This window comes from Ornithorhynchus anatinus, chromosome 1 (genome assembly GCF_004115215.2).
Source record: "Ornithorhynchus anatinus isolate Pmale09 chromosome 1, mOrnAna1.pri.v4, whole genome shotgun sequence".
Lineage (NCBI taxonomy): Eukaryota > Metazoa > Chordata > Mammalia > Monotremata > Ornithorhynchidae > Ornithorhynchus > Ornithorhynchus anatinus.
In genome coordinates, this window is record NC_041728.1 from 57,653,069 (window position 1) to 57,725,157 (window position 72,089).

General features: G+C 42.8%; 1 long non-coding RNA gene across 2 annotated transcripts; it reads right to left on the reverse strand.

Moving 5' to 3' along the window:
* Positions 1-10,831: 10,831 nt before the first annotated feature.
* LOC103170603 lies at positions 10,832-56,109 on the reverse strand. Of its 2 annotated transcripts, none has more exons than XR_003764153.2 (3): positions 55,905-56,109; positions 13,055-13,150; positions 10,832-11,093 (listed from the first exon to the last, which is right to left on the reverse strand). It is a non-coding gene; the product is annotated as an uncharacterized LOC103170603 (long non-coding RNA). The 2 variants fall into 2 exon arrangements; XR_486288.4 differs by having other exon boundaries at positions 55,987-56,108.
* Between the last annotated feature and the right edge of the window lie 15,980 nt (positions 56,110-72,089).

Genomic DNA, 72,089 nt, shown 5'->3' on the forward strand with positions numbered 1-72,089 from the left:
ATGCACTTTCCGGGACATAGTATACCAAACATTATTTAATTTGGTCAACTGAGATGAATTTTTATTAACGGTCTTTATTAAGAACATGGTCTGTGCCAGGCACAGGGATTGTCTTTATCTGTTACCAAATCGTACATACCAAGAGCTTAATACAGGTGCTCTGCACACAGTAAGTGCTCAATAAATACAATTGAATGAATGAATGAAAAGTGCTGGGGTAGATACAAGATGATCAGGTTGGACACAGCCCATGTCCCACATGAGGCTCACATACTTAATCACCATTTTACAGATGAAATAACTGAAGCACTGAGAAGTAACTTGCCCAAGGTCATGCAGCAGACAAGTGGAGGAGACAGATTTAGAACCCAGGTCCTTGCAAATCCACTATTAGAAGAAACAGATTTCATGCCCTGGAATACCCTCCCTCTTAATGTACAATAGACAATTACTCTCACACCCTTCAAAGCCCTATTGAAGACACACCTCCCCCAAGAGACCTTCGCTGAGTCCTCTTTTCTTTTTCTTACATTCCCTTCTGTGTTGCCCCACCTTGCTTCCTTTATTCATCACCACTCCCAGCCCCACAGTACTTATGAACCCATCCACAATTTATTTAATTATATTAATGTCTGTCTCCCCCTCTAGACTGTCAGTTCACTTTGGGAAGGGAATGTATCTGTTATATTGTACTCACCCAAGTGCTTAGTATAGTGCTGTGCACACAGTAGGTACTCAATTGTTGATAATCTTATTGTAAATCATTCATATTTTTACAGTTGTCCCTGATGTGACTTCATGCGCTTTCCCTGTATTTACTTATGAAATGCAATGTATCATTTACAAAGCATCCCACCTTAGGAATAAGTGAGATAATTCATGTAGCTGAGAAAACTGGGGACATTGTAAAAGTTTCTCTAAATGAGCATTTTGCTGTAACTGGTAATTCCTCTCTTGGGGGACCACATTCTCTTTAGTCTCCTCAATGCTTAGCATAGTGTTTTGCACACAAGTGCTCAACTCACTTGATCCATTAACCTGACTCAATTTAGTTTAATGAAGACCAACCCAAGGGGAATTTCTAATAATAGTAATAACTATGGTATTTGTTAAGCACCTATGTGCTAAGCTAAACACTGGAATAGATGCCTGATAATCAGGTCCCACTTGGGGCTTACAGACTGAGTAGGAGGGAGAACAAGTATCAAATCTCCATTTAGCAAATGAGGGAACTGAGTCACAGAGAAGTTAAGTGATTTGCCAAGGGTCACACAGCAGACAAGTTGTAGAACTGGGGTTAGAACCCAGGTCCTCTAACGCCCAGGCCCATGCTCTTTCCACTAGGCCACACTGCTTCTAGCACAGTTTTTAATCATTAGGTTCTTCCAGGTTTTAAAACATTTTAATGACAAGATTAATGAGATCCCAATTTAGAATTAAGCGTGAAAAGAACTGCTGGTCCAAACGCTATTATCTAGTCAATGTTCCATCCAACCCAGGTTTCTAGGTCTGACACACTGCACTAAAGAATACTCGGAGTTTCAAAGATTGCCCTCAGTGACATTCATCCTTATCATTACCAGTATACTTCCTTGTAACCCCACCCTTTCATTTACTACCTCATTATTGGATGGCTTAATGTGTTTATCCCAGCCCCTCTCGAGTATGTTTATATTTTTGGCCCGCATACTTTACTGTGGTAAAAAATTGCATAAGCTAACTCTCTTTGGGTGAAGAGGCCTTTCCTTCTGTTTTGAAGGAAAACGTCACTGAATTGTATGGAGAGTTGGTAAACTGCAATTCTGTGATGGGCCCCGTCAGTCAATCAATTGTATCTGAGTGCTTACAATTTGCAGAGCACTGTACAAAGTTCTTGGGGCTTCCTTTCCAATGAGCTTACAGTCTAGAGGGGGAGCAGACATTAATATAAATACATTATGGATATCAATCATATTTATTGAATGCTGACTGTGTGCAGAACAGTGTACTAAGTGCTTGAGATAGTACAGTATAACAGTAACAGGCACATTCCCTGCCCACACTGCACTTACAGTCTAGAGGGAGAGACAGACATTAATGTAAATAAATAAATTATGGAGACGTATATGGTGCTGTGAGGCTGGGAGGAGGATGAATAAAGAGGGCCGATCAGGGCAATGCAGAACCAAGTGGGAGTACTTATTTATTCACCAATTCCCCTCTCAAATCTCTCTTCTCTACTATCTGTAAATTATTCTGTGTCCATCTCCGCTATTAAGTTGTAAGCTCCTTAAGGGAAGATAACATCTGATACTGCTACTGTACCCTTCAAAACATTCAATATAATGTGCTCTCTATAGAAGGCCTCAAAAACAAGTGATTGTTAAATCAGTGGCATTAATCGAGCACTTACTTGTGTGCAGATCACTGTACTAAGCACTTGGGAGAGTACAACATAATTAGCAGACATGTTCCCTACTCATAACAAGCTTAGTCTAGAGGAAGAGACAGACATTAATGTTAATAACGTTGGTATTTGTTAAGCGCTTACTATGTGCAGAGCACTGTTCTAAGCGCTGGGGAAGATACAGGGTCATCAGGTTGTCCCTCGTGGGGCTCACAGTCTTCATCCCCATTTTCCAGATGAGGTAACTGAGGCCCAGAGAAGTGAAGTGACTTGCCCACAGTCACACAGCTGACAAGTGGCAGAGTTCATTAATATGAACAATTTATAATATATAGTTTAAAGATATATACATAAGTGCTGTGAGGTTGGGAGAGGAATGAATAAAGGGTGCGAGTCCTATGTAAGGGCAATGTGAAGCAGAAGGGAATAATAGAAAAAGAAATGAGGGTTTAGTTGGGGAAGGCTCCTCAGAGGAGTTGTGCTTTTAAGGTTTTGAAGGTGGGGAGAGTGACCGTCTGTTGGATAAGGAGAGGGAGGAAATTCCAAGCCAGAGGCAGGACATGGGTGAGGGACTGGCAGCAAGATAGATGAGACTGAGTTACAGAGAGGAGGTTGGCATTAGAGGAGCAAAGTGGGCAGACTGGTTTGTGGTAGGAAATCAGGGAGGAGAGGTAGGAGGAGGAAAGATGATTGAGTGTTTTAAAGCCTCTGGTAAGGAATTTCTGTTTGGTGCAGAGGTAGACAGGTAACAACTGGCCGTTGTTGAGTGAGAAAATATAGACTGAACTGTTTCTCCAAAAATGATCCAGACAGCCAAGTGAAGTATGGACTACAATGGGGAGAGACAGGAGGCAGGGAGGTCAGCCAGGAGGCTGATACAGTAATCAAGGTGGGATAGGATAAATGGTTGGATTAATGTGGTAGCATAAAGGGCAAGCCAGAATTTTGCATACATGCTATCTCATACTACTGTGTTTTAAAGACATGATAGGGCTAGAGAAAGTATAGTTATGGGTAGTCAATGTGATCGATCAGTAGTGAAGAAGCCATGCAGCCTAGTGGAAAAAGCACACAACTGGGAGTTAGGAGAGGTGGGTTCTAACTTTGCTCAGGAACTTGCCTGTTGTAGTGACCCTGGGATAGTCCTACTTTTCCGGGCTTCAGCTTTCTCATATACAAAATTGGGATTAAATACCTGTGAACTTCTCCCCGACCCCAGACTGTTAGCCCGATATGGGACAGGGACTTTGTTTAATCTGATTGTATTATATCTACCCCAGTGCTTGGCTAATAGTAATTGCTTAGCAAATAATTTTGCTATAATTATTTATTGAGTTCCTACTATCTGCACACTGCTATACTAAGCACTTGAGGGAGATAAAAGCTATAGAAGTAGCATTGCCATCGTCAAGGAGTTTACAACATGATGGGAAAGACAGGCAAAGACAAATTGTTTATCAGTAATGGGAGCAAGGGTAAGAGTATGTAAATACCACCCTACTGCTGTGTAGCAGAGGAGACCTGCATGGGGAAACCTCAGGGTTAAGTTTCGGGGTGGGGTGGGGGGGAGATTGGTGGACACTCTGTATAGCTATAACCTCTACAGGCTCACATTGGTTTGGAGTGGTTCAAAATGTGTTTAACCACATAATAATGTTGGTATTTGTTAAGCGCTTACTATGTGCCGAGCACTGTTCTAAGCTCTGGGGGAGATACAGGGTAATCACGTTGTCCCACATGAGGCTCACAGTTAATCACCATTTTACAGATGAGGTAACTGAGGCACAGAGAAGTGAAGTGACTTGCCCACAGTCACACAGCTGACAAGTGGCAGAGCCGGGGGTCGAACCCATGACCTGACTCCGAATCCCGGGCTCTTAGCCCTCAAAGAATCCAGCAACAACATAGAGCAAACTATTTTTTTTTAATAGAGATCCATGGGCCCAGAATTCCTAACTGATCTGCTAAAATTCATCCAGCAAGGGAAAAGATCACCTGGAAACAGAACCAAGCCACCTGTCCCTGGTGCCCACACCTTCCCTGCTAGACCACAATTCCAAGATGAATTGGTAACGCTAATGAATCTTTTCCCGAAACCTGGATTGGGGCCTTTTGTAAACAGCTGGGAAGCATTGTACAGCCATATGTGAGGAGCTCAAAAGACCCCCACCTTTGACCCCAAAAGCAATCAGCAGGTGGATGAAATTGATCTTTGGGGGAAGTTGCCAAATGAGCTGCTCCACATCGCTCCCTGTTGGAAATCTTGAGGGATCTTGACTGCAAGCCTGCAGAATAGTCAGAGCACAGTTAATTTCTCTTTACCAAGTAGTTTGTAATATTCCCTTTAAACCCAGTCTGCGGTAAGATGATCTTAAACAGTTACTCCCATTGTTTTCCTTGATCAAGTGGGTACTCTGGTTTTGATCTGGCTTGTGTGTAGTACTGCTGCAGTCCTATTAACGATCTGCCAACAATCTTTTTTTTTTTCTTTTTCTTTAAACAGAGCTCTCACTTTCAATTGAGATTCTCCTTTCAAAGGGATTTTAGGCTTATAATTAGCAGGGAAATCTTTTAAGAACAAGTCCACCGGTTCGGAAAAGGAAAACAAAAAAAATAAATCAAGAGCTCCCTCAGATTCCACCCAACTCACTTAAGCTCCCAAAAGGCAATCTTCTCTCCCTGAAAGGGAAGTCAAAAAAGGATCTGCCTTAGAAGGCTGTTCAGCCAGATAATGCAGAAATTGGAGAATTTGAGCTGTTTGTTAGCCATTCAACATTAAGAACTTTTGATTTTTTTCATTAAGTCGGCCTTCATCTTCTTAAAAGTCAGGAAAGGTGCCTTTTTTTCAGGGTCTATGGGGCCAAACCCAAAATGGATGCCCACAAAGGGAGAAGAGGAGGAGGAAGGAAGAAGAAAAGATTGGAGAATAAGGAGAAAGATGTCAGTTTCCCTAGTGTTTATTTTTCTACGCTTGTTAAGTAGCTACTAAACTACTCCATTTCCTTTACTGAGATAGGAGGTTGGTGTTACTAACTGATGCCTTAGGTGTAGAATGGCTTAACTCGTAATTGTAAAGGACTCTGGAAACCCATTTGTATCTATTTAGAAATGGTGGTGTTCTATGCTTTTGTAGTATTTATATGGGATTTTCTATTGATTTATATTATGGAAAAAATCAGTGTCCCCTAAAATTGGCAGCTCCAACCTGAATCCATAATCTTGGACAAAGTAGGATCAGTATTGCAATGGGAAAACCATCTCAACCAGGACCATATGACAGCCCTCAGATCAGGTCAGTGAAGACAAGAACTGGGGATTAAATTCCTCTCTAAACAAACCTGTTCCCACAACCTTCAGATCGAGGTTTGCCTGAGGGTGTGACTGGTTGTCATAGAGAAATGGCTTAAAATTGATCTCTTTTCTAGACATTTAAATAACTTGAGGTGAGGGAAAAAAATGCTTTTGAGTTAAAAACATCTATTGTTTTAGTGTGCGAGCCCAGGACCACGAGAAAGTTTCAACAAAAAAAAAAACTATACGAATAGCAAGCTATATAACTTTCTCTGTCTCAGAAATGCTTTTTACAATAGAAGCCCTTTGGTTTGGCTGGAAAGAAGCTGTAAAACAGCAGATACTTTGCTAATTGAATTAAAATGATTTTTAAACTGGGTGTTTATGTTTTGGGCAAATTGCTTAATGGTGTTAGAATTTTCACGGTTACAATAGCCAGAATTTAAAAGTTAGCATCCCATTAAAATGATGAGAGAGAGAGAGAGAGATTGAGAGATTCATGTCTCTATTGGGGTAATTTATTTTTCAATTCACAATATCAAAACTCAGTAAGACTTCAATACAAATTGTTTTACCTTCTGAAGACTCTCTCTGCACTTGTTAGAAATCTCCTTTTTAGAAAAAAAGCACTCAAGTTTGAGAAGACTATGGAAAATTCTGGGTATGACAATCTCAGATTTTTTTTTTGTGGATTCACATGTCTCCCGCTCATTAGGTTTAAATTACACAGTACCATTAACTGAAAAACATTAGTTCTCCACAGTGGGGTTTGCACAATCCTGGAACATCTTGAGGGAGTTTTTGTGGTATCTTCCCGGGTCTCTGAGGAATTACCACTTACAGATGCTTCGTTGATGGCACTGCAGGAATTGTGGCTTCAGTCTTTGCTGTTTCCATCAACTAGGTGCAAGTTTCAGGGGTGGGCACCATAAATTCTGTCTCTGCAGAAGCTTTCTAAAGTTGGCAAGATTCTTGTCAGTCTTGAAATATTCCCAGTCAGGTTTTAAAATAGCTTAGGGTCATTTTGGGGCCCTGGAGTTCCATCACTTTGGGTGGAGTTCACATTCAAACTCACCAGACCTGGAGAGTATTTAGATAGCAAAATTCCAGGTGAATCCCCTCCGGTGGTACAAGGAATGAGGCCATTAAATCAGATCCACTCCCTGTCATTCAATCCCCCAGCCTGAGAGGCAGCCAGGTAGTAAAGTACAATTTAGGAAGATTTTCCCCAAAGATGTCAAATCATATACTGGACATTGGTAGCAAATAAAGGCCTCTCTGCCACCTCCCCCTGACTCCTTGTGCAGAACTTTTCAGCCATATGTCCTGGATAAATTATAATTTGGATAATTTCATTTTCCTCTCTAAATTAAATTGAAAAACAGTAGTGGGACGTTCTTGAACGTTGCCAAACAGCTGTTCTAACCCCTGCAAGTCGGAGCAGGATTTGGAGAAAATGAAGTGGATTACAAAACGGTCAGTTTTTTGTGTATGTGTGTGTTCTTTGTTTTTTGGGGTTTTTTTCCACAGAGGTTAAAGATGTTGGGTATGGAGTGCCAAGTCAATATTAGTGAAGATTCAGTAAAATGGCCTGGAAGGAAATAGTGAAGAGACAAAAAATGGACTGTCTCTGAACAACAACTGCAAACCTTCTTGAATCTACTGATCTTTTCTGACTGCATAACTTCCTCCGGTAAAGCATTCCATATGCTTCCCTCCCACTGGGTGAAAGAGCATGTCCTTTTGTTTGTTTTGAACCTACCACCTTGAAGTTATTCCGTGTTTGCCCTGTCCACCCCCTTTGTGATTATGTGAACTTCAATCATATCCCCTTTTGCCTTCAGTCCTCCCAGACTGAAGAGGCCTAATCTTTCAGCTCATCTTCCTACACGAGCTGCCTCATCCCCCCACTATATTTTTTAGGGGAAGGACAAAGGAGGTCCAGATTTCGGAATTTAATTGGCTAAGTCTTGACAAACTTGATTAATTCTTAAAAGAAAATAGACGAAGTCAACACCTGCCCCAGAGCAGGGAAAATGACATTACACTCTTTTTTGCCTGAGGGTCATCATAGCCATTAAGAAACGGTTTTTAGTTGAGAAGGGCCAAACGACAAGTAGACAGACTGCTCAGACATAAGTCAGAGGTGGAGGATTAAGCTAAACATAGACAGAAGGATAGCGTACATGAAGGGGCCCACAGAGGATGCAGGTTTGAACAACAAGAACATGTGTGTGTATATATATGTGTATGTATATATATTCATACATACATATACACACACACATATATATCATATATACATATGTATGAATATATGTCACATTTTAGAGAAGCAGTATCCATAGTTGATGGAGCATTGGCCTGGGAGTCAGAAGATCATGGGTTCTAATCTCAGATTTGCCGCTTGACTGCTGTGACATCTTGGGCAAGTCACTGCACTTCTCCCAGCGTGGCTCACTGGGAAGAGCACGAGCTTGGGAGTCAGAGGTCATGGGTTCAAATCCCAGCTCTGCCACTTGTCTGCTGTGTGACTGTGAGCAAGTCACTTAACTACTCTGTGCCTCAGTTCCCTCATCTGTAAAATGGGGATTAAAAACTATGAGCCTCACGTGACACAACCTGATTACCCTGTATCTACCCCAGCACTTAGAACAGTGCTCTGCACATAGTAAGCACTTAAATACCAACATTATGATTATTAGCTACCTCATCTGTCATAATGGGGAATGAGACTGTGAGCCCCATTTGGGTCAGGGACAGTGACCCCAGCGCTTAGTAGAGTGCCTGGCACATGGTAAGCACTTTAATACCACAATTGTGATTATTATTTTACATCTGAGGTAACAGGCACAGAGAAATGAAGTAACTTGCCCAAGGTCACACAGCAAGAAGGTGGTGGAGTCGGGATTAAAGCTCAGGTCCTTCTGTCTCCCAGGCACGTGCTGTATCCACTAGGCCAAGCTGCCTGTTTGTAACACATAGTCAGTACACATTCTACCAAACTTAAATATAAAGTATTTGGTAAACATGCTAAGCCCTCCACAGCTCTCACATTTGTTAAAGTTTTATGCTATCATTAACACATTCCCGAACTAGGCTTCATGTTCGATTTGCCCACAGCAAATTATAGTTTCCATGTTTTATATACCTCAGGGGATCTTGGAGATTACTAATTGACGCTTTTCCCCTGCTCAAAATCATTACTTCACACTTTAAAAAAAAAGAAGTGGCTAAACCAACTCACTGGCTGACATATTAGTCTCTCTGGTGCCGACAAACATTTTTTTAGTTCATTCAGCAATACTCCCCTCAGCTCCTGAATATTTAACAACATCAATTCTGAAGAACAACCTTTTTTGTTTGTTTGTTTGTTTCTTCCTCCCACCCCAAGAGAGTTTAAAACTTCTTCTGTCAAAATACATGCATGAATAATGGTCAGGGCCTCCTCTTTTAACGATGAATTTTTTAATATTGTAACAGAAAATGAATACCATTTCCCAAGTTGTATCAAAAAAACCCCAAACGAAAGCATAAGGCAAGGTTCAGCAAACCACAAATTTATGGCTCATTTCCATAGGTAAAATGAAAAAGGGAGGTTGGTCAGGAACCACAAACACCCCCAAAATATCTCCATTTCTTGCTCCTCACCTCTACTGGGTTTCAGAGATAGAATATTTATTTGCAGGTAACTCCGAACACTATGGGATATTTAATCACCCCTGTTGCTTTCCAGTAATCACTTTTATTGCATTATGCAAGTCAGCACATTCTGGGCACTTTAATATACATGAGGAAGAGGGGAGAAATCTGTTTCCTGAAGGTTTTCTGGAAAATCCCCACATTTTGATTTTTCTTGAATCTGTTATTCTTTCAAAAAAAATATGAAAATGATTGCTACGACCATATTTGTTCAGCCAAACAAAAATACAGCATATTGTCAACACTATCTCTCATTGCCACGTTTTACCTGGAGTAGAAAACTATTTGATCTCAAAAGCCTATGGTCTACATTAGCCTTCAGGAACATCTTTTATTCATGTGCATTAATATAGAGGACACAGACACACTAAGAGTTGCTATGGTTTGGCCAAATCAAAATTGTCCCCAGATACTAAGGTGAGAACTTTTGAGACTTTTGACAGAGAAGTTGGCATTTTGGTGGGAGAGAATTGCACTAATATACGTTTGGTTTTTTGAGGGGGGATAAGGGTGCATGGGTGGAGGTGTGTGATAGGCACAAAATGAAGCTTTGTGTATATGTATTTCTGGTTCGTGTGTAAAAAAACTAAATGTCTGAAGTTGCCTCCCCAAGGTTAAACCAACCTTTCCTATCTTGTCAAACAAATTCTGAAATCATGATCATGACTGAGTGGGAGAGCAAAGTGTGATTATTTGGGATCCTTGATTCTGATGGATAGAGACATGAAAGTGAAAAGATAGGATCTCTTGCAATTGCAAGAGAGGCTAACATGACTATTGGACTATCAATTCTGGATCACTTGAAATACCCAAGGATCCCAAATTCAAAACCCTCTTCATATTACTCAGATGAATAGAAAGACAGGGAAACCTTTTTCCCCCACCCCCTTTTACAAGCTCTTCACTACTGCTTATTTTAAGTGAGGCAGACTATGTTTTACTTTGAAGTTCTTGAGTTCCCTGACTGTCCTTCAGACCACACACAGAATATCACTGTACCCCAGGGCAGGTTTTTAAAACCAGTTGTCTGGTCATTCATTCTACTTTTTTTTTCCTGGAATGCAGTCCAGTGCTAAATCCACAATAATAGCAGGTGGGCAGACATTGGGTCCCATGTGGTTATGAAGCTCTTTGTCACCAAAATTCTAGAGACAACCTTCCTCTTCACTCCCATCAGTGTAAGAGTCAAGTCCTTTTGCCTCCTCCCCAACCCCTCTTGACACTATCTGGGGACAGTGAGGTAAGTCCTCTTGGCTGTGAGCCTCATGTGAGACAACCTGATTACCCTGTATCTACCCCAGCACTTAGAACAGTGCTCTGCACATAGTAAGTGCTTAAATACCAACATTATTATTAAACCCAGGAGGTGTGTCCTAACTACTTACTCCAAAAGGCCCCAACCTTGCCCTTTATGGAACTTAGAGTACAGGGGAGACAAAGCAACTCAGACAATTATAAAGTGGAGAGTTTTTAATAAACATCATTTTTGGTTTTCTTTTCCCTAGTGCAATAGGGGGGGAAAAAATCAGTTGAATTCCAGAAATGGTTCTAGACACTCCAAAGAACACACCCGGGACACAGTTCACTCTCCAAAGAATGAACCTGGAACATAGTTATCACTGGGGTCTCTTTCCCTGAGCAGATTTCAGGGGAATTTCTTCATGAATTTTCCCTTTGACAGGGGAGCGATCTTGCACCATTCCTTGTCGCATTTCTGGTAAGGAAAATAATTCATTGTCGTGTTAAGTGCGTACTATATGCCAAGGACTCTGTATTTAGTGCTGAGTAAATACATCAGGTCTCATATAGGCTCATAGCCTAAGTAGGAGGGAGAAACGAAGTGAGGGTTCAAAACCTTCCCATATGCCTCAATTTCTCTGTCTCTTTCATCATAACCTCAGAAATCAGGACTTCCCTCCTCATGAATGAGAAATCCAGCTCATCTCCCTGAAGTCCTCCTCTTCTTTTTTTCAATCTTTTAAACTAGCCCAAGGCACTTAGCTTATAGCATCCCATCTCGCTCATCCTTAAGACCATAAGTTCTTTGCCATTATGAAGTCAGAGAAAGCATGTTCACTGAAAACCACTTAAAATCTCAGAAGATGTCACTTGGAAATTCAGCAGGAGTTCATCGAGTAAATTCCCAACATCAAACTATTCACAAGTCAAAGGGCATGGAACACAGGATTCAACAAATGTTCAGACCCAGATACATGACAATCTGACTATGCGACAAACTTCAGATTTCATGTCAATTTGGAATTATCCCAAACCAGCAAGGTATCCTCTCCCCTTCCTATATTTCCTCTGAGAGTTTTGGTCTGGGGTGTTTCTGTGCTGCAATAACCCACTCAGAATGAATCCCATAGAATGGATCTCCCAAGGAAACAATCCCCTGTCCCCAACTGTATGCTGGATTACTTCCCATATATAGATCTAAATCTATATACACTTATTTACATAGAGATAGATCCATCTAGGGGGACGGAGGAAGAGAAGAGGGGAGAAACAGAGACAGAGGGTGAGGCAGAGAGAGAGACACACACACACACAGAGGGGGAGAGACATACAGAGAGGGAGAGACAGAGAAACACAGAGAAAGACACAGAGATGGAGAGACAGGAAGAGACGGGAGAGGAAGATATATAGAAAGGGAAGGAGAGACAGAGGGAGGGAGAGATAGCCAGGGGGAGTGAGAGTGAGGGCGAGGGAGAGGGTGAGAGCACAAGCTGTCCTTTGTATTTGACTTCTGATGGAAAGATTCCATCTATGCTCACGAGTGTGGCTGAAAAGAATAATGTGACACTGATCCTTTCTACTGCATTGTTTGAGCTGTGGGAATAGGTGTTTGGCTTGCCCATGGGTTCATCCCACACCGGGCTGTTTCTAAGTCTCCCTCTTGACACCCTGATCTTCATGCTTTGCTCAAAGGGAGTCACCGTTGCTGCTGCCCCAAGGAACCAGGGTGTTTTTGCATGGCAACATTGCCCCACCATATCAATGAGCTCCTGACATCAGTCTGAGCTGAAGAAATAACTTTTTTTTCCAAAAAAAGGGTAAAGATCTCATTTTAAACAATAGAATGATTTTGATACATCTTTTAACTAACCAAAAGTAACATCTTGACAATTTTAATAGACTAATTATATCATGATGGTCATCTTGAAGAGTGCCCATTTTCAGGTCTTTATGTCTTGACAACTCTAGGAGTCCTCAGCTGGAAAATTAGGCTACAAACTCAGAATTTCAATGACTATGACCTTGCGAAATTGGCTGGAGCAATTTCTCTGGTCTAGAAATACCACCTAAATAAAGCAGGGAGAGCGCAAGAAGCATTTACATTTTTATTTCCAGGACCTGGACCGCGTCGATGTCCTGGTTCATTCTGGAAACAATTAGAACCTTACAGTGACACATTTCATAAATCAGATGAAAAATGAAAATGGCCCAAAATTTAGCTTCTGAGACTAATCTTTGATGGTGCAGTGGGTGGGGAGGGAGGAAGAAAGAAAGATGTGGGTGGTTAAGGAGTGAGAAAGTCATTCTTCTATTTCTCCTATCTTTCCTCTGAGTGTCCAAAAAAAATCTCTTTCCTGTGAAAGACTATTCCATTCTAGAAAAAAAAGAGAACAATTTCTAGCTTCAATCCCACACCCTACTGCTTATTTTGCTTACCCTGTAGTTGTTTTCAATCTTTTGTTTCTTTCCTCGGGAGTCCATGTTCAGTCCCCTTTTTCTCCTTCCTTCGCATTTTCTGTGAAGCTGGAAGTTCTGGAAAGAAAATGGGATTTTATTTTTTTATTTTGGGGGGGTAAAATGTAACTAAACTTATTTTAGATCAGGAATCTATTGTATTTTTGCTAGTGCACTATTCAAACATTTAACGAGGCAACCATTGGCTGTGACAGTCACATCACATAGATGTTGCTCCCCCAGAAGACTGCTAAGCAGATTCCCCTTTAGGGTGTCCTTTTTCGGTTAAACAGTTAATGAAGACCATCAACAGTGCCATTCTGGATCAACCCAAAGGTTTCATTCTGCACAGTATTTTTTGTCAGATAGTAGCAACAGGGTGTTTGGAGGAAAAGGGAGGTGTAGTCAGAGGAAAGGGAAAATCAAATGAAGAATGGAGGAGAAATTATGAGGAAAAGGGAAGGCAGTTATTGGTGAGGGAAAGATAGGCAAGAAAAAGAATAAAGAGGGATCTGCATGGAAATGAAGGGGGAACATGAGGAGTTAAGGCATAACTAGGTCAAATCGATGTTTCATCCAGCCCAGAATTTTATCTCCAGCAATAGCACTTCCAAGAGTGCTTGAAAGAACAGTGTGATGAAAGCAATTTGAGGATCCAGATAACTTAGGAGCACACATATCCTAGAAAGAGTGAAATCCAATTTTGATCCCAATCAGTTTGGATGTTCAGTTTTTTCTGCAGCAACTGTACAAAGTGTCCTGCACATCCATCAATGCTATTTATTGAGTGCTAAGGGAAAAGACAGTAGACAGAGTTAGTAGTGATGATCCCTGTCAACTAGGAGCTTACTGACTTTGGGGGGAAAACAGTGTGGCCTAGTGGAAAATTGTGGTCCTGGGAGTCAGGGGACCTGAACTGTAGTCCTGCTTCCACCACTTTCTGCTGTGAGACCTTGGGGAAGTCACTTAACTTCTCTGTGCCTCAGTTCCCTCATCTGCAAATGGGAATTCAATACCTGTGCTCCCTCCTCCTTGGACTATGAGTGCCATGTGGGAACCTAATGATATTTTATCAACACCAGTGCTTAGTACAGTGAATGGCACATAGTAAGCATTTAAATGCCACTATCATTATCCACAGGCATGGCAATAAATTACAGATAGGGGAAGTTGAGTATAAAACTGTGTACAGAGTACTATGGGACTGGGGTGAGTATCAAAGTGCTTACAGCGTACACAGTCAAGTGCATAGTGGGAGGTGGGTAGGGGAATGAGGACTTAGTAGAGGAAGGATTCTTGGAGATGTGATTTTAGGAGTGTTTTCAAAGTGAGGAGAGTGGTGGACTGTCAGGAAGGGAGAGGAGGTTTCAGGGCTGAGGAAGTGGGCAAGAGTTTGGTGGTGGGATGGGCGAGATCAAGGTACTCTCATAAGTTGATGCTAGATGAGCAAAGCATGAGAATTAGGTTGTAGTATGAAATCAGAAAGGTATGGTAGAAGGGGAGAGCTGATTGATCAATCATATTTATTGAGTGCTTACTACGTGCAGATCACTGTACGAAGCTCTTGGATGAGTAAATATAAAGGCTTTGTTAGACAGTTTCTGCCCATAAGGGGCCTACAATCTAGAAGGGATGGCAAACAAATTATTGCTATGTATATAAATTCTGTGCGAATAAGGGTGGGGTGAATAAAGGGTACAAATACAAGCATGAAAGTGACACAGAAGTGAGAGGGACTAGGGGAAATAAGGGCTTAGTTGGGGAAGGCCATTTGGAGGAGACCTGATTACAGTAAGGCTTTGTAGGTGGGGAGTGATGGTCTGTCAGATATAAAGGGTGAGGGAGTTCCAGGCAAGAGGCAAGATGTGGGCAAGAGGTAGTCAGCGAGATAGACGAGATCAAGGTACGGTAGATAGGTTGGCGTTAGAAGAGCAAAGTGAGCGTGCTGGATTGAGTAGGAGCAGGGTTGTAATAGGAGTTGCTTAAAGCTGGTCACAATAATTTTGTTGACTGACTGATGTATGGTTTGCACTCAGTATATACCTTTTATTGACTGATGCCTAAGACAGGTTGTACAACTGCTGCAGAAAGAGCTGAAAATCCTATATCAAGTTTCCCCTGGGGTTTTCCCCCACCCCAATCATGCCTTCACCTGTGACCTAGGAAATGTGCCTTGATTCATTTCCAGGTATACCACATGTCTATCAAGTACATGAAGATAGCAGCCTTTTCATTGAGGATGTTGGGAAATTTCTCAGTTCATTTGGTCTCAGCACACACAGTTTCAGGACTGAAGTTACCTCCCTGAGTCAGGAGAAACATTCAAGAAGTTTGTTTTGGAAAGACTTAAAAATCAGACTTTTTCCTTTCAATTTTGTGGGCTGAATTCTTTCAATCTCTCTCCAGGCAATTTGCTGAATGAGTATTTTATTCCTAAAGAGACTAAACTGGCCTAATTGATCCCATTCAAAGGCTTTTCAAGGACTCCCCTATTCCAAGAAACCTTGCCCTCCGTTTTCCTCATAATAATGTTCAAGTATTTATTTCCCATAATACTACCATCCAACAGATTCATCGCATAGTTGAGCTAAAGGTGAGCTATTAGCAAATAGTTGAAAGAGCACGGCCTCGTGGAAAGAGCACAGACTGGGGAGAGGACCCAGGTTCTAATGCCGGCTCTGCCATTAGTCTTCTATGTGACTCTAGGCAAATCAATTAAGTGTTCTGTGACTCAATTACCTTATCTGTAAAATGGAGGTTAAGATTGTGAGCCCCAAATGGTCATGGGCCGTGTCCAACCTCTTAAGCATGTATCTACCACAATACTTAGAACAGTGCCTTGCATATAGGCCAAAATTACCTTTAAAACAAAATCCCAGTCATCAAGGGACACTGAGAATAACCTCTATGGATAATCAATTAGGCAATTCTTTCTCTTGAAGCAAGAAACCAATATGCATGTAAATAGCTTACATGCACACCAACCTACAGACCTACCACACAACAGAAATGGGCCTTGTTCCTTGAAGATTTGGCTTTACTATAGCATGGCATATGCTTTTGCGTGGATTTAAATCCAATTAAAATTCCAATTCAGGACCAGTCCCAACATGACCACCAAGCATTTCAAGGAAAAGGTACACTGCAAATCCCTCCCTCCTCTACAGCCCCAATCTAGTATATTTACTGAGGCTTACTGTCTGCAGAGCACTATACTAAGCCCTTACGAGTTGGTAGACATGATCCCTGCCCACAAAGAGCTTACAATCTAGAGAGGGAGGCAGAAGGAACTTTTCCTCCCTTGTTCCCAGGGACCTTTCCTACTCCCCCTAATCCCTAACTTGACCCGCTTTTTTCCTGTCTCTGTGATTCTCCGGTAGTTTGGTCTGTTTGAATTTTAATCATAGCATTGGATGTCTCTGAGGGCACATCCGTTACACTAGAGCTCCCGTGTCAGCATTCTGCTTTTCAGTTTATAGGCCCACCTCGTTATCCCAGACATAGCTGCCCATAAGAAGCCTAGAAGAGAGGGAGAGGTAAGTGAGGCTTAGTTTCCCCAAGTGCTCGGGACAGTGTGCTGCACAAAATGTTTAAGAAATACCACTGATTGATTAGAGGTAACATTATTAGACATGCAGCCATGTCCACTGCAATAGCCACTGCCCTAGCCTGTCTGTCCATCCTCAGCAGCATGGCTCAGTGGAAAGAGCCTGGGCTTGGGAGTCAGAGGTCATGAGTTTGAATCCCAGTTCCGCCACTTGTCAGCTGTGTGACTGTGGGCAAGTCACTTCACTTCTCTGTGCCTCAGTTCCCTCATCTGTAAAATAGGGATTAACTGTGAGCTTCACGTGGGACAACCTGATTACCCTGTATCTACCCCAGCGCTTAGAACAGTGCTCTGCACATAGTAAGCGCTTAACAAATACCAACATTATTATTCCCATTCAAGGGCAATAGGAGAAAGAATAGAGAAAGTGGGGGCAGTGCCAGAGCCCACAGCAGCAGACCCTGGCATCACTAGTGATAGCTTAAGAGAAAAATATCCTGGATCTTAAGGAGGTAGGGGACCAGGATGAGTTTGAAATACAGGAATGGGGCAGGAAAACTACTGGAATTAAGGCAAGAAGCAGTATGGTCTAGTGGATAGAATACTGGCAGGCCTGAGAGTCAGAAGGACCAGGGTTCTAACCAGGATCTGCCACTTGTCTGCTGTATGACCTTGGTCAAGTCACTTCACCTCTCTGGGCCTCAGGTACTTCATTTGTAAAATAGGGATTATGACTCAGCCTTACGTGGGACAGCGATTTTGTCCAACCTGATTAGCTTGTATCTACTCTGATGCTTAGTACAGGGCCTGCCACATACTAAGCACTTAAATACCATTTAAAAAAAAGTTGTAATTAGGCTTTCTGATTATGTTCACATTAAATAGGGAGGTATCCGCAAGTCATAATAGCCAACAGCATTTTTAGGGATTGTCCACTGTGTATCCTTGGGATAAACATGGTCTCCATGACTAAAGGGTCAAAAGAATGGAGGATTTCACGTGAGCTGATCATTCTGGATTAAAACCTGTTGACACTGATTGCTACACTCCCAGCAATTACTTTACTAGCCTTTGGGTGGCAAGTTTCCACTGCAGGTTCATCATCCAGTAGCATTCAAGATGAAATGCAAGATCATATGATCCTTAGCAGATATGGTTTAGTGGATAGAGCACAGGCCTGGGAGTCAGAAGAACTTGGGTTCTAAGCCCAGCTCTGCCACTTATCTGCTGTGTGACCTTGGGCAAGTCACTTCTTTGGGTCTCATTTACCTCATCTGTAAAACAGGGATTAAGAGTGTGAGGCCCATGTGGGACAGGAACTGTGTCCAATCTGATTCACTTAGCACTTAGAACAGTGCTTGACCCCCAGTAAGCACTTAATTACCATAATTATCATTATTATAGCCCAACTGAGGTGAGATGGATTCCTACATTCTGGCTGTGCAGAGACCACCTTAGGGTACAGGTGGGTGGAAGCCATTTAACATTTTCTTTCCAGGTTGTCTGCCAGATGTAAGTTCACACGATATGGTGCTCAAGTACAGAATGGGCTGATTCACGTAGCACCGGTTCCCTCTGGCAGAGTGAACATGGGAGAACATCCATCACTGTCAGTAACAATCGGTCTTTGAGGTCGACATTCCGCTTCCTTTGGCTATGTAGGCATGCCCTCAAGGGGGAATCATCCTTCCACATGCACCTACTCAAGCCTGTGGCCTGAGACAGAGAATTAACTTCTGGTATTCCTCTTTTTAATCAGAGGATATCTTTCCTACCAATCTGCCTCATTTCTAAAGCACCATACCTCAACATAATCCCCTAGGAGCATGAGCCTGGGTTCTAATCCCAACTCCACCCCTTGTCTGCTGTGTGACCTTGAGCAAGCCTCTTCACTTCTCTGGACCTCAGTTACTTCATCTGACAAATGGGGATTAAGACTGTGAGCCCCATGTGGGACAGGGACGGTGTCCAACCTGACTTGCTTGTATTGATCCCAGACCTTAGTACAGTGTCTGGTACACAATAAGCACTTAAATACCACCATAATTATTATAATTAGGAAATTTTCAATATTATAAAAAACATCACCGGGGGCAGTTGGATTTGTCTCAATTCTGAAAACCCTACCTATCTCCGTCACTTTCCGCCATTTGGGTAGCATATTCAATCCAGTCACTGCGGGCATGGCTCAGGAGTAGCAATTGGCTTAGGAAGCTGCCTCCTGCTTATATGCAGGGCTGCCCAGAGACCAGGCCAGGCAATTTCCCCTTCCAATAAAGAGGTCATTGTTAACAGTGCAGGAAAATGAGAAATGTCTTTGCCTCGCATTAAGCTTCTGTTAATAATAAAAAACAGGCTCCGGCAGCAGAAGGTGAAATGATGTGGTGGTTTTATTTAAAAGAACTATTTTATTTTGATTTGCTAAGTCTGAATATAAACCTCAGGTTTCCCCCATCTCCCGTCTTTTTTTAATAGAAAAGAAACCCAATACAGCTGCTGTCATCCTAGTTCTCCGCTTGTCCTCATCCCAAACCACCATGCAGCTTGGCGTGACATTGAGAAGACAAAGGGGTTGGACTCTGGATAGAGGGCGGTTGGCAGGAGTAAGGAAGTTTATCCAGGGCCGGCCTGAAACTGTTTGGCTCAAACCTCTCCTATCCATCCTTTTCCCAGTACACAAATCTACCCCGGGATTGGAGTGAGAAGAAAAAAAATAGAGCAGAGGCAAAAGAAGTCATCCTGGACTTCCCATATACTTTTTCATGTTACACTACCCCACCAACAGATATCATTAATCACAATTTTCAAGTAGAGATACATGCTAAATGGTCTATGGGCTTGACTTTGATATTGAGACTAATTCCTGGGATGAATTTGTATTTTGTTTCCTTTCATTTTTCCTTTGGCCTTGGCGATCTTCAGAAAAAATAAAGAACAGAAAAATCCATGGCCCCTCATTTCACAGACCACTAATTAAATTAGAGCTAGGGCAGGTAATACAGCTCTAAAACTGCTCTCAGCTGGATTTTAAACCCAGTTTGGAAAACAGTTATTGCTGAGTCAGCTGAAGGGAAAGCAAAGAGAAATTCAAGAAACTTTAAAATGACAAAACTGTTCCAGAACCCCAAAACAGTGTTGTAAATTGAACTTTTTAAAATGGCTTCTATAATCCTCTCTCTAATTTCATCCCTACAAGTCCATATCTGAGCAATGTGAAGATTAGGCAGTAATAGGTAATCATGTGAAAAGGACCACATGCAGTAGGTTTAATAAGGTACCCTTCTCAATTCTCAATTTTTGAAGTCAACCTCAGTGTGCTAACAGTGTAACCTTTATGAGTCATCGTTTTACTACCTGTTTGCATAATGTCCTCAGTCTTTCATCTAAACTAACTTTTTGGATATTCATTCATTCAATCATATTTATTGGGCACTTACTGTGTGCAGGACACTGTACTAAGCACTTAAGAACAAGACTTGTCACATTCCCTGCCCACAGTGAGCTTACAGTCTAGGACTGGGGAGACAAATATCAATTAAATAAAATTACAGATATGTACACAAGTGCTGTGCGGTTGGGTTGGGGGAGAAGAGCAAAGGGAACAAATGAGGGTGATGCAGAAGGGAGTGGGAGATAAGGAAAAAGGGGGCTTAGTCTGGGAGGATAAGATGTGTTTTCAATTTTTCAATGTGCCTGCAAAATGATATATTCATATTGCACACTATCAAATGTTGAAATGTAGGCAAAGTGATATAGACTGAGGTATCCCCTTCCTCGACCCTTTTTCAAAAAGTTAAGATCTAAGTGTTGAAATTCAGACCATCTTCAGGGGACAAATAAACACAAGTTTTCTGGTGTCCTCTTAAAAGAATGTCCCAGATGCAATGATTAATGGTATCAAAGGAAGCTGAGCTAATTGTACGGTCCTTATGCAGTCAGAGAGTGGAGATTTTACCGAAAATCCATTAGATGGGAGACTAATAATGTGAAGTTCTCAAAAAACTAAGCAGCATGGCTAGAGGATAGACCCCGGGCCCAGGGGTAGGAAGGACCTGGGTTCTAATCCCAGCTCCCACCACTTGTCTGCTGTGTGAGTTTGGGGAAGTCACTTCATTTCTCTGGGCCTAAATTACCTCATCTGTAAAATGGGAATTAAGACTGTGAGCTCTGTATGGCACAGGGACTGTGTCCAACCTGATTAGCCTGTATCTATCCCAGCGCTTAGAACGGTGCTGGATACATAATAAGTGCTTAAATACCATCATCATCACCACCACTTGGGGTGCTTGGTTAATCCTTAAAGGCTGACATCAGACAAGAGAAACAGCTCCATTTCAGAGATTTGGTTCCAACTACAACAGGTCACCCTCGATACTGCATGCACCCCAGAATCAGCCCTCCTACATCCTAACTGTAATTCCTTTCATGCTGCATAAGCATCTCAGTATCAGGAAAGGCTCCTCATCTGCTCCTGAATAACTCTTCCTCGAACTAGAGAAGCAGAGTGGCCTAGCAGAAACAGCACAGGCCTGGGAGTCAAAGGACCAGAGGAGTCTCATCCTGACTCTGCCACTTGCCTGCTGTGTGAGACCTTGGGGATGTCACTTAACTTATCTGTGCCTCAGTTTCCACATCTTTAAAATGAGGAATCAATACCTGTTCTCCCTCCTAGACATTGAGTAACATGTTCATTCATTCATTCAATAGTATTTATTGAGCGCTTACTATGTGCAGAGCACTGTACTAAGCGCTTGGAATGAACAAGTCGGCAACAGATAGAGACAGTCCCTGCCGTTTGAGGGGCTTACAGTCTAATTGGGGGAGACGGACAGACAAGAACAATGGCAATAAATAGAGTCAAGGGGAAGAACATCTCGTAAAAACAATGGCAACTAAATAGAATCAAGGTGATGTACATTTCATTAACAAAATAAATAGGGTAATAAATATATACAGTTGAGCAGACGAGTACAGTGCTGAGGGGATGGGAAGGGAGAGGAGGAGGAGCAGAGGGAAATGGGGGGAAAAGAGGGTTAAGCTGCAGAGAGGTGAATGGGGGTGGTAGAGGGAGTAGAGGGAGAAGAGTAGCTCAGTCTGGGAAGGCCTCTTGGAGGAGGTGAGTGTGGGACAGGGCCCACATCCTACCTGATAAACTTGTTTCTACACCAGCACTTAGAACACTAACTGACAGACAGTGAGCCCTTAAATTCCTTTAAAGAAAGAAAACGAAACAAAAACCTCATTGTGAATGGAGACACCAGTCACAGATTGACCCCATCTGCCATTTTGGTTCAAGTCTTCTGGAGGTGCTATGAGGTCATTTATAACTTTACACACACAGCCCTAATGAGTGCTAGGGCACCAGAACTTAATCACTTGAAGCCTCTTGCAGGAACTTAAAACTCAAAGAGAAATGTAAAAACTTCATTTCTCCAGAATCAGATTAGAAATGCACTGTCTGTAACTGGCCTGCGATGTTGCAGTTTCCTTCAAGTTCCTTCTCATTATGACACAAAGGAGTCCCGACCACGGAGAATACCAATCGCACAAAAGTGGCAATGCTGAACCTCTTACTCAACCCTTTTCTTTAGCTTTTAAAGGCCCTTTTTTATTGGATGTGAATCAAGGCCGCCCTTCAACTTTGCATATTTTCCCCAACTTTGATCATATCCGCTTTCAGCGGAGGGCCAAGACGGCTGTTGGCTTTCTGGTTACTGGGTTTCAGAGGCTGGCAGGACAGCACTTACTTGTTGCGCTGGTTTCTCGTTCTAACAGATTGTGTAATAGACTATAAGCACCTCATAATAAGACTCAAGCAGTTTGTCCTACTTTTGAGGTTAACGACCAGTGCGATGGTAGGAAATGATAACAGCACTGGGGTGTAAGCAGCAGCGTTGAATATCCTTCCCCTCAGCGGCCTGTTACCCTCCCCTCTCTAACTCACAGAGTTATGCAAACCCTAGCAATGTGGTTCTCACGGTAAAGGACAGAGACAGTTGAACTGGGAGTACAGCTCCTTTTACAGTTAGTTACCAGATTTGAGGCAAACTCCTTTCTCATGCTGTGCCATAGATAACAAAGGGAGATTAAAGAGAGCAAAGGAGAGGAAAAAAAATAAAAGAAACAGGAGCCATTGCAGAAGTAAAGGGGAGGGTGATTTTTTTTCCATGAGGACTGCTTACTGTGATTGGAGTTTAATTTTCAAAAGCACAAGCCCAATCTTTATTATTATGGTATTTGCTAAGTGCTTACTATGTGCATTGCATGTAACTAAGCCCTGGGGTAGATACACAAAATCAGGTCAGGCACAGTTGCTCTCTCACATGGGGCTCACAGTCTAAGGGGGTGAGAGAGCAAGTAATGATCACCATTTTACAGATGTGGAAACTGAGGCACAGAGAAGTTGTGACTTGTCCAAGGTCACATACAACAGGCAAGTGGCAGAGGCAGGATTACATCTTAGGCCCCACTGCCTCTTAGGACTGAGCTTTTTTCACTAGGGTTAAGTTGTTCCTCAAAGCTCAAATACCAGATCAAACCAAAATTAACATCTTCAGGACCAGGCTACTCAAATGTCCCCTTATTAAAATCACATCTTCTCCAAGAGGCCTTCCCCAACTAAGCCCTCATTTCTCCTACTCCCTCTCCCTTCTGCATCACTCATTCGCTTGGATCTAGACCCTAGACCTTAGACTCTAGACTAAGTTTGTTGTCGGCAGGGAAAGTGTCTATCGACGCTGTTGAACTGTACTCTCCCAAGCACATAGGACAATGCTTTTTGTACGGTAAACACTCAAATATTATTGATGTTCCCATAATGTGAACTGAGACTTCAAATGTTCAGACCAAATTGCTTCAGAATACACTGGTGATCATCCCCTTTTCTGGGAACAGCATCATCTCTAAACCACTCTCTTTTTCTGAACTTTCCTGTCAGGAAAGTGCCATCCCAAGAATTCATGAAGTAGTCTGTTCCTTGGGGAAGCAACACGGGTCTAGGAATCTGAGGACCTGGGTTCTAATCTCTGTTCTGCCACTCGCCTGCTGGGTGACTTTAGGAAAGGCAGTTAATTTCTCTGTGTCTCATTTTCCCTTTCTGTAAAATGGGAATTCAATACCTTTCCTCCCTCCTATATAGACTATGAGCCCCACGTGGGGCATGCCCTTTGTCTGACCTGATTATCTTGTATCTACCTCAGTGCTTAGTCCAGTGAGGGGTAAACAGTAAAACACCTAATACTGCAATTATTAAAAATAATTAAAGCAAACAATGTCCTGTTGATACATCTTTGCCACCAGAAAATTTAAATGTCTCAAGTTTGGGTGATTGTTCTCAAGTTCTAAGATACAAAGCAGTCATCTGGTTGCTCCAGACCTGATGAAAATATTCTTTCAGATGCCAATCATAATCAGAAATTCCATTTCCCCTGGCTAAGTGTTGGATCAGATTTTACCACAGTCTCACTCTCAGGTGAAACTATTTTGTAATGGTTATGCCACTGATTAGATAACTAAGGCCCGGATTTACGATACTTTTAAGCATTTCTTTAATCTTCCTTTTTTTAATATTCACCACATAACTTAGTCAGCCTCCATTCCAGTCCTTGAGGGTAAGTGAAAAGAGAGGAAATATAAGCCTTAAAACGTGCTCCATGCATAATTAAGTCATTTATATGTAGTCACATAAGAAATCCATGTACAATTTTCCAGAGTGCAATGCCCAGTATAAAGCATGGAACAAATGATGTGTATTAGTGAAAGTAACTGTGTCCACATAAAACTAATGAGATTTGTAGTAAACTAATATGATAACGTTACATGGTAGTTCGGCTATACAACACAGCACATGTAACAACCCAATAATGTCATAATAAAGGAAACCAGAATCATATTTACTAAGTGCTAACTGTGTGCAGAGCACAGTGTTAAGCACTTTAGAATTTATAGTATAACAGAGTTGGTAGATACATTCCTTGGCCACAAGAAGCTTACAATCTAGAGCAAAAATCTAGAAACCCTAGATTCTTGTTCCAAAATTCTAGCTCCCTGTGGGACGGGAATGTGTCTACCAGTTCCGTTAAAGTGTACTCTCCCAAGCAAATTAATACAGTGCTCTGTACAGTAAGGGCCCAATAAATACTATTGATTGATTAGAATCCTAGAAGTCTTCATAAAAATAGTTCCATTCATAGAATTATTCTCCCCCATCTGCCTTCTATTTCTCATTGTTGGTCACCTCAACCCAGAAGCCTCTTCCAAACTTGTGCTATAGAGCAGCCTTCTTACATCTCTCTGCCTGGACTATTTTAGAAACCCTATTGAAATGTTCTTTTTTTCCTCTCTAGTCCCAAACCTTCTAAATTATCTTTCAGCTATTTACAGGAACTCACCAATACATGCTGTTTCATGAGTGTGATTGCAGTTAGTATCTGAAACACTAGAAATTCTTCCTCATATGCTAATTTCCATAAATGCCTCTGAAAGCACAACACTCATTTTCAATTACGAAATCAAATCAAAACCATGAATTTTATAGCCATAAATATTTACCTATTGCCTCTGAGGCTGGCTCTGGAAACCATGGGCATCTTATGCCAAAATAATAAGTTGATTATAGAATTTTAAAATCCCCAAACTTGAAGTTACATTGAAAGGTCATCTCGTACAGTCCCTTCCCTACAGACGGGAATGCCCAAGTATCCAAGCAGGTATAAAGATCTCATAATGTGTGTTTGGCAGTTTGGGGGTCTTCGCTTCCTCATTAAATTTTAAGCTCCTCAAATAATAATGATAGTAATAATGATGATCGTTAAGCACTTACTATGTGTCAAGCACTGTCTGAAGTGCTTTGGTAGGTACAAGATAATCAAGTCAGACAAGGTCCCTGCCCCACATGGGGCTCGCAGTTTAAGTAGGAGGAAGAAAAGAGATTGAGGCCCCATTTTTCAGATGGGGAAACTGAGGTACTGAGAATTTAAGTGACTTGTCCAAGGTCACACAGCATGCTAGTGTCAGAGCCAGGGTTAGAACCCAGATCATCTGACTCAGACCCATGATCTTTCCAATAGGCCATGCTGCTCCTCTACACAGAGGGTCTGGGTGTTTTGCTTCTACTGTATATTTTCCAAACCAGAGTATAATGCACTGCAAACAGCAGCTACTCAAATGCCGCTGCTGTTGGTATTGAAAGCAAAGAATTAGTACAAGGGGAGTTGTCTCCCAGCAATATCTTCCTATCTTGATCACGTCTTGGCCAATTCATTCATTCAATAGTATTTATTGAGCGCTTACTATGTGCAGAGCACTGTATTAAGTGCTTGGAACGTACAATTCGGCAAGGGATAGAGACAATCCCTGCCCAGTGATGGACTCACAGACTAAATGGGGGAGACAGACAGCAAAGCAAAACAGAACAAAAAACAAAGACAACATCAAGATAAATTGAATCAAGGAGATATACACCTCATTAACAAAATAAATAGGGTAATAAATGATATATACAAATAAGCACAGTGCTGAAGGGAAGGGGGGAAGAGCAGAGGGTGGGGGGGAGGGGGAGCAGAGGGAAAGGGAGGCTCAGTCTGGGAAGGCCTCCTGGAGGAGGTGAGTTCTCAGCAGGGCTTAGAAGAGGGGAAGAGAGTTTGGTGGAGGAGAGGAGGGAGGGCATTCCAGGACAGCGGTAGGACGTGGGCCAGGGGTCGATGGTGGGACAGGCGTGAACGGGGAACCGTGAGGAGGTGAGCAGCAGAGGAGCAGAGTGTACGGGGTGGGCAGTAGAAAGAAAGAAGGGAGGTGAGGTAGGAAGGGGCAAGGTGATGGAGAGTTCTGAAGCCAAGAGTGAGGAGTTTTTGATTCATGTGAAGGTTGATAGGCAACCACTGGAGGTTTTTGAAGAGGGGAGTGACATGCCCAGACCGTTTCTGTAGGAAGATGATCTGGGCAGCGAAATGAAGAATAGATTGGAGTGGGGAGAGACAGGAGGAAGGGAGATCAGCGAGGAGGCTGACAATAATCCAGTCGGGATACTATGAGAGCTTATACCAGCACGATAGCCATTTGGATGGAGAGGAAAGGGCAGATCTTGGAGATATTGTAAAGGTGAGACTGGCAGATGTTGGTGATGGCTTGGATGTGTGGGGTGAATGAGAGAGCTGAATCAAGGATGACATCAAGGTTGCGGGCCTGTGAGACGGGAAGGCTGGTCGTGCCGTCCATAGTGACAGGGAAGTCAGGGAGAGGACAGGGTTTGGGAGGGAAGATAAGAAGCTCAGTTTTAGACATGTTGAGTTTTAGGTGGCGGGCAGACATCCAGGTGGAGATGTCCTGGAGTCAGGAGGAGATACGAGCCTGGAGAGAGGAAGAGAGACCAGAGGAGGAGATGTAGATTTGGGTGTCATCTGCGTAGAGATGATAGTTGAAGGCTTGGGAGCGAATGAGTTCACCAAGGGAGTATACATGGAGAACAGAAGAGGGCCAAGCACTTACTCTTGATGAACCCCTACAGTTAGGGGATGGGATGGGGGGGAGTAGCCCGTGAAGGAGACCGAGAATGAACGGCCAGAAAGATAAGAGGAGAACCAGGAGAGGAAGGAGTCCGTGAAGCCAAGGTGAGAAAGTGTGGAGGAGAAGGGGATGGTCTACAGTGTCAAAAGGCAGCTGAGAGGTTGAGGAGGATTAGGATAAAGTAGGAGCCGTTGAATTTGGCAAGGAGGTGGTCATGGGTGACCTTTGAGAGGGCAGTTTCAGTGGAGTGGAGGGGACGGAAGCCAGATTGGAGGGGGTCCAGGAGAGAGTTGGAGTTGAGGAATTCAAGGGAGCGAGTGTAGTCTCATTCTAGGAGTTTGGAAAGGAAGGGTAGGAGGGAGATAGGATGATAACTGGAAGGGGAAATGGGGTCGAGAGAGGGGTTTTTTTTTTTATGATGGGGGAGACATGGGCATGTTTGGAGACAGAGGGGAAGAAGCCACTGGAGAGTGAGTGGTTAAAGATAGAAGTTAAGGAGGGGAGGAGGGAAGGGGTGATAGTTTTTATAAGGTGATTCTCAAAAGCCTAGCCTCCATCTCATTCTGTGCTTTGAAAGGAATGCTGGTTTCTCCAAATTTACATCTTCCCTGGCTGCTTCATCTTCTAGCGTGTGTCCTGTTCCCTTTACTTCCAGCTAGAGGATTGGTAATGAGGGTGATGGTGTGGAGAGGGAGTAGCCCCTAGAGATCTCACACTACCTACCCTGGACTCAACACCTATTTCCCTAGTGCCCAAGACCACTCAGAATCGATTCCAGCTAAGTCCTTAGACTGTAAGATCCTTGTGGGCAGGGAATGTGACTACCATATATTGTACTCTCCCAAACCTTTAGAAGTGTACCATGCACACAGCAAGTGCTCAGGAAATGCACATGATTGATCACCTCGTTCAGTCAACATCAATCGGTGGTATTTGAGCATTTACTGTATCCAGAGCATTGTTCTAAGCCTTGGGAGAGTAAGATGGTGTAGGTAGACATGATCCTACTATGAAGTAGCTTACAAAATGGATGCCTGTAGAGTTCCTTAATAATAATAATAATAATAATAATAATAATGGTAATTGTTAAGCTCTTACTATATGCCAAGCACTGTTCTAAGCACTGGAGTAGATACAAGGTAATCAGGTTGTCCATATGGGGCTTACACACTTAATCCCCATTTTACAAATGAGATGACAGGCACAGAGTAATTAAGTGACTTTCCCAATGATAAATGGCAGAGTTGGGATCAGTACCCAGGTTCTTTTTTCCTTCTACTCTAGACCACACTTTTTCCTCCTCTCCCATAATTTGTTAGATAAATTCTGTCCATTTTCACCATTAGATTACAAATTTACAAGATTACAATCAAAGCTCTCCATCATCTTGCCCCACCTAGCTCACCTCTCTAACCTTCTACATCCTAGTCCGCACACTCCACTCCTCTGGTGCTAACCTTCTCACTGTGCCTCGTTCTCACCTGTCCTGACGTCGACCCCTGGCCAACATTTTAACTCTGGCTTCGAATGCCCCTCCATCCTCAAATCCACCAAACTATCACACTTCCCTCCTTCAAAGCCCTACTGAAAGCTCACCTCCTCCAGGAGGCCTTCCCAGACTAAGCCCCACTTTTCCTCTGCTCCTCCTCCCCTTCCTATCACCCCCACTCGCTCCCTCTGCTCTACCCCCTTCCCCACCCCATAGTACTTGTGTATATATGTACATATTATTCTATTTATTTTATTAACTATGTATATATATCTAAAATTCTGTTTCTTTATATTGATGCTATTGATGCCCATTTACTTGTTTTGATGTCTTTTTCCCCCCTTCCAGACTGTAAGCCCATTGTTGGGCAGGGATTGTCTCTGTTGTCGAATGATACTTTCCAAACACTTAGTACAGTGCTCTGCCCACAGTAAGTGATCAATAAATATAATTGAATGAATGAAAGCTTCTTGAGGGAAGGTGATGTATTTGTTGCTTCCATTATATCAGTTGTTTAATTCAGCATTCAGTAGACATAAAAATCAGTACAATTGAGTGGCTTTCTGAGTGAAACTTCTTGGCTAGGAATTTTGAGACCAGGGAAGGGGTTTGAATAACAGATTCTCATTTCTCACATAGCTATTCACACAGGTCCCAGCCATAGACAAGGTCTACATGGCATCCTTAGGTTATAGGCTTTCTGCAAATAGGTTCCAGGGCAGTGGCATAATCTCTAGGCTTCTGGGTTTGAAAATCCTGCATCTACTTTGCTCCTAAGGGTGATGCAGCCTGTTCCAGCAAATTCACAGCTGCCTGGTTAAAAATATCATGGCAACCATCTGCTAGACCAGACTGGGGACTGAACATCTTGGACCTATGGCTTCAAAAACCAGGCTCCAACTACACTGAAATAAAGGAATGAACTCACATACCAGAAAAGCATTCGTAACGGGAGACTTCAATACATCTACAACTCCTTTCAAGAAGGGACTTAAGATGCATGTCTAGTATGACCACAATGTAGCTAAGACTCATGTGAAGGGAAGATTAAGCATTTACTATGTACCAGGAACTATACTAAGCGCTGTGGTGGATACAAGCAAATCGGGTTGGACACAGTCCCTGTCCCACGTGGGACTCGCAGTCTTAAACCCCATTTTACAGATGAGGGAACTGAGGCACAGAGAAGTTAAGTGACTTGTCCGCAGACAAGTGGCGGAGTGGAGATTAGAATCCAAGTCCTTCTGATTCACAGTTCCGTGCTCTAACCATTAGGCAACACCAGCCTGATCGTCCATTGGCTTAGACAATAGAGCCTTTCATATGATGATGGCCTACTTTTGCTAAATTTTCATCATAATAACACTGCTTGAGGACAAGGACTGGGCCTTACACTTCTATTATACTTCTCCAAATGCTTAGTTTAATTTTTGCCAATAGTAGGCACTCAATACTAATGCATGAAGCAACTTCTTGAAATGGCCGTATGCTAAGCAGAGATTAACTTTAAAGATATAAAAGCTGACATCTCCCCCTCCTTATCCCTCTCTTCTCAGCACAATAGTCTCTCTCCCTTCACTTCTCTTCCTTAATCATGCTTTCCGACATTTCCTGGGGATGCCTCCCACAGTGACATGTCACATGCTGCTTCAGTCATAGAGCGCTCCACTTCCTGACGTGAATGATGAACTCAAAATCATCGCACAGCATAGGGAGTTACCCAAGAAAGATTTCAAGAAGGATTTCCAGGCCTCGCTCAAATCTCTCTATTAGCATTTTGGAGCAATTGTTCCCTTTGGAACTCCTGCCGGTTTTCTTGTGAGGTGTTTGTAAAGAAAAGAGCAAGGTTCTAGAGCAACATTGACTTGGCTTGTTGCAGTCCTGGGTGATAGACACAGGAGGAGGCCTGCCTCATCTTCCTGATCTGTGGCAATAAAATGCACATTTTTTGGCATGGCATAGATTAAGAGCAGATGCTGAACAGGCTGCTGAACTTTACAGGGTACACTACTGCTTTAGACTGAACTCCCTGTGGGCAGGGAACATGTCTACCAAGTCTGTTGTATTCTACCAAGCACTTAGTAGATTGCTCTGCACACAAAAAACACTCAAGTACAATTGATTGATTGTAAAAGACAGGTTTATGGGCCATTTCATTAAGCTATTTGCTGATCTCCTCTTCTCTCTCAGAAACTCTTACCCCCCGACTTAGCGGTTTTCCAGGGCTTTATTAGATTTGCCCATATGAAAATGGTTTGGGATAACCCACCATGGGGCCCCAGATTACTTTGCTATCTGCAGCTGTGTATCTTTCAGAACCCCTTTGTTACTCATTCTTCTCCCACTACACTCCAGCTTGTCCATTGCTTCCCTCTCAGGATAACATGCTCACTGTGCTTTGTTCTCATCTCTCCCTTTACCATCTTCTTGCTCAAACCCTTCTTACTGCCTGTAACTCCTTCAAATGAAGCAGGTCACAGCTCTTCCCATCTTCAAAATCTTTCTGAAATCATCTCTCTTCCAGGAGGCTTTCCTCGATTAATTTCTAATGTCCCCAGATTATATTTCCACCAATTCCAGGACTTCTGCACCACCTAAGCATTCAACTCCTGTAGTCATTACATATCTTTCTTCATTCCTTAATCACCAACTCAGATGCATATTGTCTTTTCCATCTTTCTCATCTAAATTTTAGCGCCTGTCTTTCCTGCTAAACTATAAACTCCGTGAAAGCAGATATTATGTCTGTAAAGTCTCTAGGGTTAAAAACAGTCCTCTCCACATAGTAATCATTCATTGGTATTTATTGAGCTTATACTGCATACCACTGTATTAGGTAGGCACTTGAGAGAATAATGCAGTAGTCACCACTCAACAAATACTATTGATTAGAATTAAAATTAGACCACACTGGGAACTTTGTTTCATCCTACATCACCTACTCCTCCTTCCGGTACATCCTACATCACTCTTTTTTCCCCTCACTCTGTACCAATAAACACCAATAGAAATGCTGAGCACAAGGCCAAACAACCAACTATTACTGTGCTAATATCCATATCATAATAATGGTATTTGTTAAGCATTTACTATGTGCAAAGCACTGTTCTAAGTGCTGGGGGGATACAAGGTGATGAGGTTGTCCCACATGGGGCTCACAGTCTTCATCCCCATTTTACAGATGAGATAACTGAGGCACAGAGAAGTGAAGTGACTTGCCCAAAGTCACACAGCTGACAAGTGGCGGAGCCAGGATTAGAACCCATGGCCTCTGACTCCCAAGCCTGTGCTCCTTCCATTGAGCCAGGCTGCTTCTCTATATGATCTCATATCCATTGTGCTCATAACAGATCTGAATACCAGAAATCTTAATATCCCAAACAATAGCTGACCTTCATAGAATCATTCATGAAAATCTTTCAGTTAGTTTCTGAAGTCCCCGGACCTCAGCTCCAGCCTTAGATCCCTTTCTTGTCTCTGACCAATTAAAAAGAGGCAGGAGGTGCATGCTTGGATACAAAGGGGAAAACCATTTTAATCCGGTCTCCATTTCTTTAATGCTGTGCTCCTATGGGCAAGTCACAACTTCTCTGTGCCTCACTTTCTACATTTGTAAAATGGGGATTAAGGTACCTGTTCTTCCTCCTACTTAAAATTGTGAGCCTAATGATAGATGAGGTAATTCATTCATTCCTTCATTCGTAGTAAGCGCTTACAGTGTGCTGAGCACTGTACTAAGTGCTTGGGAAAGTACAATATAGCAATAAGGAGTGAAAATCTCTGCCCTCAACGAGCTCACAGACTAGAGGTGGGGAGAGATAAATCAGAACAAATAGACATCAGTACAAATAAATAAAATTACAGACATATAGATAAGTGCTGTGGGGCTGGGAGAGGAAGGGAAAGAGAAATGGTAGCAAGTCAGGGTGACACATAAGGGGGTGGGAGATGAAATAATCTGACTGCATTGCCTTGTATCTACCGCAGCCCTTGAAACAAACTAGGTAGGTGCTTAATAAATACCACCATCATTGTTATTAATATTACCACTGCTTGCCCCCAGTAGTATGAAATCATTAGCACTTTTCCTGACAAACTCTTGGAGCTAGATGAGGATGACCCAGAAATGAAGGTGCAAGATGTGGGTTCACTGATGGGCTAAACTCTCTCGCAGAGATAGGCTAGGATCTTGATTCTCCCGACCCCATGGTGAGTGCTCTCTTTCCTTCCTTAGTCTCTAAAATAGCACTAAGTGTGCCTTAACTCGGATCCAGACAGCTATCTCCTCATCTCTCCAGTGTCAGTGGGAGGCTTTTAAAGTCTCCAGCCTGGGCCAGGGTGAGGACTTCTACCCCTGGAAAGATCATGAGGAGCAGCAAGGCCTAGTGGAAAGGTCCCAGGCCTGGGAGTCAGCAGACCTGCATTCTAATCCTGGCTCCACCACATACCTATGTGACCTTGGGCAAATCATTTAAACTTCTGTTCCTCAGTTTCCTCATCTATAAAAAATGGGGATTCAATACCTGTTCTCCTTCCAACTTGAAATGAGGTCCTGGGAGTGTGTCCTATATCATAATCTTTACTCCAGCATGTTGAACAGTGCTTGATCCAAAATACTTAAACACCACGATTATAATGGTCATCTACCCAGCAAAAGTCACACCTCAAGTCTAGTCCTGCATTGACATCTACAGAAGAAGCGAGAGAGGCTTGAATGTGGACCTAGTCCTTTTTTCTGATTGCTCTGGATGGAGGGGGAGTAGACAGGAAGTCCAAAATTATCTCAGGGTCCAGGGGGATTTGCCCCTCTGCACCAGACAAGAACTAAAGATTCAGACAGCCAGGACAGTGGGAGAGAAACATGTGGTCCCAGGGCATCAGATGAGCATGAGGGGATGTGTGTCCCTGGAGCGGAACAAAAACAGTGAGACTGGACAGCAGGATAGACAAAATCCAGGGAAAAGAGGTTACTCTGTATTAGTATGTTTCTATCTTGTGTAGTGGGAGAAATATTTCCTTCAAAATCCCATCTCTTAAACATTTGTCTCTTCCTTTCTTAATTGTTCAGGCAGCATTTCAGGGCCAAATGACAGAATGAAACACAGTTTAAGAACTATTTGAGAACTTGAGAATTCGGAAGCAGTGTGACAATGAAAAGAGCACAGGAGTGTGAGCCAGGAGACTGGAGTTCTAATTCTAGCCCCACCATTTGCCTGCAGAGTGCACTTGGCTAAGTCACAACTTCTCTGTGGTGCCTAGAAGTTTCCTTATCTATAAAATGGGGATTAGATACCTGTTCTGTAGCCCTTAGACCCTGAGTCTCATATGGATCATCATTGATATTTACTGAGCATTTCCTGTACATAGATTACTGTACTAAGTGCTTGGGAGAATACAACAGAAGTCATAAACACATTCCCTGCCCACAGTGAGTTTACAGTCTAGAGGGAGAATCTTGTCAGGGACTGAGTCTGATATGATTTTATTGTATCTATCAAAGGGTTGGGAACACAGTAAGTACTTAAATACCATAATTATCATTATTAAATCCAGTGTGGAAAGATTTCCCTGCGCAACCCCAAAATCAGAGGTCGTGGGTTCTAATCCAGGCTCCACCATTTGTCAGCTGTGTGACTTTAGGCAAGTCACTTAACTTCTCTGTGCCTCAGTTACCTCATCTGTAAAATGGGGATTAAGACAGAGCCCCACGTGGGACAACATGATTCCCTTATATTGACCCTAGTGCTTAGAACAGTGCTTGGCACATAGTAAGCGTTTGCACCCTCCTACCTCACCTCCCTTCTCTCCTTCTACATCCTAGCCTGCACACTCCACTCCTCTGGTACTAACCTTCTCACTGTGCCTCGTTCTCTCCTGTCTCGCCGTCAACCCCTGGCCCACGTCCTACCTCTGGCTGGAATGCCCTCCCTCTTCAAATCCACCAATCACATTTCCCCCCTTCAAAGCCTTACTAAAGGCTCACCTCCTCCAAGAGGCCTTCCCAGGCTAAGCCCCCCTTTTCCTCAGCTCCCCCTCCCCTCCTGCCTTGTCTCCCTTTCTTTTCCCTACCCCCGCCCAGCCCCACAGCACTTGTGTATATATTTACATATGTATACATTCTATTTACTTATGTTAATGCCCATTTACTTGTTTTGATGTCTGTCTCACCCCTTCTAGACTGTAAGCCCATTACAGGCAGGGATTGTCTCTATTGCTCAATTGTACTTTCCAAATGCTTAGTAATAATAATAATAATAATGTTGGTATTTGTTAAGCGCTTACTATGTGCCGAGCACTGTACTAAGCGCTGGGGTAGACAAAGGGGAATCAGGTTGTCCCACGTGGGGCTCACAGTCTTAATCCCCATTTTACAGATGAGGGAACTGAGGCACAGAGAAGTTAAGTGACTTGCCCACAGTCACACAGCCGACAAGTGGCAGAGCTGGGATTCGAACTCATGAGCCCTGACTCCAAAGCCCATGCTCTTTCCACTGAGCCACGCTGCTTCTCCGCGGCGAAGAAGCCACGTGGTGGTGGCTTCTCCGTGGTGAAGAAGCCACGCTTCTTCTCTGTTTGTAGAGCACTTAGTACAGTGCTCTACAAACAGTAATCGCACAATAAATATGATTGAATGAACAAATATCATTATTATTATTACCACCTTCCTGGAAGAGAGGTTGACAATTCCACATTCTCCCAGGGGTGGTTTGTAGCAGTGCTAGGCCATGAGACAATTACTGACAGTACTATCTATGGGAGATTACTGTACTTTTTGAGAAACTTATCACAGGACCCTCTCCCAGTGTCTCCTTATTTCTTAAGCCCTTACTATATGCCAAACACTGGACTAAGCTCTGGGAAAGATACAAGATAATTCCCTGCCTACACTGGGGACCCAGTCTAAGGGCTAAAAGGGACAGAGTACAAGCATTGAATCCCGATTTTTACAGATGGGAAAACAGAGAATTTGAGTGACTTGCCCACGATCACACAGCAGGACAAAGGCAGAGCCAGAATTAGAACCCAAGTCTCTTGATTCTTAGACCTGTGCTCTTTCCATTAAACCATGCTGCTTCTGGATACAGCTATGTAAAATATGGAGAAACAGGTGACCTATTTGGGAAAGTCTAACCTCATGAACCAGAGTTAATGGTGGCACACATGCCACCATTGACTTCTTAGAGTAGGTTCAATCTGAGAGATTCGGGGTGATTTAATGATGATGGCATTTGTTAAGCACTTACCATGTGCCAGGCACTGTTCTAAGCACTGGACTAAATACAAGATAATCGGGGTGGACACAGTCCCTGTCCCACATGGGGCTCAGTCAATCCCTATTTTACAGATGAGGGCACTGAAGCACAGAGAAGTTACTTGCCCAAGAGTACACAGCAGACAAGTGGCAGTGCTGGGATTGGGAACCCAGGCCCTTCTGGCTCCTGGGCCTTGCTCTATCCGCTACAACATGCTGCTTCCAGAAGCCCACTGAGGTAGCTCAGGGGTCCTTCAGGAGATTGTGGAATATTTCAACCTACTCTGTTATACTGTACTCTCTCAACTGCTTAGTACAGTGCTCTGCACCCAGTAAGCACTCAATACCTTTGATTGAATCAGAGAACAGCTGCTTTCGAAGACATATTGTTTTAAGTAGTCCCTAATACCTATCCAAGATAAATGCCATATGTCCTGAACGCACATTATTTTGGAGATACGGAGAAAAAAGAACAGTGTTTGGAAGATTATATACAGAACATCAAAATAAAAATCATATTTCCACATAAATATTTCCTTCTTTTTCTTTTAATTGAGGAATCATGGGTGAATAAGGACCTCAAGGACAGGTACTGAAGATGTGCTTTCTTACGATTCTGTGTACAAAATCTTCATTACCAGTACTTGAACTGGACTGATGATTTAGGATGGGCAGACTGAACTATTGAGAATGCATGTCAGAGCTTTAAGCATTGATTTCTAAGTGCTAGTAAGACATTTAGAACAAGGCAGGCTATGAGGCAGCATAATCAGATTTGATTCAGACAAGCTGAGAAGTCTGAATTAAGCAAACAAAAACAACTTGTGACATTTCCTTTTACCCTCTGGTGTTATTTATGTAGTGTTGGCCTTTGACCATTCCAAGCAGGAAAGACTGGATATTAGTATAATTCTAGAAGAAATATCAGTCAGTAAAAGTCTAGGGTATGGTGAAGCCACTTCTATATAGAATAAGGCAGGAGGTTGGATTGAGAAGATTAAAGAACTGGAGCATTAACCATCCAGAAAGGCAAGATGGGCAAGAAGATTTAGGGAGTTGAACTTGGAAAGAGTGGATCAGGAGATAACTGTTAGACATTCTGACTCTCCTATCTTTTTAACTGTTCAAAACTTTTTGTGCAAGACTGGATGAAAAAAAAATCTCATGACTCAGGAATCCTCACTGGCAGAAGTGAGGGGTGCAGTAGTGCTCTGTTTAACATGGAATTCTAATTCTTCTCCATCTGGTCTTGCTGGAAACTAAAAAGCAGAGAACTGGGAAAACACATTCCAATCTTAGAAATATTTTCAACTTTCTCCCCCAGTTGTCTGTGTCCCTCCCCCTTCTCCTCCCCTTGCCCCCTCCCTTCCAACCATCCTGTTCACCTTCTGTAGCTCAGCTGGATTTCAGTGTCAAACTTCATTTTCATGAGGTCTGAACCAATTTACCCATCTCTATACATACTAGACAGAGGAAGGACTATTCATTTTTGAAGAAAAAACTGTGTGGGCTGGTTTGAATTGAGGAAACTGAAGCATGTTATTGGGGAGATTTGGGTCCTTTTTTACCCAGAGACTCTGGATTATTGGCAAGCAAACATTGGCTTCTTTGGTGCTTGCCTGAGATTCACATTGCTGGTTAGTGATTTCAAGTCCTTAAAATCAGAATGAGTGTCCTTAAAATTGGAATGGATGGCTTCAAAACCATCAGAGGAGATTGGATGCCACATATGGAGGAGAGGGTCCCAAGAATTGAGTCACAACAAAAGGGAGGGATGAATAATACGCCTTCTCTATCCTACCCTTTACTTAGGATGGACTCATTCCTCAAGCTAACCTAGCAGGACAATCTATTTTTCCGCTGGAATTTGTCAACCAAGTCACTTGCGGCTGAAAACGTGCTAATAAAATAATGAGTAAGATAAAATATAGCAGGAGAAATCACCATTTAAAGCAGCTGCTTCGGTGCCAGCTGCTTAGAAAAGAATACCTCTTTAATGAAATCAAACAATCCGGCAGGATTTATTGATTGCTAACAATTGTTTTTAAATACAGTCTACTAGCTGGGGCTGTTAGCATTCTTTTTTGTCCAATTAGTTCAGTTGGTTTGAATTAGAGATACTTGGCTATTATCTAAGAAAGAAATGCCATTCACCATAAAAATGTTCCTACAATAATGTATGGCAGAGCTCCCCAGTAAAAGGATTTTTGAAGAAATTCCAGCAGTTGGGAACTATTTCCACACGTGATATCAAGATGGCACGTATCAAAGCCTGCAGCTTCCTCTATGCCAAGGACTTGACCAAGGGTTTAGTACAGTGCTCTACCCAACAGTAAGTGCTCAGTAAATCCTAGAGGAGTGAGCATGGGCCTTGGAGTCAGGAAGACCTGGGTTGTGATCCTGGCTCTGTCATTTGTCTGGTGCTGAACCGTGGGCAAGTAATCTGTCAAATGAGGATTATTATTATTAATTATAATAGTAATAACAGAAATAGTGGTGGTATTTAAGCATTTACTCTGTGCCAGGCACTGTTCTAAGAACTGGGGTAGATACGAGATAATCAGTTGGACACAGTCCCTGTCCCATATGGGGCTTACAGTCTTAATCCCAGTTTTACCGATGAGGTAACCGAGGCACAAAAGTGAAGTGACTTGACCAAGGTCATACAACAGATGCATGGCAGAGCAGGGATTAGAACCCAGATCCTTCTGACTCCCAGGCCTGTGCTCTATCCACTAGGCCACGCAAGCTCTGGGTCCATGTGAAACAGCGACTGCGCCCAACTTGATCATCTTGTATGTACTCCAGGGCTTAGTACTGTGCCTGGTATATAAAACATACTTAAATTCCATTAAAAAAATACATACAGTAGATTGACCAAGCAAAGACATGGGGACATAGCGGAAGAGAAGCAGCGTGGCTCAGTGGAAATAGCACGAGCTGGGGACTCAGAGGTCATGTGTTCAAATACCAGCTCCGCCGCTTGTCAGCTGTGTGATTTTGGGCAAGTCACTTAACTTCTCTGTGCCTCAGTTCCATCAACTGTAAAATGGGATTAAGACTGTGAGCCCCACGTGGGACGATCTGATGACCTTGTATCCTCCCCAGCGCTAAGAATAGTGCTTTGCACATGGTAAGCACTTAACAAATGCCATCATTATTAGAAGAGCACAGAGCATGCTTCAGAAATGCTGTCAGTTTTCTTCCACTGCAGAAGCAGAATAGAATCTGTAGGTTGGATATTCTCAGGATTAGGAACTTGATTGTCAATCCATTCATAGTGTTTAGTGAGAGTTTACGCTAAGCAGAGCACCATACTAAGCACTTGAGAAGAGTATAATAGTAAGTAGACAAGCTCCTTGCCCTCAGCTTCAAGGGGAGAATGGCACTAAAACATATATGAAGCCTCAATTGCTACCCACGTGTAAGAGAAGAATCAAGGGTGCTACTCAGTGCCTAGAAAATGTGTCTATCCTAGAAACTGCAATTTGTGTCTGGACCGACCACCCTGGATGGAAGTCAGATATTCCCTCCCCACGCTTTTACCTGTGAGTTAGCAACAGGGGCAGGAAAGGAGGCTCCAATTCCTCCTTTGGCCTCTAGTTTTTGAGCTCTTACCCTTTAATTTCAGCCAATTTAATTGGGAGCTGGTCCTCTGTTTGGCAGGGGGGATTACCCAATTCCATCTTTGACCATTTGGATCCTTAGGTGCCCCTCCATCAGGGAACAAGGTGGAATCAGAAAGGATAGAGGACAGAGGACTTCCTCGGCTCCACCGCTTGCCAGCTGTGTGACTTTGGGTAAGTCACTTAACTTCTCTCTGCCTCAGTTACCTCATCTGTAAAATGGGAATTAAAACTGTGAGCCCTACATGGAATAACCTGATTACCTTGTATCCCCCCAGCACTCAGTGGAAAGAGCATGGGCTTTGGAGTCAGGGCTCATGAGTTCGCATCCCAGCTCTGCCACTTGTCAGCTGTGTGACTGTGGGCAAGTCACTTAACTTCCCTGTGCCTCAGTTCCCTCATCTGTAAAATGGGGATTAAGACTGTGAGCCCCACGTGGGACAACCTGATTCCCCTATGTCTACCCCAGCGCTTAGAACAGTGCTCGGCACATAGTAAGCACTTAACAAATACCAACATTATTATTATTATTACTTAGAACAGTGCTTTGCAAATAGTAAGTGCTTAACAAATATCACCATTATTATTCCCCATTTAAGCCCTCTTTTCCCTGGCTCTACCCTCCTTCTGCACTGCCTCTGTGACCCTTGGGCATTTGATACCCTCCTCACCATCAACCCCATAACACTTATGTACATATTCATAATAATTATTATGATATTTATTAAGTGCTTACTATGTGTCAAGCACTGTTCTAACCACTGGGCACTGTTCTACTATTAAAAACATATTTTTAAAAAATAAAGTCTGTCTCCCCCTGTAGAATGCAAGCTCATTTTGGGTAGGGAGTGGGTCTACTAAATCTGCTGTATTGTACTCTCCCAAGTGCTTAATTCAGTGCTTGGCACAGAGTGAGGCCCCAATAGACACTATTGATGATAACAACTTTGGGTCTGTGAGAGGATATGGGTTTTAATTCCAATTATGCCACTTGCCTGCTGGGACTCCTTGGGCAAGTCACAACCTCTCTGACCTTCTGTTTCTTCAATTGTTAAATGGGGATTAAATGTCTGTTGTTCTTCCCCCTTAGATTTTTGACCCCAAATGGACAAAGGGCAGGGCCCAACCTGGTAATATTGTATCCTAGCCCAGTGCTTAGTTAAGTACTTGGCACATCATAAGCCTTCGCAAATAAGATGATTTGGGGGAATAAAAGGAAGTGTAGTGGCTATCCAACTCATCAAAACCAGGAGCATGGAGATTTCTGTTGTCTGATGTATCTGAGTCAAGAGCTCACATTTGAGACACAGGAGACATGTGGAAGAACACTCGGTGCTGAATATTATTCCACCCATTCAGGGAAGCAGTTAGTTTCTGACTTTAGGCAAAATTCATTCATCCAATTGTATTTATTGAGCAATTACTATCTGCAGAGCACTTCACTAAGCACTTGGGAAAGTACAATACAACAATAAGCAGACATTCCCTGCCCACTATCTTACAGTCTAGAGGTGGGAGACAGATATTAATATACATAAATTACAGATACGTGCATAAATTCTGTGGAGGTGGGGTGGGGAGAAGAACAGAGGGAGCAAATCAGGGTGATGTGGAAGGGAGTGGGAGAAGAGGGAAAAGGGGGTCTAATCTGGTAAATCCACTGTAGCACTTTTTTCCACCCCAGAGCGTCACTTCTAAGTTAACATCAGCACTTCCAGGAGGTCCTCAGTCTGTTTTGCCACTTCTCTTAATTTATGTGGTAATTACACCAAGGCACTAAACATGCAACAAAACACAACAATTTAACCTTACTGTTAATGTATACTGCCTGCTTTCAGGAATTCTGGTTTTTGTAGCATTCTGAATGATAAAGAAAAAACAACCTGGAGACGGAGATGGAGTCTTCCCTAAATGCACCCCCAAACAAGAGATCCCCATTTCAGGTGTGCATTCAAATAGGCAAAGAATAGCAGTAGTAAAGCTTAGGTTGTAATCACAATCTTTGTACAATTAATTATCTATAAAAATAGCATAATGGCCAAACTATTGTACAATTAACCTAGTAATACACACTGACCCTTGCTATAGGAAGATAAGGCATTCAGATGTTTATGTTACTATAATGTGCTGTGATTGAAGTGGAAAAATAATACAGTGAGGTAATGGAGCTCAATTACATTAATCAAAGGGTTGTTTTGTTCCGAGACAAGGATTAGTGTTAATAATTTTTCCCCAGGGAAGGAAAATCTGAGTCTAGGTTGTTTTAGAGCCTCTAGATACAACAGGAAGCTGAGGGCAGAGCAGACAGAGAGAAGATGCTTGAAACTAGGTCAGTTTCAGCCCATTGTCTGGAGAACAAGGCCTAGGCAATAAAAGTACAAAGAGATTATTTTCATATATTCACTGGTCATCTTAACTCAGGAGTACTGTAGATGGATCATTTCTATATCTCTTGTGTAAGCTCTTCAGAGCAAGCAGAAAAAAAAAAGAGTAAAAGGGGCTATTCTTGGCAAACTGAGGAGCACTTCTCTTGGCCTGTTGAAACACCAGTGCTCCTGACCTAGATTCGTATGGCTGTAGTGAGTTTGATCATGAGCTCATGATCTCAAGGACTGAATCTTCGTGCCGGATGTTTCCGACAGTAATCACTCAGCCTTCAGTTCCTGGACTCCTGCCATTTTAAGAATAGAGCTATTATTTTAGGTTTATGATTTACAGGGACTTTTCCTAAAGCCATTCCAACACCCCCCTCCCATTCTTCCCCTCACACTATCTTTGGTTGCTGGTGCTCTAATGGTGTGTGAGTCAGTGGAGTGGCTTCCTGAGAAGAACTGAGCAGCAGCATAGCCTAGGAGAAAGAGCACCTGAGTTCTAATCCCAGCTCTCCCTTTGTCCAGTTGTGTGACCTCGGGGAAGTCATTTAATAATAATAATGTTGGTATTTGTTAAGCGCTTACTATGTGCAGAGCACTGTTCTAAGTACTAGGGTAGACACAGGGGAATCAGGTTGTCCCACGTGGAGCTCCCAGTCTTAATCCCCATTTTACAGATGAGGTAACTGAGGCACAGAGAAGTGAAGTGACTTGCCCACAGTCACACAGCTGACAAGTGGCAGACCTGGGATTCAAACTCATGAACTCTGACTCCCAAGCCTGGGCTCTCTCTGTGCTTCAGTTCCTTCATCTGCAGAATGGTGATTCAAAACCTGCTCTCCTTCCTGATGAGATTATGGGCCACAAATTGGACCTGATTACCTTGTATCTACCCCAGAACTTATTACAGTGCTTGGCACTTAATAAACACTTACAGACCATAAAAAGTAGTACATATTGAGCACCTGTAGGCTTGGGAGAACATACGACACTCCCAGCCCTCAAGGAATTTATAATCAAATAGAGGAAAAATCAGTCAGAATTGAATTGGACTCTAAGCAGGGAGCCTACTGGATTGCTCCTTGACTAGAATAGATGTAGTTACCTGTTAGAAAAAAATGATGCTTTCACATCTTCATGGAGTCAACTCTGTGATCACCGATACAGTTAATCTTGTTTTTCTGGATGGAAATAATACCTACTTAAACCTAAATGTTTCTGCAAAAATAATCTTATTCCCTGAGAATAAAATCCTGGGGAGGATTCTAATTTCCCAAAACAGTTAAAAAATATTTACCGTTACTCCAGAGCTCCCAGTTATTTTAAGACCAAATGTCACATTATGTTTGGGCACAAATTATTAGTCCACAACCCTTTCATTTTCACTGTTCAACAACTTCATTCTGAGAGTTAATAAATCCCAGAATCCGTTACTTCATCTTTCACCCATCAGAATCAGAAGGAGGCTGCTTTTACTTTGCATTCTCACATGCCCTTAATATGGGTACTTTTGCATATCTAGGTATCATGATCTGGGGGCTCATTTTAATTGGCTTTTATTTCCTGGTTGTAGCTGTAAGTAGTCTCCCATATGCTACTTTTATTACATTGTCAAATCAAAGGGGCAAAGGGACAATGGATCTCCTGTACTGAAATCAAGCCAGGAAAATAAAGCCTTTTGTAGTTCAACCCTCATCCAAAAACATGATTTATTTTACAGAGCATCAGTGACAGGGCTCTTTTACACCCTGTATCATATTAGGGAGACAACGATTATGAACTTAAATAATGCTAATAAAATTACACCAACAGTTAAACCATGCCAACATTTTGAAAAATGTTGCTGGTTTCCCCTTACTCTATTAATTGTCATTCTCAACTTACGGATGGGATGGGAAAGGCACAGATGTAAACTTATCAAAGGATAGCCTCCCTTAAACTTAATCCAGTGCATGGTAGCTATTTGTCAAGCTCCCTGGAGCCATCTGAAACTGATTTCAGAAGTTGCACACTCAAATTAGACATTTAAGGCCACCAACATTAAATACGAAGATGAATTAGTCTTGTCTTGTTTTGGAGGACAATTGATGAAACACTTTTGAGGGGGTGGCCCTAAGGGGAAATGCTTGACAAAAAAAAAAAACAACTTAAGTAGCAGAAAAATAAGGACAAACTTATGATCCCACTAAAGTGCACACATTACAAGTCTCTCTCAGAAGCAGCATCACCTAGTGGATAGATCATAGTTCTGGGAGTCCAATAGACCTGGATTCTAAACCCAGCTCCACCGCTTATCTGCTGTCTGACCTTGGGCAACTCACTTCACTTCTCTGTGCCTCAGTTACCTCTTCTGTAAAATGGGGATTAAAACTGTGAGCCCCATGTGGGACAGAGATGTGTGCAACCTGATTTGCTTGTATCCACCCCAAAGCCTAGTACAGTGCCTGGCCCATAGTAAGTGTTTAACACATACCACAACAATTATCAACTTAGGTGCTCTATCAGATTGTCAGTTCAGCATGGTCTAGTGGATAGAGCACAGTTATGGGAGTCAGAAACACTTGGGTTCTAATCCCAGCTCTGCCCTTTGACTGCTGTGTGACCTTGGGCAAATCACTTCACTTCTGTGGAAGTTACCTCATATAAAAAATGGGGATTTAGACTGAGTCCCATAGGGGACAGGGATTGTGCCCAACCTGATTTGCTTGTATCCACCCCAGTGTTTAGTATAGTGCCTGTAACATAGTAAATGCTTAACAAATGTCTCAATTATCATTAATATCTTCCTCCATGGGCTGAAAGGCTGGATTTATCTTCTGAGCCCAGAATCTATTATTGTATTTGTAGGTTTAGTTAACTGGAATTATGCAGATCTTTGACTAAAGCTGATTTGACTTAATAGGCTCATTCATATCTGGATAAAATCTAATATGAAATATTCACTTTTCAACCTGTAGGTGTATCATGAAATAATTACTTGAGTATCTTAAAGAATTTACACTGACATAGCCAGTAGTACATTCTATGTGAGGTAGGAGTGGGTGGGTAGGAGTTTGACTAATTTAAAAAAAACCCAAAACTTCCAAACAAGTATTCTTATTTAGGACAAGATGGTATATGAACATGACAGACAAGTTTTTTATATTAAAGTATTTTATAAATATTTATGTTCCTGTGTTTGACTCACTAAATCCCCTCAGAGCTTATGCACATATTCATGATTTATATTTATATTAGTATTTAATATCTGTTTCCTCTAGGTTGTAAGCTCCTTGTGGGCAAGACTGCCTACCAACTCTGTTACATTCTCCCAAACACTGAGTACAGTGCTCTGCATGCAGTAAGTGTTCAATAAATACCACTATCAAACATTTAATGAGCACTTTGGGCAAAGCATTGTATTAAAACATTTAGGAGAGCGCAGTACAAAGACTTGAAAGACTAGATCCCAGCCCACAAGGAGCTTATAGTCTACAGGAGGAGAAAGACAATGTATATAAATTAGATATGTACATCAGTGTTGAGGAGCTGAGGTGATGGAGTAAATAAAGGATGCAAATCCAAGAGGAAGGGTGGCAGAGAAGGGAATGAGAGAAGAGGAAACAGGACTTAGGGAAGGCACCAATTAAATCCCTTAAATAGCATATACATATTCATTCATTCAATAGTATTTATTGAGCACTTACTATGTGCAGAGCACTGTACTAAGCGCTTGGGATGAACAGGTCGGCAACAGATAGAGACAGTCCCTGCCGTTTGACGGGCTTACAGCCTAATCGGGGGAGATGGACAGACAAGAACAATGGCAATAGAGTCGAGGGGAAGAACATCTCGTAAAAACAATGGCAACTAAACAGAATCAAGGCGATGTACAATTCATTAACAAAATAAATAGGGTAATGGAAATATATACAGTTGAGCGGACAAGTACAGTGCTGTGGGGAGGGGAAGGGAGAGGTGGAGGAGCAGAGGGAAAGGGGGAAAAGAGGGTTTAGCTGCAGAGAGGTGAAGGAGGGGTGGTAGAGGGAGTAGAGGGAGAAGGGAGCTCAGTCTGGGAAGGCCTCTTGGAGAAGGTGAGTTTTAAGTAGGGTTTTGAAGAGGGGAAGAGAATCAGTTTGGCGGAGGTGAGGAGGGAGGGCGTTCCGGGACCACGGGAGGACGTGGCCTAGGGGTCGACGGCGGGATAGGCGAGACCGAGGGACAGTGAGGAGGTGGGCGTCAGAGGAGCGGAGCGTGCGGGGTGGGCGGTAGAAAGAGAGAAGGGAGGAGAGGTAGGAAGGGGCAAGGTGATGGAGAGCCTCGAAGCCTAGAGTGAGGAGTTATTGTTTGGAGCGGAGGTTGATAGGCAACCACTGGAGTTGTTTAAGAAGGGGAGTGACATGCCCAGATCGTTTCTGCAGGATGATGAGCCGGGCAGCGGAGTGAAGAATAGACCGGAGCGGGGCGAGAGAGGAGGAAGGGAGGTCAGAGAGAAGGCTGATACAGTAGTCTAGCCGGGATATAACGAGAGCCTGTAGCAGTAAGGTAGCCGTTTGGGTGGAGAGGAAAGGGCGGATCTTGGCGATATTGTAGAGGTGAAACCGGCAGGTCTCGGTAACAGCTAGGATGTGTGGGGTGAACGAGAGGGACGAGTCAAGGATGACACCGAGATTGCGGGCCCGAGAGACGGGAAGGATGGTCGTGCCATCCACGGTGATAGAGAAGTCTGGGAGAGGACCGGGTTTGGGAGGGAAGATGAGGAGCTCAGTCTTGCTCATGTTGAGTTTTAGGTGGCGGGCCGACATCCAGGTGGAGACATCCCGGAGGCAGGAGGAGATGCGAGCCTGAAGGGAGGGGGAGAGGACAGGGGCGGAGATGTAGATCTGTGTGTCATCTGCGTAGAGATGGTAGTCAAAGCCGTGAGAGCGAATGAGTTCACCGAGGGAGTGAGTGTAAATGGAGAACAGAAGAGGGCCGAGAACTGACCCTTGAGGAACTCCAATATATGTGTGTGTGTATATAGCTATAAATCTATAGATACAGAGAGAGAGTTATCTGTGTAATTATGTGTGTGCATAAGAATACATGTGTGCATTGGTGTCTCATTATGGAAAAAAAATCACATTGTGCTGGTCACTGATTCAATGGGAAAATGCCATAATTGTTCTGTTTTGAATACAGATTCCTATATTATGATGTTCACCGCTATCAGATTGCTTTACAACTCTGCCACTTTTTGCAACTGCAGAGACAAACAACCCAAGAATACAATATACTGTACAGTAGACTAAGTCAGAGGTAGTGTCTGTGAAGCACAGCATCTTGACTTCATTGATTCAAAACATGAACACAACCATTTCTTGCCATACCAAACCTACTTGCCTTAACTTGTTGATCTACTCTATCAAATAAATGGTATTTGAGTGCATACTGTGTGCACAGCATTGTATTAAGTGACTGGGAAAGTACAATGCAGTAGAGTTAGCTTACAATAGAACTATCAGAGCATTTATGCGATGAGAATTAACTAATTTTTCCATCTAGTTAGGACCAAATTGGTAATGATATAGCAGAACTGATTGTGTATGTATGTACGTACATTTCCGTATATAACCACACATACATAAATATCTTTTCTGTCTTTTTTCTAAACTATCATCTAGGTATTCAAAACTATTGTATGCTAAACTCTAATGTTGGGAGAAGGGAATAAAAAATAAGACCAAAAAAAGCACAACATTCCTTTCCAAGGGAATTTGCTGCACCTCAAAGATACCAGGTCAGCATTCCCAGAGACTGAACCCTTCCATTAATCTTCAGGGCAGACTGTGGCTTTGTGAACTTCACTATGACCTTCCCTCTTCCTGAACTTTGACCTCCTTGTGACAGCAGTTTAGCCTCCAAGATCTATTCCATCCTTAACCTCTCTGCTCAGAATGACAAAAAGGGTGCCCACTAGGGTTGCTTTTAAAGAGAGCTTATGTGAAGGGAACACATTTACTGGGAATCAGATTTGGACCATCAACTCATTATTGGATATGAGGGGAGGAACAGACCAAACTTCCGTTAACTGAGCTAGATTAGAATGAGCTCCCTGAGAGGTTTTGCGCTCCATTAATAGTATTGTCTTGAGTTATTTAGGCTTTTTTTGTCATATTATATATTTCACTTCTCTGGGCCATGAGGATTAAGACTGTGAGCCTCACGTGGGACAACCTGATTACCCTGTATCTACCCCAGCATTTAGAACAGTGCTCTGCACATAGTAAGCACTTAACAAATACCAACATTATTATTTCTTAAAAAGTAAATTGGTAGATTGAATGCTGCAATTCCACAGCTGGAAGGGACCACAAGAGGTTATCGAGTCCAGAATACTGCATCCAGGGAGGAGAATGACAAAACCATCCCAAACCAATGATAGTTTATTCTTTTCTTTAAAATCTCCATGGAGACTAGGAGTTAAGTAGGCAACATTTAAATCCAGAATTACAGTTTTCCCACCCTGCCTGCTCATTACTCATGTGGACAGAGTAGCCTGGTGGAAAGAGCAAAGGCCTGGGAGTCAAAGGACCTGAGTTCTAACCCCTCCCCCGTCACTTAATTTGCCTGTGCCTTAGTTTCCTCATCTCTAAAACTGGGATTCAAAATTTATCTTCCCTCTTATGTAGGCTGTAAGCCCCATGTAGGACCGTGATGTTATCCAATCTAATTAACTTGTATCTTACCCAGTGCTTAGAGCAATTCTTGACCAATAGTAAGATCTCCCTCCTTCTAAATTGTCTCTGTTGCTGAATTGTATTAAGAGCTTAATGCAGTGCCCTGCACACAGTAAGTCCCCAATAAATACAATTGAATGAATGAATCTGAGAAATGTCAATCACAATAACTAATTTTTCTAGCATTAAAGGTCCACAAAGGTCCATGCAGCTAAAAGACAGACACAAACACTCTGCCCTATAACCTGCCAACTAAAATGCTGCTATCTTCACAGAACTTTATTCTTTAAGCAGTGTCCACAGCTGAGTTTACTAATCCCGGCCCATCACTAGTCTGCTGTGTGACTTTAGATAAGTCACATAGTGTGTGACCTTGGGCAAGCCACTTAAATTTCTCTGTCTCAGTTACCTCATCTGTAAAACAGGGATGAAGACTGAGAGCCCCAAGTGGGACAACCTGATTACCTTGTCTCTACCCTAGCTTTAGAACAGTGCTTGGCACATAGTAAGCACTTAACAAATGTCATAATAATAATACTAATAAGGTCACTGTGGCTCTGTCACCTCATCTATAAAATGGAGATAGGACTGCGAGCCTTATGTGGGACAGAGACTATATCCAACCTAAGATATCTATCCCAGCACTTAGAACAGTACATAGCAATTGTATGCACTTAAATACTGTTAAAAAAAAAACTGGAAATCGTGTGGACAACTCAGCCATGCTCACCTTAAGGAAATTCACAGATAGGGGAATACCATGGTTATGTAATCCCCCCTCCTAGACTGTGAGCCTGTTGTTGGGTAGGGATTGTCTCTGTTGCTGAATAGTAATTTCCAAGTGCTTAGTACAGCGCTCTGCACACAGTAAGCACTCAATAAATATGATTGAATGAATGAATAATCCTGTAGTAGTGATAGTATTTACTGAGCACCTATGAGGTGCAGTATACAGAAGCAGCATGGCTTACTGGAAAGAGCCCGGGCTTGGGTGTCAGAGGATGTAGCTCAGTGGAAAGAGCATGGTTTTAGGAGTTAGAGGTTGTGGATCTAATCCCAGCTCCACCACTTGTCTGCTGTGTAATCTTGGGCAAGTTGCTTAACTTCTCGGTGCCTCAGTTACCTCATTTGTAAAATGGGGATTAGGACTGTGAGCCTCACGTGGGACAACCTGATTACCTTATATCTACCCCAGCACTAAGAGCAGTGCTTGGCACATAGTAAGCACTTAAATACTAACATTATTATTCTCTCTACCTCAGTTACCTCATCTGTAAAATGGGGACTGTGAACCTCAAGTGGGACAACCTGATTACCTTGTATCTACCCCAGTGCTAAGACATAGTAAGTGCTTAACAAATACCAACTTTATTATTATTCTCTCTACCTCAGTTACCTCATCTGTAAAATGGGGATTTTGACTGTGAGCCCCATGTGGGACAGTCTGATTACCTTATATCTACCCCATTGCTTGGCACATAGTAAGAGCTTAACAAATGCCATTATTATTATTATAAGATACTAAGCAGTGGAGAAGTACTAAACAAAATACTAACATGTTCCCTGACCAGAGACTTTACACTCTATGGTGAAGGACCTACTCAGGTTTAATCATTTTGCAGTTCCCCACCAATTAAGATGGATAGAAGAAGGGCAAGGATAGCTCAGTTGTTTAAAGTTTCCAGGCAGAGGGAAAATAGGGCTGATGGTATCAGTGGTCTGACCCAATAAGGCCCTTTCTTTTTTGAAATTTAAATTGTATGGACATGAGATTAGACACAGAAAAAAGATAGCAATTTCAGGGAAGAGAAGCTGGGCGACTGAGTCTACTTGTTTTTTCAAAACGTTTTTCTGTAACCCTGAATCTTCAAGGTTGGGTCCAGGGGTAAATTGAACAAGATTAGATGTGGAGTTTCTTATTGATTCTTTTCTTCAAGTTCAAGCCTAAATATCGATGATTTTTACCTGTATTGCCAGGCTACACAGGACTAACTCTGACCCATGCCGCCACATCTGATGAATCAAGTTCTCATTGGAAACAGGGAAGAAAAGATGTTGTGCCCTGGGTAAATCTCATTGGAACATTTTAAAACCTGTTAGGTTTTGAAGTGAACTTAACTCTATTCATTTTTAAAGAGTTTCCTTCCACTCTGCCCCCAAGGTGCAACTTCCTTTTCAGCCTCTTGTTTGCTGAATAGTCTGCTGAAAAATACTTTTTGGACATCAAATACCTGCTCTTAATCCATATTTGGAGGACTTAGATGCAAAATCAATTACCCTGCCCTTAAAATGAAGCAGATCAGAAAGAAAGGGGGAAGACTACCCAGCAACAAGCTCTGGGAAATCCCCAGATGCTTGAGAAAGGTTTTAGACAAATCGGGTTTACCCACCCATCCACCACCTTTTCCTAAGACAAAGCCTCTTTTTAGGTTGATGGATTCCATTCATTCAATCATATTTGAGCACTTACTGTGTGCAGAGCACTGTACCAAGCACTTGGGAGAGTACAATACAAAAATAGACACATTCCCTGCCCACAGTGAGTTTACAGTATGGGAGGAAGGGGATGAAGACAGACATCGATACAAATAAATTACAGATAGGTACATAAGTGCTGTGGGGCTGGAAGGGAGAACAAAGGGAGCAAGCCCAGGTGATGCAGAAGGGAGTGTGAGATGAGGAATGGGTCAAGCTTGATCTGGGACGACTTCCTGGAGATGTGCCTTCAATAAGGCTTTGAAGATGGGGGAAAGCAACTGTTGGATTTGAGGAGGGAGGGTGTTCCCAGCTAGAGGCAGGAAATAGGCTAGGAGTTGGAGGTGAGATAGGTGAGATCGAGGCGGTCTCTGACCTCACCTCTGCTGGGTCCAGAATTTGGGTTTCTCAAAGCCACCATTCTACTGCATTGAGACCCCATTGAGGACCCAGGAACATCTACATCAGTCCACGCTCTCAGGAAAAAAACCCCAACTATTAATAGCTTCGCTTTTTGGTCGAGCCAGTTCAGAGAGCCGTGTTTCAGGTTCAAAATTCTCATTTCTTTTTCTGAAAGGATTTCTCCAACTGACAGCTATCATGCGTTTTTGTAATGGCCACAATTAATGTGCAGAGAAATTACTGTAATGCTGGTAGAAGTGCAGTCTTCTTTTGAGTGGCGGTGGTTTCGGAGGGAAAACAATTTATTTAATCTTTTCTTTTACAATGGTGGCCAGATTGGAGATATTCCAACTTCATTATGCAATTTGGGGACTGCACTTTGAAAAAAATCCTCATGCACAGCACTGGGGGAATGGGGCACATAACAGTAACCCTCAAACAATGCAAATGCTCAGGCAGCTCAAAAGGTGAATGCTTCAAAGCTGGTGTGCCTGGTTTCCAGATAATTAAAGGAGCTGGATTGCATAGTTCAGATGATTGATATTTTGTTGATTTAAAATGAGAAAATGCAAGTAGGAAAAAAAAATCAACATTATTTCTTAGGTTGTTCCCTGCCTGCCTTGACCAAGACACTGGCTCCCTCATTCTTCTGTGGACCTGCTCAATTTTTCAATCAATCATTAATAATTTTTAAGGGCTTACTGTGTGTATAGCACTGTACTAAGCATTTAGGAGAGTTGGATATAACAGAGTTGGTAGACATGTACCCTGCCCACATAGTGATATTTGATTATTTGTGTGCAGAGCACTGTACTAAGTGTTTAAAATCAGCAATTTAAAGTAATTGATGGAAGTCAGTGCAATGGTCAGTGTGAAGACAGAACTCATGAAGAACTTCCCATTTTAGAAGAATCCTCAACATTTTAGAAAGACTCCAAGGAATAATGGGGCTGAAGGGATATGGCCATAAAAATATTCCACTCCTTAGGAACGTGTAGATGCCTCTAGGGTTGAATTCATGAGGGAATTAACAGCACAAACCCACACAACTGGACTGAGAAGAAGTGTGGCCTAGTGGAAAGAACACAGTCCTGAGACCTGCATTCTAATCCTAGCTCTGCCACTTGTCTGTGGTATGACATTAGGCAATTCACCTAACACCTGTGCCTCAGTTTCTTCACCTGAAAATGGGGATTAAATTCCTGTTCTTTCTCCCCTGAGACTGAGCACCCCATTTAGGAGGAGGGACTGTGCCTGACTCAGATTATCTTGTATCAACCCCAGTGATTATTATAGTAAATACATACCACAGTTATTATTATTGAAGGAAAATATGTTCAGTTGATATTTAAAGCAGGCAGGTGCAAAGAGGCATTTACAGTTTATCTAGGACAAGTTGAAAACAAGCCAAATCGGGAGGCAAAACAAGAAGTTTAGTGCTAATTTAGATTTAAAATTTCCTCTGTGAGAAGTAGAGAAACTAAGTCTAGTCAGGTACTATCCTTTCATGACTTCATAACTAATTTCATCAAGGCACGTGCAATAGAAATAGGGAAGTGCAACAGTATGATTATCAAATCCCAAGGCAAAGTCTTTAAAGCCCTAAACCAGCTTTAATAAAAAGAAAGTAAGGAGAAAGAGAAGATATTTCTTGGCAACCAGAAAGATAAAGTAACTGACTTTTATCCAGAAAGGACTCAGTGGAGTGACCCTCATCTCATTCTTGGCTATTTATTGAAAAGGAAGCAGATGGTTTGAAATTAACCCAGCACAAGTTATGGGAGATATTACCATGTATGTGCAGTGTTTGTTCCTCTCCTTTCCCACTCACCATAAGTCTGACCCTATACCAAGCAGTAGCAGAGGGGAGAAACAGCTAGATGTAGAGAAAATACTTGCTGGAACAATAATAACAATAGCATTTGTTAAGTGTTTACTCTATTTGCCAGGGACTGTACTAGGCAGTGGGGTGGATTTAAGCAAATTGGGTTGGACAAAGTCCCTGTGCCACATGGGGATTAAGACTGTGAGCCCTATTTTACACCAAACAAGTGAAGTGATTTGCCTGAGATCAAACAGCAGACAAGTGGTGGAATCAGGATTAGAAACCAAGTCCATGTTCTATCCCTTAGGCCTTGCAAAAGTTTGATGAAAATTAGCTAAAGCTTTCTGCATGTGGACTGGCTCAGTTAGGATTCCTAAAAAAAAGAGGTTAATTGGGGTGGTGAAGAACACAGCAGTTACCAAAGTGGCTACTCTAGCAACCTAGATTGCCAGCATCTTGACTATAGAGATCATGTCTATCAATCCGTGCTATTTATTGAGCACTTACTGTGTGCAGAGCACTGCACTAAATACTTGGGAGAGTACCATACAGAGCTGATAGACACATTCCCTGTCCACAAAGAGCTCACAGTCTAGAGGGGAAGACAAACACGAAGTTACAGATACATATATAAGTGCTATGGGGCTGAGGGTGGGTTAAATATCAGCCTAAAAGGTGCAGATCCAAGGTTTTTGTTTTTATGGTACTCACCCATGCACTTAGTCCAGTGTTCTGCACACAGTAAGTGCTCAATATCATTAAAGGATTGATGGCAAACTACTGGTGTCACAGCAATAGTACTAGGCTGTGATCACTTGAGTCATAAATGGATTTAAATATAGAAGTCCTGTGTCTACTTCACAAAATGCTACACCCCTGTCTACTTGCTTGTTGTAACAACCGTCCCTGTGGGAATTGGAGACAAGAAAATTAAATCGGGACTGTGCACATATCATTGACTATCATCAACTCCTCTGTTCAGATTCTCGGTCTTTTAGCCTTCACAACTGCACTTTCCCAGGTGCTTAGTACTGCTCGGCGCAAAATGCCAGCTCAAGAAACATTGCTACTACTAATGAAGTGTGGTATTGCAGGGTCCGATTCATTCATTCAATAGTATTTATTGAGCAGTTACTATGTGCAGAGCACTGTACTAAGTGCTTGGAATGTACAATTTGGCAACAGAGACAATCCCTGCCCACTGATGGGCTGATAGTCTAAACGGAGACAGATAGAGCAAAACAGAACAGAAACAAGACAACATTTTCAAGATAAATAGAATCAAGGGGATGTACACCTCATTGACAAAATAAATAAGTGAAATAATAAATGAAAAGTCAGAGCTGGAGTAGTAGATTGTGGAGTCTTGTGCAAAGTAGTAGTAACTGAATCCATGACAGACAGTGAGGTTCCCAAGAATACAGAGTGAGAAGGGTAGAGATCTAGAACTGAGCTTCACAAGGTGGAGTCAGTCAGTTGGATCTTAGTGCTTACTGTGTGCAGAGCACTGTGCTAAGACATTTGGAAGAGTACAACATAACAGACCCAGAGGTAGAACCTGTAAAATAATAATGTTGGTATTTTTTAAGTGCTTACTATGTGCAGAGCACTGTTCTAAGTGCTGGGGTAGATACAGGGGAACGAGGTTGTTCTACGGGAGGCTCACAGTCTTCATCCCCATTTTACAGATGAGGAAACTGAGGCACAGAGAAGTGAAGTGACTTGCCCACAGTCACACAGCTGACAAGGGGCAGAGTCGGAATTCGAACCCATGACCTCTGACTCCCAAGCCCGGGCTCTTTCCACTGAACTAAGTGGTCAAAAGGCCAGGGGAGAGTGATATGAATCCCATTTCAGCCAGACCAAATACCAATAGTGTTTTAAGGCTGAGTGGACCATGGAGTCAAAAGCAGGTAGCAGGACTAATAATAATAATAATAATGTTGGTATTTGTTAAGCGCTTACTATGTGCTGAGCACTGTTCTAAGCGCTGGGGTAGACACAAGGGAATCAGGTTGTCCCACGTGGGGCTCACAGTCTTAATCCCCATTTTACAGATGAGGTAACTGAGGCACCGAGAAGTTAAGTGACTTGCCCAAAGTCAGAAAAGATATGGGTATAAAGAGATTATTAGAGACATTGAAGAGTGTGGTATCAATACACTTGCCAAGGAAATAAAGTCCTCCAAATAAGAACAGAAGAGGGAAGAAATAGTCTTCATTTCACTTCATCCACCTAGTTGTGCAGCAGAATAAGCAAAGATTTAAAACGATCAGACCCACTGAATAACTGCAGGTCCCTCAGGGTGACTGTGACTCTTATGAGCAGTATCTTCCCATACTTCCCTCTCTTCTCCTCATTTTCTGCCTTGTCCCCACTCTCTGTTTTTGATAACAGATAACTCTCCATGGTGGAAAGTCCTCAGTAAAGTCAACAGGCAGGCCCCAAATGAAAACTACTTGTGACCCTGTATCAAGTCACTTTAGGATGGGATTCCCAAAATGTCTCTCTTTCCAGGGCCAAACAAAGGGACTATTGATCTGACCTAGATCCTGAAAGTATTCCCTCCTTCCTTCATTTAGGAGACAGCGAAGCTGAATACCAGAATCATACAAATGTTATGAGAATGAAGTTCCAACTCACCTCTGCAATAAGCCACCGACTGAAAACAGGTACTACTATGATCTAACTACATTTACAATAATGACAGAAATGACAGCCTTACCCAAGTTTCCTGAGGCTAAGGAGTCATCTTAAGAGTAGGTCTCTGGAGGGACCTGACTTCAAGCCTCCAATTTATTAAGTGAAAGGCAAAAGTTGCATTTGGAGCTGCACTCTTAGATAAAATGCCTCCTTCCCAGAATAATGTCCACACCTGTGTTTGCTCCTTTTATAATGTCTGCAGTTCAGAAGTTTCTCAGCAGCTGAACCTGGTTCTCTGGGAAAGCTGCACAATTAGGATAAACAGCTGTGCTGGCTGTCCCAGTCAAGGTTTAACCCTCTCTGCGCTGTTTCAAAGAATATTTGTGCTCAGTCATTAGGTCTGAACCAAAATGTGCCACTGGTCAGGGAGACCACAAAAAGACCCATCTACATTTCGGCTCCTAGATGGAGAGGTTTTATCCTCACCATAACACAGGGAAGAGCCATTCTGCTGAGCTGGAGTATATCATTTCCTATATGAAGCTGATTAGTGACTAATTAAAGGTATTTCTGAAATGGTCTTTTCACACTGTAAACTCTCAGTAAACACAATTGAATGAATGAATAGAAAAAGGAAATGAAAAAGACTTGTTTCTGATAATTGATACATCTTTTGGTGCCTTCTATCATTATTTTTGGCCACCGATTTATTATAAGGGCAAGAGCATGGGTTTGGGAGTCAGAGATTATGGGTTCTAATGCCGGTTCTGCCACTTGTCTACTGTGTGACCTTAGGCAAGTCACTTAACTTCTATGTGCCTCAGTTACTTCATCTGTAAAATGGGCAGTGAGACTGTGAGCCCCAGTGGGGCTGTGTCCAACTTGATTACCTTGCATCTACCACAGCATTTAGAACAGTGCTTGGCACATAGTAAATGTTTAACAAATATCATAATAATTTCTATTATTATTATCATAAAGAATACTGTCATTTACTGCAAACTTCCTGGATGCAAAGCAGGGAATTAGGAGTGTGGGGGGAATAGATAAACATGACTGTTAGCTCCCTGCGGTCAGGGAACATATCTTTCAACTCAATCAGTGGCATGGGTTCGAATCCCTGCTCTGCCACTTGTCAGCTGTATGACTGTGGGCAAGTCACTTAACTTCTCTGGGCTTCAGTTACCTCATCTGTAAAATGGGGATTAAGTGTGAGCCTCACATGGGACAACCTGATCACCCTGTATCTACCCCAGCACTTAGAACAGTGCTCTGCACATAGTAAGCGCATAACAAGTACCAACATTATTATTTATTGAGTGCTTATTGTGTCCAGAGCACTGTCCTAAGCATTTGGGAAAGTGCACTACAAAAATAAATCAATTGCATTTATTGTGCATTTACTGTGGGCAGAGCATTGCACTAAGCGCTTGGGAGAGAATACTATAACAGGGATGGGAGACATGTTTCCTGCCCACAAGGGAGCTTATTGTACAGTTGGTAGACACAATCCCTGCCCAAAAGATGTATTATACTCTCCCAAGTACTTATGACAGTTTTCTTCAACAGTACATGATCAGTAAATACCACTGATTGATTGATTTCTGCCTTTGAGGGGTTCACAACATAATGGGGAGGGCATGCAGACTTATACTAATGATTATACGAGAGTCGAACAGAGGTTCTTTGTCCTATGAGAGCTGACATAAATGAAAAACCAAAATGGACAAATCCTTTCACATCAAATAATTCACCAGCCAATTCAAGAAGAATACTGAGGAAGCTGGAAGGACATTGTGCCTGGGAGGGTCAAATCATGGAAGTCCTCATGGAGAAGGTGGTTATGTAGAAGGGCTTTGAAAGAACGGAGAGACAAAATTTGGTGATGCTGTCTGGAGAGACATTTCCGAGTGGAGGGAAAATCTTAATTCAATTTATCTCTGACATTTATTAAGAGTCTGAGGTGAACAAAGCACCTTAGTAATCACATGGGAGTGAACCACATAATCCAAGTCCGGTGCCTGCAAGAAAAAGGAAAACTTCAAATTCCTGCTCTTCCTCTTTCCTGTCTTGCCAGTGGTTATAGAAGGTTTTTTGTCATTCCTTTTCTCCCCCTTTCAAGGCTTTGGTGAGATGGGCAAAGAGTGTCAGAAGAAATGGTACGGACATCTGCTCAGGCTGGTAGAGTGGTCCTTCGGGAAGGGTGCTGTGGGCTCTTTTCATTCATTCAATCCTATTTATTAAGCGCTTATTGTTTTCAGAACACTGTGCTAAGCACTTGGAAAGTACAGTTCAGTAACAGAGACAGTCGCTGCTCCACAACGGACTCGCAGTCTCCCTTTCGAGGGGGCAAGATATGAGCCTTCTCTGACCAATTCACAGTGGCCAAAGGCAAGGGGAAGCCTTCAGGGAATCCTCCAGGGAATGCAGGGAGGCTGCTAGGTTCTCAATTTCTAAATTGAGGAATGGGATGGTCTTTTCTGGTGACTTGGACGAGCCGGCTAGCTTCTCAGCAACACCTCCTGCTGGATGGCTGAGCATGTTACCCAACAGATGGGGCATGACAGGACGACTTGGCATACCTATAAGGCGGCGTATGGTGGGGGATAACGTTCGTGGGGGTGGGGAAGAGGGTTAAAGGAAACCCACAGACCCTATTTGAACTGTCCTTTGATCCTTAATGATAGCCTCAGGTGGCGAGCACCCCCAGAGCTCAGGACTTGGGTTAGAGTCAAGTTGACAGAAGAATTATAATGAAAAGGAGAGGAAAAAATGTATTGCCGGATAAAATTACTGGCAAACACAGAGAGCAGCCAGGCAGAAGATTTGGACTCAGAGCAGCCTGGGAATTTGTGTTTCGCCTCCTCCCCCTCCTTCAACTGGAACTAGGGAGGCCAGATGCTGTCAGCCTCTGATGTGAGGAAGGGAAAAGCCAGCAAGCCACCCTCTTATACTAAGGGTAAGGGTTGGACACTGGGTCCTTCATAATGAAAAGAGGGAATATAGGATAATTGGAGTGGGGCGGGGGGCAGGGGGGAAGGGGAAAGACTGGGGACAAGGAACAGGACTGCACAAAGCAGCCCTGGAGACTCAGGGACACTGGGAACTAACAGGAAGAATCTAGGGCCTGTGACTGAATAAAACTTTTCTTTTTCCACAGTGACCAAGCCAAACTGGCAGCAACATCTGACTTTGCATTTACACCTTAATGAGCACTTTTGAAATGAGCACTATATTACTTAACCTAATAAACACTGTTTAAAAGACGTAGAAAGATGATGTTCTTGCTATTTATATGCCTCTCTGGCCTGGACTCTGATCACTTATCTGGATAATTAAGCAGTATCGGCGAGGAACCAGATACTAGAAATCTGATATTAATCCACCCCTCTTAATAGTAATGTAGAATCACTGAGGTGGAAAAAGCTGCCTAGACTTCTTAATCCCTTTCAACCAACATTTCAGCATCAGCACAGCTCATGTATTTTCAAAAGTGGTTCAAGACACGCTACCAGTGCCTTAAACCTCATTTAGGCTGTAAATCAAAGTACAGTATATTAGGAAATTCTAAAATCGTCCACATTTCCAAGGTTCCCAGCGGGAATAATTCGTAGCCAGTATGTGGGTATGGGATACAGCTAAATGATCGTTACTTGTTTATTTCTCACATTTCTGGTTGGACTATCATCCTTGTTGAAACATGAGTATAGGACTGACTGTTTGCTTTCCCGACTGCTGAAATCTCGAGGCCTCAGGATGATGTACACACATTCCCAGGTCCCAGAATTGTTCATGTGGGAGGGATTCACCAGGCTGTAGTTTCCTTGCCAGTGAATGGAACTAGAGCTTCTGTGCAGCTAAACTGATATCTGAGCACTGACCATGCTGCTTTGCTTTTCATTCCTTAAAATTTGGCAGTCGGCTTGACAGTCTTTCCCCTCCATGCATACAGCTCTAGCCTTGAAGTGAGCTGGAAAATTTGCCACAAATGATAAGTACTGTTCTCCGCTTACAGGTTAGGCAGAGCAAGTTTTCATCAGCCTGCACTGAGTTTTTTGGGTGAGGGGGATGAGGAAGAGGAGATCACTCCTCTGGGGCAGGAACAGAGTAACCCCACTTAGACCAAATCAGAGCACCTCATGGGGTGGGAAGGACCAGATTTGCCATGAGTGGGGCAGGTGACTGGAACCCCTCAGTCATTCAGCTACTCCCACCGCAGCCTCCTTATTCCTTATACTTATTTGATTTTGTTTGACAAGGCACCCAAGTCAACCATAGACCCTATAAGTCATTAGTATGAAGGTAGAATTCAGGAAGAAGAAGAGAAAGAGGAGAGAGAAGGGAAGGAGGGAGGGGGGAGGGAAATACTAATAGTAATAATTGTGGTATTTGTTAAGCACTTATGTGCAAGGCACTGTATTATTCATTCATTAATTCGGTGTCAGGTTTATTGAGGGCTTACTGTGTGCTAAATACACTGTACTAAGCACTGGGAAAGTACAATTCAGCAGCAAATAGAGACAATCCCTGCCCACAATGGGCTCACAGTCTACAAGTCGAGAAACAGACAGCAAAACAAGTAAACAGGCAGCTCCTAAGCATTGGGATGGATAGAAGCAAATTTGGTTGGACACGGTTTCAGTCCCACATGGGGCTCACAGTTGCAATCCCATTTTACAGATGAGGTATCTGAGGCACAGAGAAGTTAAGTAACTTGTCCAAGGCCACACAGCAGACAAGTGGTGGGAGTCGGGACTAGCACTCAGGTCCTTCTGACTTCCAGGCCTGGGCTCTATCCACTAGGCTGTTTCTCTATATACTGGATTATTTATGATTTATTTTTCAGTATAATAGCATTCCCTTCCATTGCCTCATAGATGCCTTTTCGAGGGGCAGAAATGAAGAATGTGTTTTGGCTAAGCAACATAGCCTAGTGGAAAGAACTTGGGCCTGGGAACCAGAGGATCTGGGCTCTAATCCCTTCTCTGCCAGTTGCTTGCTGTGTGACCTTGGGCAAGTCATTTAATTTCTCTGTACCTCAGTTCCCTCATCTGCAAAATGGTGGTCAATACCTGTTCTCCCTCCTACTTAGACTGTGAGATCCCTGTCTTGTCTTATGCTGTCGAGTCGTCTCCAACTCCTAGCGACACCGTGGACACATCTCTCCCAGAATGCCCCATCTCCACCTGCAATTATTCTGATAGTGTAAGCCTTTTCTTGGTAAAAATATGGAAGTGTTTTACCATTGCCTTCTTCCACACAGTAAACCTTAGTCTGCCCTCGACTCTCCCATGCAGCTACTGACAAGCACAGGTGAATTTTGACTTGTAGCAGGTTGTCATCCACTTGCTAGCCACTGCCCGAGCTAGGAATGGAATGGGTAAGTCTCTGCTTGACTCTCCCTCTAGCAGTTGAGACTAGTATTGGAAACTCTCCAGGTGCACCCTGAGAGGGGAGTGAGACCCCTGAGGGACCTGATTACCTTGTATCTACCCCAACACTTAGTACAGTGAGTGGAACATAGTAAGTGCTTGACAAATACCACTGTTATTATTGTTATTATTATTCTCATTATTACTAAGGAAACAGAAAGCAAATTGCTCTAAAGAATACAGAGTGACATTCAATTTATAGCATAGTTGTAATTAGCATAAATATTACACATCAAATACTGATCCCATGGATCCTTTGTACCCATAATTAGAGAAGCAGTATGGCCTAGTGCAAAGAGCATGGGCCTGAGAATCAGAAGGACGTGGGTTCTAATCCTGGCTCTACCACTTGTCTGCTGTGTGACTTTGGGCAAGTCACTTAACTTCTCTGTGCCTCAGTTCCCTCATATGTAAAATAGGGATTAAGACTGTGAGCCCCATGTAGAATATGGACTGTGTCCAAACTAATTACCCTGTATCTACCCAGTGCTTAATATGGAGCCTGGCAAATATTAAGCATTTAATAAATGCCATAAAAAAATTCCTGACAATTGTTTGATCTGTGAGGTCTGCCTGCCTCCATATATGGCCTTTGCAGTGAAGCAGTTTACACTGCTTGATTTTGTGTCTAATTATCAGTTACTGTCCAGGAGTAGAGAATATTTTCCTTCCCTGCTGCCTGTCTACATTGGGAGATGACTGATGTCTGTGTTCTGACCCTTGACCTTTCTGATGTTGATAGTTTTATCATTAAGAATGACAAAATGAGCATTAGTCCTGGGATTTCAGTACCAAGAATCTGAATGAAAGAATTGGACATGGCCTAATGGTCAGAATCCAGGCCTGGGAGTCAGAAGGACATGGGTTCTAATCCCCGCTCTGCCACTTGTCAGCTGTGTGACCTTGATTAAGTCACTTCAGTTCTCTGTACCTCTGTTCCCTCATCTGTGAAATGGGGATAAAGCCTGTAAACTCTATGTGTGCAACCCAATTACCTTGTGTCTACCCCTGCATTTAGTACATTTCCTGGCACGTAGTAAGCACTTAACAAATGCCACAGTTATTATTTTTATTATTATAATGATAGTAACTTTTGTATTATCACATGTACTTTCTAACCTGCTAGTCATTTTCCCACTGTGGAAAGGAGTACAAAGAGTGAATAGACAGGCCTAGATGCAAAGTATGTTTGTGTTTTTGAGCATCCAGAAAGAATTTACAACTGAACTGACGATAGCATAGTGCCGATGCTGTGCACCACAACCCAGCAGAAGGTTGGCTGGGTAGCTGCTGTGGTCTTCAGTGCCCAAATCAGCCCACTGATTTGGAGGATTTCTAACCGCCCTGCCCATCTTGCCAAGCGACCTAGGTGGTGCTTGGGTCAGAAGCGTTCACCACTGATGAAACAGAAGCAGCAGGCATTGAAGCATCGTGGCCTAGTGGATAGAGCACAGGCCTGGGAGTCTGAGCAACTGGGTTCTAATCCTGGCTCCACCACTTGTCTGCTGCGTGACCTTGAGCAAGTCACTTAAATTCCCTGTGCCTCAGTTACCTCATCTATAAAATGGGAATTTAGACTGTGAGCCCCATGTGGGACAGGGAATGTGTCCAAACTGATTACCTTGGATCTACCTCCGTGCTTAGAACATACTGTAAGCACTACACAAATGCCATCATCATTATTATTACTTCCAGGCAGATTGGCTTCCCTTTCAGAATGAGGATAGAGTGGAAGAGTAGAGGACTGAGAATTTCACTTCAAAGGAGGAGGGAGAGGGTTTCTGGGAGAAAGGAATGGGGTCAATGGGGTCAGAGGTAGCTGAGAGGACAAGAAAGATTTGACTAAGTAGAGACTGTTAGATTCCTTCATTCATTCCTTCATTCGATTGTATTTATTGAGTGCTTACTATTTGCAAGGTACTGTACTGAGATCTTGGGAGAATACAATATAACTAATAAACAGGTACATTCCCTGCCCAGAACAAGCTTACAGTCTAAATGGGGAGACAGACTTTAATGTAAATAAATAAATAATACAAATATAAATAATTACAGATTTAGCCATAAAGAGGTCATTGGAGACTTTGAGAGTACAGTCTCAGTCATGTGAAGAGAGAGAAATCCATATCATAGAGAATTAAGAGTTGTTATAGATGAAGTGGAGGCAGTGAGTATATTTCAGTCCATTTGAGGAGGTTGAGCAAGGATGCGGTGAGGCATATGGGTAAGTGACTAGTGTGTGGTAGGGTTGAGGGGTGATTTTTTTCAGTAATGGCAAGATTTGGTCCTGTTGAAAGCAGTGGAGAAGGATACAAAGGAGAATGAGAGTTTCAAGACATTAGGCAAGAAAAGGAAGAGGTGTGGGAGCAAGTTATTCTGAAGAGGAGAGAAGGAATTGTGTCCAAGACTAGAAATGAGGCTAGAGTTTAAGTGTAGGCAGATCTCTTGGGAAGCAGCTGGCAAAGAAGAGAGTGTAGATATATGGCAAGAAAACATCAAGAAAGGGAAGATGACCCTTAGGGGAGTCTGTGTCTAATGGCCTTCATTTTACCAACAAAATAGTGAGGTCATAAGGAGTTAGAGAGGGAGGAAGTGGGTACAATCAAAAGCAATGGGAGGAAAATATCCATTACCTGCAACAGGCAAATGGATGAACAAAGACAGTTAGAGTTAGTTAAGTGATTACCTCCTTTATAATCTCTTCTCCTCTTTCTATGTCTCTCCATCTCTCTCCTTTAAGAGCAAAGTCTGATAGTCTTCAGCAAATGTCCTCAGAGTTACTCTGTCAACCCAGAGATTCTCCCCCAAAACTAAACCAATGTTGAGGAGAAAGCAGAGGGAAAATATATTACATTTCTTCTGGCCTCTCTTCTTGTTTATCATTCACATCATTGCCTGATTTGCTTTAGATCTTCATAATCATGGCATTTATTCATTATTTATTATCCGCTAAACACCGGGGGAGATAATAGGTTATCAGATTGGACACAGTCCCTGTCTCACCTGGGCCTCACAATCTATTTTATTTCCTTGTTGAGGAAAAGGAAAAACAGAGAGGGCAAGCAAGGTTATTCAGTAGGTCATTGGCAAAGCTGGATCTAGAATCCAGAACTCTGGTTTCGTAGTCCCCTTACTTAGGCAACACTGCCTCTCGACTCTGATTCCCACAGCTGCAGTAGTCCTCATTTCGAGCCTGGGGCCCCTTTTATAACCACTGAGCATTTTGTGTCCATGCTCTTAAAGTTCCTTGCAGCCCAGTAGCATTCTTATCAATAATAATGGTGCTAGGTCTTGAGCCCTTATTATGTTCCAGGCACTGCACTGAATACTGGTGTAAATACCAGATAATCAGGTCAGACACAGTCCCTGTCTCACACGGGCTTGCAGTCTAAGGAGGAGAAAGAACATTTTATAGATGAGGCAACTGAGGAACAGGAAGGTTAAGTGATTTGTCCAAGGTCACACAACAGGCAAGTGGCAGAGCCAGTATTAGAACCCAGGTCATCTGACTCCCAGGTCCATGTTCTTTCTACTAGGCCACACTGCTTCTCAACACTCACCCTTTCTTATAAATCCTTCTCCCCACCCCTGTCATGACCAGAGCCCAACATTAACAAGGTAGTCATGGCCAACCAATTCTCCTCTTTTTTTTGAAGCGATGGGTTAGCGGGGGGTTCTATCACTTTATTTATAAAATCACCGGCATGCTCTTACAGTGGCAAGAAAGTACATTAGAGTGCTGGCATCATACAGAGGTACCGCTTATACCTCTTCATTTTTCTATTTGTACAAAAACACTAAAATGTTTTTACAGGGTAGGGCAATAGTGCCACAGAAACTGAATTAGAGCAGCTTTAATTAATATGTCAGAATATAAGAAATGATGAAAATATGTATAATTAAATTCTTGCACTAAAAACAGGATTTTAAAATGTGACTAAAATAGCAGTGTGTGTGTGTGTGTGTGTGTATATATGTGTGTGTGTGTTTCTTTTCTACTTCCAAAATATAAATAAATAAAGGAAGTGGTTTGGGGGATTCTGGCAGCTTTACAATGGACCAACCTCTATGAGAGACAATGGGAGACTGGACAGCTGATCCAATAAGCTGATCATCCTAAAAATTAGACAGGAATTGTCCAGATGAAATGCTCTCCACAGTTGAGGCAGGGGGAGGAGAGCATTATTTTCATACTGACATGCCGTAGCTCTTCGATGATGGCAGTTTGGTATGTTAGTTATCATCCCAACTCAGAGTGATAGAGAGCTGTTCTAGGCAGGTGCTAGAAACACTAACCATTTTGAATTAACACATAATAATAGTACCTGGAGGTGACACTTATTGACTTTGTGTGTTGTGTGGTTTGGGCCAAAGAGATTGGTTCTGGACTCCAGATACTTGGGTCTACTCCAAGTGTGTCTCTGGCCAGTTGCGTGACTTTAGATGTCACTTAACCGCTTTGGGCCTCAGTTTCCCTATATACACATGGGGTTATTAATATTTTCCACTCACTACCTCACAGGAATGTAGCAAAGGTAAAATGAGAGAGCTGAAGTACTCTCCAAACACAAAGTATTGTTATTTTTATTTATTTTCTCATACAGTGAAAGGTGGACCCTGATAGCATATTGGGCACTAGCAGAGCAGGGTAAGTCTTGTTACACTGAGGAAACTACCTGGCGTTCTCCCCCAAAGCTTGTCATTTCCCAAGGGTCAATCCCCTGACTCATATGATGATCAGAAAAAGGAGAGGGGCATTCAGGAAACTGTCGAGAACAACAAACAGGAGCTTTGCCAGACCACTGGGGACATGGAATCTGAAGCAAAGGGAATCAGGTCTCTTGGTTCAAAGCCCTTTCCCGGTCCCTCGAGATCATGGCCCGCCACCAAGCAGCTCTGTGTTCTGCCAGGAGCTGTCCTAGGAAGCAAGCTCGGTCCTCTGAGACTATCTTTCCTGTCAATTCTTTTGGATGAGCACACACACAATTATCGTGCATAGAATGGGAATCAGAGTTCCCCTAAAATGCCAACGCCCTGTACAGAAGAAAATGACCCTCCCGCTCCTGAGGGGCTGTAAAAAGCTGCTTGTGCTGACAGACGCTATTTCTTCCTTGAGTTTGCTGTTGGCAGCTGAACTTGGATCCTGTTAGGTGCCCGGGAACCATGGCATTTATAGTCTCTTGGGCTAAGGGTGACTGGTGTTTTTCCCCCATCGACATATTTCTTTGTTGTTCTTCTCTTTTCAACTTTCATCCATTTCCTTCCCGACAGTCCTTGTGACAAAAGAGCATTCACTCGGGCTTCATGTCTGAGCGGTGAGGCCCGGAAGGATCTCACCTCAATCGAGGTCCGAGAGCTTTGGCTCCAGCCCATGACTGGGAGTCCCCTCGGAGAATTGTGGCTTTGAGACGGGGCACGTTCTCCTTGGACTCCTCTGGTTTTCTGGTGGCTTTCCCCTGGCTTTTCAGAGTAATAGGAGTAGCTCTTAGGGTGGAGAATAGTGTGTCAAGGGACTGGTAATAGGATAGAGAGAGACTTTCACCTCTAGGGCAGTTATTTGAAGTCAGTTCAGGTTGGGAGCAATGAGAGGCAATTACCACCCATGGCTGTTAAGTGGCCCTTGTGGAAGGGAAAAAAAAGGTTGAGGCTCTCAGTCCACCTGCCGGTGGACAGATGTTTATACCACAGCCTGACCACCCCCTTTCCCCGTGTGCCGAGCCATTGGGAAGACCGATTGCCCACAATTATGCCCCTGTTGGACTCACAAAATCTCAACCATAAGGCTATTGAATAGCTTTCTCCATGAGCTCCGTGTGGACATGCCTGACCTGATCAACTTCTATCCAACCCAGCGCTTACAACGGTATTTGGCACATCATATGCACTTAATAAATACCATTATTATTGCTATTATTACTATTATAATAGTAGTAATAGGGTATTATTAAGCACTTATTATCTGTCAAGCCCAGTTCTAAGTGCTGGGGTAGATACAAGTTAATAAGGTCAGACAACTGTGCCACATGGGGCTCACAGTCTAAGTAAGAGAGAGTACAGGTCTTCAATCCCCATTTTACAGTTGAGGAAACAGAGGCACAGATAAATTAAGTGACTTGTCCAAGGACACCTAAAAATCATATGCTCCCCCAGCTCAGGGTCTTGGCTCTTTCCAAGATCACCATCGTACTCTTCCTCGCTCTTGACATCTCCTTTCTCCAACCCCCTACTGGCCACCATTCCTTCTACTGGTACTCCCTTTTCAAATCTAGTAGGCCACAGTTTTCCCCATCTTCAGTGTCTAATACTCCATTTCCAGGAAGCCTTCCGTGATTAATTCCTAACACCTCAAATCAAACCACCCTCTCAGCCACTCCTAATCCAGTGGAGCTCAAAAGATACATAGATAGATTGATCTCCTCTACCAATCAATTAATTGAATTCATATAGCCCAGCTTGTGTGGAGAGCACTGTACAAAGCGAAATGGAGAGTACAACAAAACAGAATTGGTAGACACGTTACCTGCCCACAAGGCCAATAGAACAGGAGGGGACAATCTTATCCAGAAGGTAAAGTGTCAACCAGTTAATAGCTTGGTAATGGATGACAAGGATAGGGACACTTAGAAATCTTCATTAAAGGCAAGGAGAATCACAGCGTTCTTTGAACACTACTAGTCATTGGGTTTGAGTTTAAGCCCCTTCAGGAGAGCAGGCTCTGATTAAGCAACATGGTGTATTGAAAAGAGCATGGGCCTGGGAGTCAGAAGGACATGGATTCTAATCCCGGCTCAGCAACCTGTCTGCTGTGTGACCTTGGGCAAGTCACTTTACTTCTCTGTGCCTAAGTTACCTCATCTGCAAAATGGGGGTTGAGACTGTGAGCCCCACGTGGGACAGAGACAGTGTCCAACCCGATTTGTTTGTATCTACCCCAGCACGTAGTACAGTGCCTTGCACATAGTAAGTGCTTGAAATTACTATAATTAGTAGTATTATAAGGTACATATGACATGCTAGGGGTTAGAGCATTCCACCTCATTGACACACGTCTTCACGGAATAGCTGAACAAATCCTCACCAAGCTTAGAAATCAGGCAGAAGGCAAGGCATCCTCTAAGGGAAAGGACTAGAAGGAAAATGATCTCCCCTTGTACCTGCAACAGGCCTGGAATTTAGGTGTCACAGTAGAATACAGTGGGTCCCGCTCTCTTTCTAATTTCTTGTCCCATTTAGATTCTTTCTTCTCATCAACTACTTGTACCAGAAAGATGCTAAGGAGGGTGGGGTGGCTCAACCAGCTTTATACACTGACTCAGAAATTCCTTTGGTTTCTTGAAATGGCCAACAGTGGGGACTTTTTTTCAAGCATTATTTTTTCAACACTTACTATGTGCCAAGCACTGTACTGATCACTGAGGAAGATACAAAATAATCAGGTTGGACTCAGCCATGTCCCACATGGGGCTCACAGCCTTAGCCTCCATTTTACAGAGGGCACAGAGAAGTTATGTGACTTGCCCAAGGTCACACAGAAGACAAGCGGCAGAGCTCGGATTAGAACCCAGATTCTCTGACTTCCCAGGACCATGAGCTTTCCACTAGGCCTTGCTCTTTCATGGGGTTGGAGCCGGGCAAGAGGACCTAGCCCGATTTCTCCCTACCCATATCTCAAACTTTGCCCCTGGAATCCCCAAATCCCCAAACCATCCTTCTAAGGATTCTGAATGTTACTCTACCACCGCCCCTCTCGATTATACGTCATCAGCCCTAGGGTTGGCTTTATTTTTGGCTATGATCCAAATTGCACTTTGGCCTAGGATCATGGGAAGTCTGCCTATTTGCCAAGCTGAACATAGTGACTGAAAGGCACAAGAATGTGTTCCTGGAGAGACTAGGAAATTTGCTCCATCTGTGGTGTTATAGAGTAGCCACTGACAATGAGAGTCTATACGCGTAAATAGGTGTGGCAAAACAGACCTATCCACACCCACATCCATTCTCTATTGCTTACACACATACTGATTGTCCATTTTCCAGGTTGATGTGTTGTCCATTTGCAAAGCCCTGTCGCTATTTCCATGTCCGCCTCTTGGTATTTGTTGTGTCCCTGAGTTCATGTGAGCAGGGAGTGGGTCTGTTATATTGTTGTGTTGTATTCTCCTAAGTGCTTAATACAATGCCCTGCACAGAGTAAGAGCTAAATAAATATGATTGATTGATTAATTGAAGCTTTTGCTCAGGCGAGTAACCCCTCCCTGCCATCCAAGTGCCAGTCTGATCTTCCTGCTGCTGATGGCGACCTTCAGCCTCATGAACTACCGTAGAATTCGAGACTCTGCTTCACTCTATCACCTGATGGTATTTACTGAGTGCTTCTGGTGTGCACAGCACTGTACTAAGCTTTTGGGAGAGTATAGTGCAGTAGAGTTGGTAGACACCATCCCTTCCCTCCAGGAGCTTAGAGTCTGGTGTGTATGATTCTAATAAAAAAATCAATGATGTTAACTGAGCATTTATTGTATACAGCAGACCATTAACCTCTTAATATTAATAGTAATAATAATAGTAATGCTAACAATATGGTACTTGTTAAATGTTGACTATGTGCACTGTTCTAAGCACCGGGGTAAGGTACCAGTTAATCAGGTTGGAGACAGTCCCTGATCTACACGAGGCTCACATTCTTACCCCCATTTTACAAATGAGGAGACTGAGGCCTAGGGAAGTTAAGAGACTTGCCCAGCATCACACAGCAGGCACTTGGCAGAGCCGGGACTAGAATCCAGGACCTTATGACTCCCAGGCCCATGCTCTATCCACTAATCTATGCTGCTTCTCATATTCTTGGTAGAGTATAATAAAATAGTGTTGGTAGACAAAACCTCTGCCATCAAGGAGCTAGAAGATACGTACTGGGATCCGCATCCTTTAAGCACTTAATACTCACCCAACCCTCAGCCCCATAGCACTTATATACATATCTGTAATTTATTCATTTATATCAATGTCTGTCTCCCTCTAGACTGTAAGTTTGATGTGGGAAGGGAACGTGTCTACTGGCTCAGCTGTATTACACTCTCCCAGTGCTTAGTACAGTGTGCTGCACACACTAAGCACTCAATAAATACCATTTACTGACTGATTGAATGATTGATTGATTAATGTCCCTAAAGCATTTGTTTGGCCCTCTGTGCTTATTGCTGGCCCATGTTCCTCTTCAGTACACTACATAGTTGAGGTTTGGGTATCCTTATCCTTCATTGTCCCCCAGTGACCCACCCAGCCATACCATGGTCTAGTGGAAAGAGCGCAAGCCTGGAAGTCAGAGAATGTGGTTCATTCATTCATTCATTCATTCAATCGTATTTATTGAGCACTTACTGTGTGCAGAGCACTGTACTAAGCGCTTGGAAAGTACAATTTGGCAACAGAGACAATCCCTACCCAACAATGGGCTCACGGTCTACAAGGGGGAGACCGACAACAAAACAAAACCAGTAGACAGGCATCTATAGCATCAAATCCCGGCTAAGCCACATGTCTGTTGCATGACCTTGAGTAAATCACTTAACTTCTCTGTGCTTCAGTGATCTCATCTGTAAAATGGGGATTAAGACTGTGAGCCCCATGTGGGACAGGGACTCTGTCCAACCTGATTACCTTGTATTGACTCCAGAGCTTAGAACAGTGCTTGGCACAGAGTAAGCACTTTATAAATACCACAATTATTACTATTATAAGAACACTGGCCCAGTACTGGTGGCCTAATGTATGTCCGGCATTGTTCAGTTTCAGAATTACCTGAAAGCAGGGAAATGTGCCTTTTCATTAATAATAGTGTTACTGCAACTGATAATACTAACAATGAGAAGAAGAAGAAGAAGAAGCAGTGCGGCATAGTGGAAAGAGCATCAGCCTGGGAATCAGAGGATCTAAGTTCTAATCCCAGCTCCACCACTTGTCTGCTATGTGTCCTTGGGCAGGTCACCTAACTTTTCTGTGCCTTAGTTGCCTCATCTGTAAATTGGGGATTAAGATTGTGAGCCCTAGGTGGAATGGGGACTGTGAACCACCTGATTATCTTGTATCTATTTCAATACTTAGTAGTGCCTGGCACATAGTAAGTGTTTAATAAATACCAGTATTTATTAATACTGCATTTGTTAAGCACTTACTTTGTGCCAAGCACTGAACTAAGTGCTGGGGTAGATGCAAGACACTCAGATCCCACATCATGTTCATAGCCTAGTTGGAGGAAGAAAAAGGATTGAATCCCCATTTTGTAGAGGAGGGAAAATGGCACAGAACATTGCTCAAGACCACACAGCAGGTAAATGGCAGAGCTGGGTTTAGAACCCAGGTCCTCTGATTCCCAGACCCTTTTTCTTCCCAGTAGTCCAGGCTGCTTCTCCTTGTTCTAGATTTCTAGTTCCATGAAGGAGCTGAGCCCAGAAAATCTTCATCTTGCTCTGCACATAGTAAGCGCTCAATACATACTATTGAATGAACAAACTCTCCTGTGCTGTCTTCTGGTCAGAAGGGCCTTTCTTGCCAGGCCCAAGTCAGTCATGCCACTGATGTCCAAAGAATGCCAAATGAATAGTGTTTATCATGCTAACAGTTCACCTGAGCACTCAATCCCCATTTCCTTGAAGCAAAGACCCAATTATCTGGCTACAAAGGAAACGTAACACTAAGTCTGATTTAAAGAGGCCTTGCCTCCTCTGGTTTCCAGCAAATCTGCTAGACAAAG